General features: G+C 53.2%; 5 protein-coding genes across 5 annotated transcripts; 2 read left to right on the plus strand and 3 right to left on the minus strand.

Moving 5' to 3' along the window:
* Nucleotides 1-36,611: 36,611 nt before the first annotated feature.
* On the minus strand, nucleotides 36,612-36,936 carry KRP23_10732 (uncharacterized protein; the record flags this gene model as incomplete). The annotated part of the gene is made up of 2 exons (XM_067881218.1): nucleotides 36,612-36,677; nucleotides 36,754-36,936. The coding sequence occupies 2 exons, from the start codon at nucleotides 36,934-36,936 to the stop codon at nucleotides 36,612-36,614; spliced, it is 249 nt and encodes an 82-aa protein (XP_067741485.1).
* Nucleotides 36,937-38,121: 1,185 nt separating this feature from the next.
* On the plus strand, nucleotides 38,122-42,343 carry KRP23_10733 (Ubiquitin carboxyl-terminal hydrolase 48; the record flags this gene model as incomplete). The annotated part of the gene is made up of 4 exons (XM_067881219.1): nucleotides 38,122-38,643; nucleotides 38,704-39,096; nucleotides 39,169-41,957; nucleotides 42,028-42,343. The coding sequence occupies 4 exons, from the start codon at nucleotides 38,122-38,124 to the stop codon at nucleotides 42,341-42,343; spliced, it is 4,020 nt and encodes a 1,339-aa protein (XP_067741486.1).
* Nucleotides 42,344-42,486: 143 nt separating this feature from the next.
* On the plus strand, nucleotides 42,487-43,555 carry KRP23_10734 (Protein CMSS1; the record flags this gene model as incomplete). Its single annotated transcript, XM_067881220.1, has 4 exons — nucleotides 42,487-42,726; nucleotides 42,801-42,930; nucleotides 42,988-43,168; nucleotides 43,237-43,555. 4 exons carry the CDS (start codon nucleotides 42,487-42,489, stop codon nucleotides 43,553-43,555), a joined length of 870 nt encoding a protein of 289 aa, XP_067741487.1.
* Nucleotides 43,556-43,681: 126 nt separating this feature from the next.
* KRP23_10735 (Mitochondrial substrate carrier family protein G) lies at nucleotides 43,682-44,848 on the minus strand (the record flags this gene model as incomplete). Its single annotated transcript, XM_067881221.1, has 2 exons — nucleotides 43,682-44,348; nucleotides 44,463-44,848. The coding sequence occupies 2 exons, from the start codon at nucleotides 44,846-44,848 to the stop codon at nucleotides 43,682-43,684; spliced, it is 1,053 nt and encodes a 350-aa protein (XP_067741488.1).
* A 5,358-nt stretch (nucleotides 44,849-50,206) lies between these two features.
* KRP23_10736 (uncharacterized protein) lies at nucleotides 50,207-51,386 on the minus strand (the record flags this gene model as incomplete). Its single annotated transcript, XM_067881222.1, has 3 exons — nucleotides 50,207-51,077; nucleotides 51,138-51,248; nucleotides 51,316-51,386. 3 exons carry the CDS (start codon nucleotides 51,384-51,386, stop codon nucleotides 50,207-50,209), a joined length of 1,053 nt encoding a protein of 350 aa, XP_067741489.1.
* Nucleotides 51,387-62,070: the final 10,684 nt, after the last annotated feature.

Raw genomic sequence — 62,070 nt, forward strand, 5'->3', positions numbered from 1 at the left:
CAGCGTTGAGCCGATAGAAAAACTTGAGCGCGGATTCTCCTGAACGCATCTTCATAGTGTAGTAGCGCTCCGAGTAAGAACCAGTTGTGCGGCAATACAAGGTCTTGAAACGGTGTGTCAACTTCTTCCAGTCATGACGAACATGGTTAGGCAGCTGGGCATACCAATCTCTGAGAGCTGATGACATTCTTCCTCTTAGCTGTCTGATCTTCATCTTGTCTGGCCACAAACCTTGATCCGCCATATCAGTGAAACGCTCCCACCACCCAACTCGGTCTTCGAGAGATGCATCTTCATCAAACTTCTCAACCGCATTGTAGTTAATATACGGTCGATAGGTCCAAATCGTTTGACCATCTTTACCCGTCGTGGACATAGTGGTAAGGTTTGGACCCGCCTCATCACTGGAGCTACTGTCTGAATCACTTGAGCTTGAATCATCATCATCTGAGCTCGACAAGTCTGAATCAGATTCATCTGGATCTGAAGATGGAGGATCTGCACCTTCCTTTTCCTTCAGCGGAGATTTCTTGAAACTCGTTTTCTTGACTGCACTTTTCTTGACCGCTGATTTCTTGGATGAAGTCTTCTTAGGCACAGATGACTTGGATTCCTTGCTGGAACCTTCCGCTTTGACGACTGAAGTGGTTGTGGTCAGTTGAGCCTTCGTCCCTTTCTTCTTTGACGGTACCGACTCTGTATCAGGACGCACGGCATCCTTGATTACGTCACTGACCACTGAACTCTTGGTTGCCGAATGGGGTTCAGCTGAGGGTTTCTCCATTACCGGGGTTGTCACTTCAGGGGATGTGGTCAGCTTACCAGCTTGAATCTGGGAGAGGACAGTTCGGAGATCGCGATTCTGGTCGGCCAAAAATTTCTGGCGATTCAGTGCGGACTCACGTTCTTGCTCTCGCTCCAGGTTCAAACGTTCCATGGCTTGCTGTACGCGTTCCAAGCGCGCATTCAGATTTTCATTCAATTCCTTGCCACGCTCAGCTCGCTCATTCTCCATGTGAACACGTTCAGCATCCACTTCGGTAAGACGTTGTTGCCAAGTCTGCTCCAAGTTGTGTTGAACAAGCTCCCGTTCACGCCTCAGCTGTTCAGCATTTTCAGCCTGCAAACGTTGGCGCTCAAGACGAGTGGTTTCCTCCAGCCGGGCAGCTCCTTCTTCATGAGATTCAGGCGCAGCTTCTTCCGTCTTGGGAGCAGGTCGTGCTAACGATTCTTCAGCTGCTTGAGCGCGACGTTCAGCCTCCATCCGAGCTTCTTCGATCTTCAGCAAAGCTTGTTCAGCGGCATGTCTTGCTTCCTCGGCGCGAGTTGTGCGTTCGTTCAGCGAACGAATCTCAAACGCAGCACCCTGAAGCTGTCGATCCATGTTGCGCTGCATTTCCAGCTGGGCTTTATACTGCCGATCGTGAAACGCTTCTTGCTGCTCCTTGAGTTGGGCAACTGCTTCCTGGTGCTGACGCATGATGTTCAGGGCGACTTGTGCCGCTCCGGATGAAGCTGAAGAGTGTGAACCTGACCGACGTGATCTGCTTGTGCAACTGGACTTCGTCCGCGTTGAACGTGCAGGTGCTCTAGCACTCAAACTTGATTCGCTTGGTGCCGAGCCTGAGCCTCCGTACTTGACCGTCGATCGCGCTTGAGAGTGTCTCGGTTGAGAAGCGGTTTCAGCATCCTGAGCGCCAGCACTCTCTGAATCAGCCATGTCGACATCATCTTGATCCACCGAGGCAGGTCGAGCTGGGATCACCGTACGCGTCACCAACGCTCCACCATCATATCCTGTACCTGGATACCCCTGAGACTGGATTGCCATCATCACTGGGACTGATCCTGAGTGAGACATATGCGCTGAGGCTGGGTGCCCCAACGACAACATGGATGAGCTGGACGAGCTGTCTCTGGATGTCTGCGTTCCTGGTGACGTGTCGTATGCGGTTCCACTTGAGGTGCCTGAAGGACCAATCACACTTGGGACAGAATCGGATATCCTGCTCGACGCGTTCAGAGTTCCTGAACTGTGGCTGGTCATCACTTGATCCTCAGTGTCAAATCCAACATCTCCGGCTGGACGCAATGAATGATCTGAAGGTGTCGAGATGCTGAGCGGACGAGGAGGTCTACGCTGAGGGCGCTTCGCTTCAGGTTCACTTTCAGGGGGACCCCGAGGACTTCTGAGCACTGTGATACCCGCGAGTCGACATAATGAAGCAAACGAATTCCCCAGCAGCTCTACTTCGTAATCCGACATCAATCGATCTTCACTTTCACCTTCCGCGTTCAGCTTCAAAATGGGTTCGTACTTGGTCGCATTCAAAACTTCAGACGGGTTGAGAACATCCGCGTTCGGGACAATCTTGAACGTCAAGCCAACAGTGAGTTGTTTCCACTCCAAGAGCTCGATCGTGATCAGCTGCTGAACTTCCTCAATCACCGAGCGAACGTATCCAACCTCAATCTGAGAGGCCCTAGTGCGATACCAATCTGGGACCACGTTGATGAACTCAAATCCAGCTTCAAAGAAGAGAGTTTGCACGAGAGCAGCACATTCACGTGGAGTCATCCTACTTGGAGAAACCGTGACCGCAGTCAGGTCTTCAGCAATTCCAAACGTCCTCCGCTCAGGGTTCAGCTCGACGATCCAGGCAGCATCCAGGTTTGGGAGAGCCATACGGTGCCGCAGGTAGTCAGACGTCCTCATCGCTGTTTCCAACCATACCGAGAAGTCCAGTGCAGGTGTTGGCCACTCGTATACCACATTCGGAGGAGTGACCAACCCTGAGCGCACTTGTTCCCAGCGATGTACTTGTCGCGCGATGAACTCCTTCGACGTGTCTTCGCCCCGTGCTGAATCAGGCTCTCTGGCCACCAACTCTGAGTTACTTTCCACATTCAAGCTTGAACGCGGATCCGCGTTCAGGTTCTGGTGCGCAGATTCTTCACTCAGTGTGCGTGTCGGTGCCGTTTCAGGCATGGGTGCTAAGTCGTGCGACGAGGGATCTTGAGACGCTGGTACTGGACGCAATGCGTCCCTGACATCCTCAGCTATCAATCGCTCCACAGGTGACTCTTCCTTGGCATGACTTTCTTCAGCAAGCTCTTCTTCTTCTTCAACCGGCAGCAGAGTGTCCGAAACTCGATCTGCTGCCGGGGTCTCAACCTCGTTGGCGCCTCCCACAGACGCCTGTGCAGTCTCCATTGCCTGAGACTGCTCCACCGAGATGCGTTGAGGCTTGACCTCTGACCGCTGGTTACCAGTACCAGCTTCCGCAGTCGACATTACGTCTTCCGCAGCTTCCGGTTCGATAACTGCTTGGTCTTTAGTTTCAGCCTTCTTCGCCTCTCGCTCTGCCTTCATTCGCGCACGTCGTTCTCGGGCGATTGTGTCCAAGTCCTTATGCTCTTCTGCAGGCAGTCCTTGCGCTCGGCGCGACACACGTGTTGCTTGTCCGCCGTCTCCACGTCCTCCTTTCAGTTTGCCTCGTCCTCCCGCCATTAGAGAGTAGTTAGAAGTTAACGAGACCCAACTAATCAATTCCTACTTAATATAAACAACTCCGGTGAAATCCTAAGACCCCAAATCCGGGCACGCGCACCAGTTGTGACGAAGTCGATGAAACTTTCTCGCCCAAGTGTATAGCGGTAGCCTAGACTTAGTCCTGAAACTTAAGCCTGGGGGGTGTAAACCCTGAACGCGGTTCCTTGAAACCGTGATTCAGAGTGGCGTGGCACCTTGTGTAATCCCTATCGGCGTCGATTGCTTCGGGGGAAGCCCGGATATATCACCACAATGAGTTGTCAAATACAAATAGGCCTTGAAAATGCTGAGCGTAACGTCCACTTCCTGAACGCACTTCTCCAATGTCTGGAACCGGTATCGAGAACTCGGAACAAACACCACTTTCAGATACCCAATACAAATACAGAGTTATATACAACACGCAGCCGTTACTTATTCTTATAGACCCTTGAACGGTGGGTCTGAACACCAGTCAACTAAGGCTGAATCCAGGATACTGGTCAATCCTGAAGCCTTTTCTTCACACGCGCACCACCCTCAGATGAGGGAAATAATACACACCAATACAATCCTATCTCAAACGCAGTCTATCAAATATTCCTGGGGATGACTGCTACTATCACCCAAGAAGGCCTTGTTAATATGAAATGAAAACCCCGCCCTTACCGTACGCGCAGCGGGTCCAACTAATATAGGGAATGCAAGGATCACGTCAAATACTTACGTGAATGATCCCCTCGCAACTGGGCTTGAATCTTGTAGAGAGCCCCGCACCGAACTGCCCTTAACTGAACGGCGGACCCGTGTCCTGCTTGTCAGAAGCTCACTTACTTTGAGCGACTTGCGTAGTAGGGGGTTAAACGAACTCTGATTGTTATCTTTGCTAGCCATCGCTAGCTTCTTCGTAAAGGGTATCTGTCTGTCTTCGTTCTTCTGTGTTCTTCTGTGTTCTTCCGTGTTCTTCCGTGTTCTTCTGTGTTCTTCTGTGTTCTTCTGTGTTCTTCTGTGTTCTTCCTGGCGACCTTCTGACTTTGACTTGACTTGAGTATACTGGCTGTCACTTCGTGGGTTCACTTTCCATCTTCAAGGAGTCAAATCCTCGCATTGGGTTCTGGGTTGTCTGAACGTGGGTTCTTCAAACCTACTTTCAAGTTACTTGACCTTGAACATCATTTTCAGGTTCCAATTTCTTGAACGTAGATACTTCAGACTCACGCTCAGGGTTCTTCAACTTGGACATTTAGCTGAAACCAGTGTGTACGACCTCACAGTACAGGATAGTCTTGAGCACGTATAATACATGCGTTCAGACATCCGCGTTCAGACATCTGCGTTCAGACATCCGCGTTCAGACATCTGCGTTCAGACATCTAATGTGATCAAGGTCTCATGACCAAAATCATACTTCATTGTGAGTATCCACACGGCATTTCTTCAACGGGCTTTTTGTTTGTCTGGCGTCTGGTGACTTACGGTGCACTCCGGGTACACGGACATTCACACGCTCAGGCTTTAGGCAAGGCGGGACACCATATGTGATACATTCACATAGGCATTTTCAACTCCATTGGGTTAACCCGCTTAAGGACGGGGTTGATTCAGACATAGATCCAGTTTCAGGCTGTTTGGAGCCTAATCTGACCTTCCAAATCTGGGGGGCCCATCTTAAAGCCTGAGCGCATCCGCTCCGCGGAACACAGCCGAATTCCACATTCAACATGCGCAATGCGCATAACCAGTACTCAAAAATTTCAGTAGCCAATCAAATATCAGCATATATCCACGTCACTAGTCACCCATTGATTCCAACCGAGAAATTGCACTCAGTCTCGTGTCAAATGTACACATCGCCTTCCTCATCTGAGCTGCCTTCTAAATCATCATCGGAATCAACAGATTCCTCTAGAGCACCCAAATGTTTCAGTTTCTCAATCAATTCGTCGGTCGTAGCTTGCCACTGTTCTTGATCAAGCCCATGATGCGGAACCCGCATGTCACCCAGAATATTGACCTTTGAAAAGCCACCTATAATAGTGGTAACAGTCAGACTTTCCCAGCTTGACGTAATCCACGACACAATGTCATCACGGCTGGGGGGTGTGGCCCGGAATACTGTCGGATTGGCTTCCTTCCGAATGTGAGCAATGCGTTCCCGCGCTACATCTTGAGGTTCCGATCTTGAAGCGACTTCAATGCGTGCGGTAATCCCGAGTTGTTGCGCTGCTCTGGTCACGTCGCTTGCATGATGATCAGCAACTTGGAGACGAAGTCGGTCCACCCAGTAGCCCCGTAGCTTGCTCTTGAAAGGTTGATTCCAGGCTATGTCCGCTGGTTGGCACACGTACGTGTACCGAGGTGGGACCTTCTTGAGGATGACATTAACGGATGCTGCGTAGGAAATGACCTCTTGCGTTCAGTGACCAGAAAAATCGTCCCACAGAAGTAGTAGCTTCTCGCCAAAGTTTGCCCGTTCAGCAAAATGAAACTTCAAGAACTTCAGAGAAATCTTGCTGTTCCACCACGCCGTGGAGTTACCGTAGATTTGGCAACGATGGTGCACCTGCAGTTTGCTTAGTTTCTTCCACAGAACCCGCCCAAATCCATTTCGCTGTTGGTCGTTCTTCTGCTGGGTACTGATACTGTTTGAATCTCGAGCCTTGAAGATGATAAATGGTGGATACTTGTTCCCTTGCCAATCTGCCAGCAACATGGCAGTGGCCCGCTCCTTGTCCTTACCTCCGCACTTGACCCAGACTGTCTTCTCTCCTTTAGTCGTGATGGTCTTCTTAGGCAAGTACTCAAAGAAAACAGCTTACCATGACGTGTTAGCTTAGCGTTTCGAACATCAATAGATAGAAAGTAAGCTCACCTGTTTGATCAGCGTTGAGAACTGTAGAGATATTGTGCTTCACGATTAATTCACGCACTTCCGCTCGAAATTTGGCAGCCGCAGCTTGAGCGTCTTCTGGTGTTGTCTGGCCTTGTCTTGTACGTACCCGGATTGACAATCTGTGTCGACGCATGAAGCTCTTCCGCCACGAGTACGAGGCCGTAAATATGTCAGCGGAGAGACCACGCTCAGATGCAACCTCTAGCGCCTTGAACTGCAGCATTTGAGCGGATACAGGACAACCTTCTCGTCTCATTGAGTTAATCCAGAGCACGATGTACTCTTCTGCGTCATGGGGCAAGACGATAGCCTCGCCGATTCTGCGCAGATTTTTGTGATGTCCTTTTCCTTGATTGCACATCAGCTCGATGCGCTCACGTTGACGTCGCCATGATGAGATCTGCTTGATCTTCTTAGTTCGCTCAACTGAATTGTTAATTGAGGGGTAGAACTTTGCTATTACTTTTCCTGTATCGTTGCCTCTATCTAAAAATTGAAGAACTTGTAGCTTATGTGTGTAGTCAATTGAAATGCGCTTGTAGTGCTTCGACTTTCGTCCTGCTCCGGTGGTGCACTGCCGTCCCATTGTCGAAATTGGAAATGAAGTGAACTACGTTTTAGTTGTCTGGTATAGCATTTTAGTGCGGGCAGGAAGCAACGCCATATGCAAATTTTGTTGATTGTGATTGGCGAATATTCACGTTCGCTTATGACAAAAGTTCGGTTAGGACATGAGCGATACGGTAACCCCAGCTGTACTAATTGCGTCGGGAAGTGAACGTACGCACTCTGTATTCTTGTATTCATTTTGATTGTGTAGGAACAACTCATCAGGTGGAGTCCGGTCTTCCGAAGACAAACGACACCTATAGGGATTACACAAGGTCACACGCCAAGCTACTTCCGGAAGTCCCGTACTTTTGGAGGTAGTCTGACCCCATTGGGCTTTCCGAAAGGCGAAGTTTAAGCTTCCTGATCGGCCGAGTCTTCTGGCGCGCGTGCGCTATACACCCTGGACGATAAAGGCGTTCACCCGCCTCGCCTCATGACTTTGAGTTTGCATGGATCAAGCTTAGCTCACTTATAACACATATTCAGTCTTTAACCTACCGTCGAAGTCGTAGCCGATTATCTTAGGCAGGGAACCGTGAACTACACCATTTCCCGTCATATTGCAAAGCTTTTCAAGCAAGATGCATTAATATAGGAAAAGATAAGTCAAGGATTTAGTATTGAACAGAAATATACATTTTTTATCCTTTGCGAACACTCCTGTATTATTTTAAAAGAAGATGCAAAATGTTAAGTACCTATCTGTATGTCTTCTCCTCTCTCTGCATCGAAGCATTGCCGGAGACAGTGACGCTCGTATCACCACACAAGTCGCCCGGTGATCACAGACTTATTGGCTTCAAAGACGTCCGCTAGAATGGACATCCGCTGAGCTGTAAAAGTGTCATATTCCCCACGGACCAGTATCTCGTTCTTGCTCTCAGCAACGAAGGCCTTTATCCTTGCCTTCAATGAGTTCCAGCACCCCTCAATGGAGTTAAGCATCGAGCTGTATGGACCCAGTCGCAGCACCTCCAGCGTGTTAATGTTTACAATACCGTCTTGGACAAGCATCTGCTGAGCCAGGTTCTCCACATGGCTGTGCGCGGGAGCATTGTCTGCGACAATAACGATCTTCTTGTTGACCTCGAGTTCCTCGTACTCGTTGGAGCAAAGTGTAGCCATGAACAAATCCGCCTAAAATCGGGCATTTCGTTCCTTTTTGATTGATCGTTCGTATGGCTTCATAAACAACACCTCCGAATCAGAGGAGACCGCACCTTGAATGTGCAGGTTCTTGCCTTGTGATGGTGGAAGTTGGACGACTACGTGCTCACCAATGCGTGACTAACCTTTCGTTCGAGACAGATAGAGATTGTAGTTAGTTTCAACCTGGTATACAATTATATTACCTTTTTAATGTGTTTATTGAGCGATTCAACAAACGCCTTCCGCTTGGCCTTGCTTTTCGACGAGTTCATGGTCGCTTTCTCGACACGCAGGCGCTTGGTAGAGTATTTAGCATGCCTTGGATGGCTCGATGCACGGATGTGAGACGACAGAGACCACCAAATCAGACTGCAGGTAGTCGCTATACTGCTCAAGCATCCGCCTACAGTCTTCGTCAATGTATTCTTCAATCTTGTTCATGACTTCAACTGTCATCTTGATAGAGGCGACTCTCAAGCCGCCGTGTTGCTTAAGGTCCCTGTTGACGGCTGGAATAGTCCGCGGGGCAGTATGGTAATTTAGATCGTTGTTCGTGGCGATTTCTTTCTAGTTACGGCCGTCGCGTAAAGCTGTCACGACACGAACCTTTGCCTGTTCTCGCTCGAAGACCTTCGCTGTCTTTGTGGGGTCCGGGGAAGAAGGCATATCTGGGAGTGAGGGGATCTCTCGTTGTTATCATCTTGTGAGAGCCACGCGTTTTGGCGCGAGCCAACAAGCCAACGCGCCGAAACGAGTCGCTTGCAACTTGTCCAGAAACGTTAGGGGGAAATTTGCAAAACAAGAAAAATGAACTTATGATATTAAACTGAATACGTCATCAGTCGTTTTGATTAGAAATCTTTACAGCTTGACCGGGAAATTGTGTAGTTGTTCATCGAGAGCTTACGCTCTCTAGCCCTTCCTCTGTGCAAAGGTGCAAAGTCGCTACTACAATATAAGTACAATCAGACGATAACCGGCTGAAAGCAACATACCGGCGACTATGTTGTTAGGTATTGTAATGGCCCCCTCCCATTTACATATGTAGGTAGATCTATATAGGTAGATCTACAAAGTAGGTACAAAGGCACGCGGCTAGCGTGTGCCTCGTTGTCATCCTGCGATTGGTTGAAAGTGGGGAGCCAGACCCATTTCGACCAATCAGGTGTCAACCTGCATTTGAGTGGTTCACATGGATCCGAGGGCCACCCGCCCCGGTCCCAATAATAAACCAGAGTTGATTTTACCCTAGACTAAACACTTGGTCTCAGTATACCTGAGCTTATTGGACGCTTCCTCACCGCTACGTGTAAGCTAGTGACGGGCACTCACCTGGCCCGTTACACCTGGTAGCACTTTGTAGTCCTTCCCATGACCAAGTTCGAGATGAGTGAAGACCAGCCCGCCGGACCTCCAGTGATGACCCTGGAACACGCGGCCTTCCCCCATCTCACGTCTATCGAGTGGCAAGCGTTGCACCGGTGTCCGGAGAAACCGTCGTCACGTCGCTGCTGAGCTCAGCGACCCCCGACCAACAGCGCCAAGCCATCCAAGAGTTCATGGACCGCGAGCTCGCCGAAGCAAAACGGCGAGTATCAACTCCCTCGCATGCGTCCAGGAACAATGCCGTCAAGATGGAGACATCCTCCTATTCTGGCGAGGGTCCTGATCACCTACCTCTGAATCGCTGGTTCAGAGAGATCGACATCGCGATCGCCTCGAGGCTAATCGAGGCGCCGTCAGCCAAGGTGAACTTCTTGCTTTCCCGTTTGTCCGGAAAGGCCAAAGAATGGGCTCTCGGCAAACTTGTCGTCGACCAGTACGCGTTCCCGACTCTGGAGGCACTCCAGAGCGACCTGCGTCTCGCCTTCGAACCACCGCAGGATGAGTCGCGAGTTCGAGCTACATTCTTCGCCCTAAAGCAAGGCAAGATGGCCATGCGCGACTACGTCCAGAGAACGCGACACCTTGCATCGTGTATCGTCACGAAGCCGATCGACATGGCTTCCCAAGTCCATGTTTTTGTGTTTGGTATGTGCGAAGGTATGACGCGGTACTGTCTCACGCGCGCCGAGCCTGCCACGTTGGAAGAAGCCTTCGCTCTCGCGCTACGCGAGGACTACCTGGTGACGTCGTCATACACCAAAACGATGCCTGCGCAGACTCGGGTGTCGGTACCCGAGCCAATGGAGATCGATGCGACCGATGCTTCGCAGAATCGACGGTGGTCGTCCTCTGGGAGAGGCCGCGGTGGTCATAATGACCTCTCGCTGAATTGTTTCCGCTGCGGAAAGCCTGATCATCGCGCGGCGGTGTGCCGCAGCGCCAGCTCCGATCCTCGCCCACATGAAGCACGTCACGCCCGACGAGAGGATTCCGGCCGCACAGCCAAAAAACGGCCGGGGCCAGTAGGTGCGGGGCGACCTACTGGCTGGAACGGAGGTCCGGGTCCCCCGGCGGCAGCCCGACCTCCTAGCCCCCCTGTGCTCTATGCACACTTTAATGCCACCACTGCTAGTGGCGACTCGAGGCTGATTATTGTCAGCCTTTATGTCGCCGGTGCCCGACGACCACTCCGCGCGCTCCTGGACTCAGGAGCGACGAACAATTTCTTCCGCACTTCATGCCTGTCGATCCTACCCGCGGGTGTTCCCGTGCGTGATGTGCCTGGTGATGTCGTTGTCAAGCTTGCGGATGGAAAGCCGTTCCGTGTCGCGCGACGAGAAGTCTCGTTGCCGTATACGTTCGACGGCTTCTGCAGCAATGACAACTTCATTGTGTTGGAGATGAACTACGCGTTTGACTGTATCCTGGGTATACCATGGCTGTCCCGGTATCAGCCCCAGATCGACTGGTTAGCCCGGTCAGTCAAACGGCGACGCGACTTCGATGTGAGCGAAGTCTTCACGCACCTCTTGGTGGCACCAAGAGACTGACCCCATATCACAGTCGTGGACGGGACGTCCACGACGCACGTTGTGCGCAGAGCGAGCGATGGCCCTCTCTGCACGACTTGCGCAGTACTGCTGACTGATGACGACAGCGTCGAACACCCGTCCGGTTACGGGCGCGCGAGGCGAGCGGTTGAGCATCCGCGGCTCCCGTATGATGATGAAGCGGTCGAGCAGGGGCTCCCGTATGCTTTCGATACGGTCGAGCAGGGGCTCCCGTATGACTTTGAGGCGGTTGAGCAGGGGCTCCCGCGTGTTTACGAGACGGTCGAGCAGGGGCTCCCGTATGACTTCGAGGCGGTCGAGCAGGGGCTCTCGCGCCTAGAGGAGGGTGAAGTATCGTCCGGCGACAGCGAAACATCGGTCTTGAGCAGGGGCTCGAGACGCACGAAGACATCCCGACGGTCGCGGAGACGTTTGAAGCCGCGCCGCAGTCCAGTGGAACTCACGACGCCACCAATTGAGTCGGTCTGTGCAGTCGAATATGTGGGAGGTGTTCCCAACCACGCTCGAATGATCAAGGTCGCGAGTCCACCTCGCGACGCCAAGTCCATCACGGACCTGCCAGGTCTCTCCTGGAAGAGCTTCCTCCGGGATCTCAAGGCTGGTGACATCGAGCAAGTGTGCCTGATCACCGATGCCAACCCAGTGTCTGACGAGATGAACGCAATTGCCCATAATGACACGTCGTCGCGCCCGAAAAGCGCTGAACCAAAGTCAGCGCGCGAGGAGCGCTTCGCTGCGCAGTCGTGGAAATCACTGAAGGCGTCCGGCAATCCGGTCTACGAGACAGCTCGCGAGTTCGCTGGACAAGATCCCTGCGGAGCTGCCAGCGGATCCCGGAGTGCGCCACGAGATTGACCTCGTGCCTGGATCGAAGTACTGCGTGATCAAGTCAAGGCCATCGACGACTTCTTCGAAGGCCGCCGCCAAACCGGTCACGTCCGTGAGAGCATCTCGCCTCACTCGAGCCCGACCTTCTGTGTGAAGAAGTCTACTGGCGGGTGGCGCATCGTACACGCCTTTAACAAGCTGAACGATGCCACCATCCCGACGCAGACACCGATCCCGCGGAAGGACATCGTACTGGACTCCATGTCGGGCAGCGTCATTTACAGCGCCATCGACTTGACCGATGGCTTCTATCAGATCCTCATAAGAGAGAGCGATGTACCTATCACGGCAGTCAGTACGCCCAGCGGTATGCTCTGGGAGTGGTTCGTGATGCTCCAAGGTCTGAAGAACGCACCAGCCGCATTTAATCGCATGGTGTCCCATGCGCTACGCCCGCTTCGTGACTTCGCTCCGAGTTACTTCGATGACATTTTTGTGCACAGTCACGCTGAAGAGGGTCTCAGCGCGGTCGACGTGCATCTGCGGCACTTGAGGCAGGTCTTTCAAGTGATGAGAGAGAACAAGCTCTACGCGAACCTCAAGAAGTGTGTCTTCTGCGCACCGGAAATCCCGGTGCTTGGGTGCTACGTAAGCAAAAACGGAGTCCGTGCTGACCCGGAAAAAGTGTCGTCTATTTGCTCGTGGCCACCACCACCAAACCTCACTGAGTTACGTCAGTGGTTGGGCCTCACTAACTACTTACACACGTATACGAAGGGATATGCCGGCTTGATACAGCCATTGTCGTCGCTGTTGAAGAAAGACGCCACGTGGTCGTGGCGCCCCGAGCACCAAGTAGCCTTCGACTCGGTGAAGAGGAGCTTGGCCTCGGCGCCAATACTGATGCTCCCAGATGACGCGAAGCCGTTCCACGTCGTCTGCGACGCTAGCGACTTCGCTATCGGGTGTGCGCTCATGAAGTTTGACAACGAAGGCTGCGAACGAGTCGTGAGCTACCAATCACGACAGATGAAGCCGGCCGAACGCAACTATCCCGTCCACGATAAGGAACTTCTTGCGATGCGACACGCTCTGATCAAATTCAGAGTGTATCTGCTCGGAGAACAGACGTTCGCGGTGTACACGGATCACGCGTCGCTGCGCACAGCGATGAAGTCCCCACATCTGTCTCAACGCATGGCACGATGGCTGTCGTTCTTCGCTGAGTACAACTTCGTCGTGCACTACAAGCCCGGCAAGAACAATATCCTCGCCGATGCTCTGTCTCGGCGTCCAGACTATGACCCACGAGAGACGCGGGGTCGTCAAGTGATTGACGAAGACGAGGTTGACGAAGATCACTGCGCGATGTGCTTGACATCAGGTGTCAATCTGATGCACGTGACTCCAGAAATGCCGCTACGCGAAGAGAACGCCGTTGCGTACAACGACGACGCGGTATATGCCGCCATCCTCGCACATCTTCTTTCCCCCAGTGATAAAACTCTCCGCGCGCTGCCGAACAACACGCGCAGCCAGATTGACCGATATCAACTCGACGGCGATCTGCTGACGTACAGCATCGATCGATTCGATGCTCCCCGCATCGTCATCCCGAACGACGATGATCTGCGCGCTCGGATCATCCACGAGTTCCACGACAGTCCTGTCGGTGGTCACTTGGGCCGCGAAACGACGTTCGCGGCAGTGTCCCGCGACTTCTACTGGCCCCACATGTACAAATGGGTGCGCAAGTGGGTCGAGTCTCTTCCAGCTTCTGGGAACGAAGCTGCACATGTCAACGGCGGCGCATCCGGAGACGGATGGTCAAACGGAGCGGGTCAACCGAGTCCTCGAAGATGTCCTTCGAAGTTACGCGACTTCGTTCACCAGTTGGAGCTCCTTTTTGCCGCTTGCCGAGTTTGCGCTAAACAACGCGGAACACGCATCGACGGGTCTGACCCCCTTTTTCGTAAATAACGCGCGGCACCCGCGCGTTCCCGCTCTGCTCGCCGTGGGCCACCCCACGATGCCTCGTGGCTCCACTCTGGGTGGGGAAGGAAATGATGGTGCTGGTAGTACGAACACAGACACACCGATACCGATACCGGTATTACCAGTGGTGAGCACGGATGGCACACCACCACCACCAGCTCCCTTGTCGAGTGCAGCCCACCAGTCCGTGACGCTGAATGCAGTCACCCGCTCGAAGTCGAGACGGACCCTTGCGACGCCGAACAACGCGGCGTCTTCACTGGCAGATTGGACTGCGCGCACGTTAATCAACCCTGGCCCGGCTACCGATCCCGTCGCAGCTAACTACGCGCCGAAGCCTCCGGCGCGTCCAGTCGATGATGCGGCCGTCTCTGATTTCGTGCTGCAGCGACAATCGGTCACCCGATTTGTACGAGATGCACTGCAAGAAGCAGTTTATAAGCAGAAGGAGAACGCCGACAAGCGTGAGCGCAAGAATGTGGCTACATTTACGACAGGAGATCGCGTGCTCCTGTCGACAGACGGCATACGCTCTTCGGCTGTAACGAATCTTGGCGCGAGCAAACTCGCGCCGCGCTTTATTGGTCCCTTCAGGGTTACGAAGGTAATCGGTGATGCCTACACACTGGACATACCATCTTCCCTACGACTACATCCGACGTTCTACGTCGGGCGACTCAAGAAATACCACGCAGCTACAATCCCGTCGGCCCCGGAGCATCCGCCGGCGCAGCATGAACAGGACGTCCCTCCCGACGTGCGCGCCTTGCCATCGAGCCATCCGAGCCATCCGTCCGCTCGCGCGGACGTGCTGCCGTCTGCGGCGCCCCGAACACGCGCCCTTCCAGCTCCCGCGTCCGTTGCAGCAGTTCCGCACTCGTTTGGCGAGCAGCCGCTGCTGCACCCTCCGCCCGACGAGCCCGCTCCTCCGCCGCCTCAGCATCAAGCTGAGCGTCCCGCGCCCAATTCACTGCCTCGTCCACGTCATCCTGGGCGACCAGGACGCGAGCTCTATCGTCGCGAAGGTCCCCCGCCGATTGTCGACTCGGCTGGTGATATCCGCTGGATCGTGGACCGTATTGTGGAGCACGAGGATCCACCTCGTACGTATGCCCATACCCGTACGAGTACGCGCTCCAAGCACGCGGTTCCGACCGCGCGACGTTACCGAGTACGCTGGCTCGGGTTCCCTCCAGACGAAGATACGTGGGAGCCTCGCGCCGCACTCCTCCGGGATGTCCCGGATGTTGCCCGCGAATACGAGAATGCGATCGTGAACGAGAACGACGCCACAGCCGGTCCTGCGGTGAACGAGAACGACGCCGCAGACGGTCCTGCGGCGAACGAGAACGCGAACGCTGGCGTGCACGTCCCCGTGGCGGCGGAGGACTCCGCTGAGTATCCCCGCGGCGTCCGACGCCGCGATTAGTAGACTGGACCACCTCGGAGAGCGTGCGGCGATATTTGGCGATCCACGACTGTTCACTTTCGCTGAGCATCCGCTCAGCGACGCGACGCAGCTATTCTTCCTCGGACAAACGCTCGGAACTCTCGCACGACGTGCAGCCTTCGCGCACGTGGACGTAACAATCATGGTCGGACTCCCAGGCGTTCTTGCAGACGCATGCTCTCAGCTCGCTGAGAGAGTGTTCACCGACAACCTCCTCGCGACTGGTGAGCCAGGCGACGAAGTTGCTCCCCTCCTGATGCATCCGGTTCCACCGGACGATCATTGCACACCACGACCGCTGCAGCGCATCGTGCGAGACACCCGTCAGCGACTTCCCCCGCAGCGCACGAAATCGGCGGAAGTAGCCCGTCATCTCCTCCAGGGATTCTGGAGACTTCGCTCCCGACAAATCGTACAACGCCCAAGGCTTGAGCTCCCGGTCCATAGCGCGTGTCCGCTGGGTGAGTTCCAGCGGCGGGTCCTCCACAATCGCCGCCATAGGTGTTGCCCGCGCTATCTCCGCTGCCGAGTTGCTCGCGCGTGTTCCATCCGCAGGAGTCCCTGCGCTTGTGTCTGTCTGTCGCTCCATCTTGTCTCCGATCGCGCAATTCTGATTGTGCCTCTGCGGTTCGCAGAGGTTGCTGCTCGTCGCCGTTGAGACCATCCCGTTGACGCCGCGTTCTCGCCGTTTCCCAGTTTTCTTTTCTTTCAGTTTTCTTTGCTCGCACTCACGGAGCGTGAGTGCAACCTTAAGAGGGGGGAGTGATGTAATGTGCCCCTCCCATTTACATATGTAGGTAGATCTATATAGGTAGATCTACAAAGTAGGTACAAAGGCACGCGGCTAGCGTGTGCCTCGTTGTCATCCTGCGATTGGTTGAAAGTGGGGAGCCAGACCCATTTCGACCAATCAGGTGTCAACCTGCATTTGAGTGGTTCACATGGATCCGAGGGCCACCCGCCCCGGTCCCAATAATAAACCAGAGTTGATTTTACCCTAGACTAAACACTTGGTCTCAGTATACCTGAGCTTATTGGACGCTTCCTCACCGCTACGTGTAAGCTAGTGACGGGCACTCACCTGGCCCGTTACACCGAGCATGAGCGTCGAGCCGCATCGATCGAACAGGAACCGCAAGTCATCACCAACGTCTGTAGTGAGGACGACGTCCCGCTTGAGCTGCTGAAGCGCGACGACCGACAAAACCTCAGCGAGCGCGGTCGAGATGTGAAGTTCGCCGCCGAGCAGCGTCAAGACTTTACGTCTTCGCGTTCAGTGTCAGGATTGCCGGGTTAGCCTCGCCGCCACTCAATATTTGGTCCAACGCCTTCTGTAACTCCGTTGCTTGTTGCCTCAGCGACAAAATCTCGGAAGTCCTGGCAGTTCCAGCCAATAGAGCCTCGATGTGTTCTTTGCCGGGTTAACGCCGACCGGCTCCGTGGGAACGCTCATACGTGTCCACGAGGTCGGCGCAGTCCTCCGAGAGGCGGCTTCCAGACTCTCACCTGTTTTGTTCCTCTGAATAACCGCGCCACTTCACCAGATACTGTTAGTGACCGATACGCCCGCGGCGCTTTAGTATCCTCTCGACGTGATAGTAGAGAGTGACCTCATTACCAATCAGTGGGGGCGGGGGACGCCACGGACGTGTCGACGAACCAGGATGCCCCGCGTCACTCGTCGGCATCGTACACCTCGGCGAATGACGTCTCGTCGGCTCGGGGGAGCCTCCTGACTGCTGTAGAGGGCTGCCAGAGACTGCTGAAGATGCAACGAACGGACCTTGTGTCCCTACGCGGAAGCGTACATCTTGTCGAGTCGACTGTTGAGTCAAGACGGGACGTTCCTCACGATTTAAGTCACCTCGAGCGCGTAGCGCATGATCTGCGACAGCATTGATGGCCTAGAGCAGGAGCTTCATCAGGTTGTTCACCGCTACTCGGAGAGCGAACGAGCCCTTCAGGAGGACCGCGGTGCCCTTCGGGATCATCTTCACTGGATCCGACAGCTCTATGCCCGCGTTGGCGCATTGGAGAACCAGACCCCTCCGACGGCAGCTGCTCCGCCAGCTGCTGCAGCCCCACCCCAAGCTGACTTAATGCAGATGATGGCGAGTACCTTTCGGCAGTACTCGAACTCGTCGGACTCTCAGAGTCATCTGCCTCAGCCGGGCGATAAGGCTTGAGCAAGCCCACGTAGAACGTTGGATGCGTGGCCATGGCCGATGCCAGGTCCAGCGTGTACGCGTTGCCATGGACCCCAAGAACTGTGAATGGCCCCACGAATCGTGGCCGATGCTTGGTGCTGTCCACCGCAGTGACTGACTGGATAGGGAAATTCTTAGCGTTTACGAGGACCTGGTCCCCAAGTTTAAACACGTGCGTGTTCTTACGCCCTTGAAGATGTATACGTCCGTGGTGCGCAATTTCTGGTGGTCACATATGTATAAGTGGGTGCACACTTACGTGCAGACGTGTGAGACGTGCCAACGCGTGAAGCCCGCCCCATCGCCGTCGGCTCCATTGACGAGCTTGCCGGTGCCGGCTGACTGTTGGCGCTCGATGACCATGGATTTCATCTTTGAGCTCCCGGCGGACACGCGCGGCCACATTGGTGTCTTGGTCTTCGTCTGTCGACAGAGCAAGATGATGCGGCTTGTCGTGGTGAAGAAGAGCGTGACGGCGCCGCAAACGGCACAATCCTTCGTCGACAATGTCTTTCGACACCATGACCTCCCGGAGGCGTTCGTGAGTGATCGAGATCCGCGCTTCGTGTCACATTTTTGGACATACTTGTTCTGACTTCTCGGTACGAGATTAGACATGTCCACGGCGGACCATCCACAGACCGATGGTCGGACCGAACGCATGAACAGTGTGTTGGACGACGTACTGCACAGCGTCTGCGCTGAAGAATCCACCAAAGGGAGCACGCTGCTACCCCAAGTGGAGTTTGCGCTGAATAATGCTGTGCATTCGTCGACGGGTTCCACCCCATTTTATGTCAATGGCTTGCGGCATCCACGTACGCCGCTGTCGTTGCCTCCAGCTTCAAGTTTGGGTGGGAGAGGCTATCGCCGAAGATCGCCGTGGCCTCAAAGGCCTCCGTTAGTCCGTCAAACGAACCTCCCCACGTTCATCGAGACAGGTGAAGCGGTACGACAGCGCGTGCGCGACGCTATGGCGGCTGCTTGAGATACGCAAAAGAAACACAGTGACAGGGTCATCGACATCGACATGCAGCAGGGCACAACCTATGGCGTAGTCGGATGCGTCGCATACCACACTGAAGGGACGGTCATCGTCGGGCAAAGCCATAATTGGAGAGCTCTGCAGGCTGCTTTTGATTGCTTCGAAAGCCTGCTGAGCTTCGTCGTCCCACGACCATTCCGCCTCCTTCTTCAATAGATTCGTCAGCTGCCGTCCATCTCAGCATAGTTGGCGCTGTACTTGTGTAAGTAGTTGGCGAGGCCAAGCCACTTGCGCAAGTCCTTCTGAGATACTGGCATTGGCCATTGCACGACCGCGCATATCTTGTCAGGGTCCGCACGGACACCGTCTTTGCCAAAGAAACACCTCAAGAAGGGAATCTCTTCGGCTCCGAAGGTACACTTGTTGATGTTCGCATACAAGCGATTATCGCGTATGCACATCAATACCTCGCGGAGGTGGTTAACGTGCACTTCGACAGCCGTCTTACCTCCCGAGGAACGACTGTGCACGATGATATCATCAAAGTACGTCTGTACGAACTGCCGCATCGGCCGGAAGAGTTGAGTCACCATTCGATTGAACGTGGCTGGTGCATTCGACAGCCCCTGCGGCATCACGAGCCATTACCACAGCATCTCGCTGGGTGTGCTCATCGCTGTGAGCGGGACGTCCGGTTCCCGCATCAGCAGCTGATAGTAGCCATCGACCATGTCGAGTGCACTGAAGATGGTGCAGCCCGCCATGTTGTTCTGTAACACGTCCTTGCGAGGGATTGGCGTGGACGCTGGGATGGTTGCCGCGTTCAACTTGTTGAACGCATGCACCATACGCCACTTCCAGTTGGGTTTGTGCACGCAAGACGTCGGGGACGAGTGCGGCGACTTTGACTCGCGCACCATTCTTGCGGCATATTTCTCCGCGAAGAATGCATCGATTGTTGAAGTAACCAGCCTGAACTTATCGTATTCTCGATAGATGTCACCAGATGTACGGTGCTACGTTTATCATACTTAAGTCTCATAATGAATCACTTCAGAACTTGCTTTCTCCAGAGAACATCTCCGTGCAGGAGTACTTTGTCACCTTCACACAGGAGCGTTCCGCCATCGATCACATCGACTTGCTCCTTCAGTAGTGGCCATTGGCGCGTAGAGCAGTATTAGTGCCCGGCACCAAATCGATCTCGTGTCGCACACCTCGGTCTGGAGGTAACACCGACGGTTGGTTATCGCTAACGACATCTGAGAACTCCTTCAAGAGGGGGTAGTACGGATCCGACGGGTTTTTCAAATTGGCCGCGCCATATCGTTTCTGACTCAAAGAGGACCTCTCGTCCTCCAACACCTCGGGATCCATGACCGAGGAGGTGTTGAGCTCGATCGAGTCGAGTTCGCGGCGGATCAGGACCATCTCCTCGCGCTCGTCCGCCTTCAGGAGTCGAGAAACTCGACATACGAGAACTCTTCGAGTTCCAATAGCTCTGCTACCGCAGGCAGAATAGCTAACTCCCCGCCGTCCTTGTACTCACCTCCAATATTGTTGGTGCGACCACCCTATCCGAGGGGTCCGCATTGTGGCGTAATACGCCTGGATGTAGTTGTCGGGAGTTGGCGACGAACAACTTCACTAAGGCACAGAACGATGGCCAACACTGATTCGTGGTATGACATAAATGCGTCTGTGGTCACTAGCCACTGGTCAGGCACAGCTAGCGCCATCTTCTGAGATCTGCGCCATCATTGAAGATTATACGTACCGACGGAGCAGGAGCAAGCACTGGAGCACCAAGACTCACCTTGGTGCATGTGTGAGAGCAGCGTCTTGTAAGAGCTGCCGTTCGTTTTTTTCCCTTTCTTTCGTTAAGCTTGCCACAACATCAATCACTTTTTAACTTACCTCATCCAGCTCAAGTCCTTGCTTCATTCTCCGCCACCGGCCAATTCCTCTGCAAAGGCGTTTTCCAATAGTAGTCTCGCGGTAGCTGTACCAACCTTAGCGTCTTCCGACGTGGGAGCCGCTGCTCGACCACTTTCGGTTGCGCGAGCACCAACTGTAGCGACTACTTCTGCGTGAGTTGCCACAGCTCGAACGCCTTGTATGCCACCCGCCCCGTGGGCAAAGGTGACGTTCTCGTTCTTGAGAGTTTCATGAGCCACATCCTGAGGAGCATATGAGGTGAAGCGACTGACCAGTTGGAGAGATTGAGCGATCTGGAGGGGACTGATGGCATGAGATCGCGTTTGAAGGAATCGCTATGGAAGGATTGTAGCTGTGTCCAGTTATGGCCAGTTATGTCAAGGTGTGTCCGGTTGTGTCCAGAAGACATCCACCTCCGGCCCGAAGTCGACCTGATGAGTATGGCGTAATCATTTATACCGATCTGATCAAGATCCATATTGAGCAATCATTTCGATACGTGATCTGGTCCAGATCGACATGCGACAAACATTTCGATACGCGATCGGCAATCACAATTATAGTGGGTGCAATGGACCAATCTTTTCGACACGGTACCGCGATCTTGGTACATCAGACCAAGTTCAAGCTACGGTGTGCAATCAAGGGATGCGCAAGCGGGATAGGGAGAGACCTTTAGGGCCTTTACCTTTGGTTAAGAGATTCTGATTGCCTTGCAAAACACAAGTGACGTCCATACATCCCGGGGGAGGAACTACATTGGCCTACCCGACCAAGTCAAGCAAGGACACGACGCAGACCTGGACAGCTTGGACAGGGGGCGATCGCATTCTCTCATCTCAACTCAAGACCCCGCCAGAGGAGGCGGCAAGCAACGGAAAGGGCTATAGCAGCACAACCCCAAGGACACCCCCACATGATCTACTTGTCCCAAGACCCGATCACAAACAACCGACGACCGCGTGAAGAATACCCGCGTGGCCGTCACCCACCCATTCCCCGGAAGGAGCAGTCCAGCTCCAACTTCCGCCTTGGTCACCCACTGATGCCTTCAGTGAACACCGGAAGAGCGCAACCTGCCTCGTCGTCGGGTACACACGGTGACTACAAGGTTTTCCGATCACGCCTGATCAACGGAGTACCCCCTCCGATAGTCGTCAGTCTGGGCGTACCGCTCGCAAGCTTGGATCGCGTCAGCGATTTTCGTGATCCCGCTACGTCACAGTACTAACAATCTACGGTAACCCGTTGTTAACTGTTTGAAACAATGTTGCTATTACAGATATTACACTCACCCCTCAGCAAACAAGAAACATCCTTCAGCAAGTATTAGGCAACACGACTCTTGAACGGACGAAACTATCCTGGACGCGTTTATTTGCCGAAGCGGGCAGCGGAAATGATGTTCTTATCGTTCAGGATCAAATGTTTATCAGCTGTGTCGTTGCAATGCAGACGTCTCTACAGAAGTCCTGTTTTAAGCAGTGGGGAGATAGACTGATCATGGATTGGACTCATGGAATCAATAACTTGGGATACCACCTGGGTAAGTGCGGTGTTCATGCTGTACTAATTTGACTGACACGAATCTTATGCTATCACCGGGTTTTATGATATTTGCAAACAGGTAGCCTGGCTGTTACGTCAGCTACGGGTAGGGATATATCTGTTATTGAATTTTTGGCGCTTGACCAAACGGCTGTTACGATGGAGCACATTACGGAGGTTTTGATGCGCAGGAACCCATCTTGGAGATTGATCCAGTCCGTTGTCATTGACAAGGATTTTGTCAAGTAGAGTGTACTAGAGAAGGCATTTCCGGACGCAAAAGTGCTTTGTGTCAATTTCACACGCTGACATACTGGCGCAACGTTTGCCGGAGAATGAAGTACGACCTGAAAGCATCGCAGTATACACTGCATTGGCTAGGCTCATTTACAGGTGAGGAAGTACTTTGTTTCATTGCTCGATATGCTGTTGACATTGTTGTTTGTAAATATTGTTGACTATGTTGCTTACTTGGGTTTGTATTCAGTAACACACATTCGACATTTGATTTCGAGGTCACTATCTTCACCAACGTCTGTAAAGAAGAGTGTCCTGAGCTGCTAGTGCGGCGTTGTAATTCACAGAAAACGTCGTTAGTGCGGCTTCCACGCAACAACAAAACAATTCGCCGAATCAGGTCGGAGTTGTTGGTCTTGCGCAGGGCTCCTTAGTTCCCGTTGCAGTTCGGCCCAGCTGGGTCCAGTTGAGGCTCCGTTCTCGCTGAGTACCAAGCTCCAACTAGCCCCAGCAGCTATCCTGAGCGGGGCAGCTTCCGTTCCTCAAACCCTGTGATCTCCACCAAAGTATGGACGTCGGCGCACGAGCGCTTTTACAGGTCACCGAGCGCAGAATACACTCAGCTAGAAGATTATGGTGTCCTGGGTTTGTTTTCTCTCGGGGAACGATGGCTGACATAGTCCAGCCCACGCAGGATTTCGATCTTCCAGTGTGGTGCTACCTGTTCACCTAAGTGATTGGGACATCATCATTGCAAGTCTTTCGTATCACCCTGTATCCCACCATACTACTGGGAGCCGCTGTGCGGTACTGCTAATCGATCTATAATGGAAGATATTTACCAGCAGACTGTGTCAACCTTTTTACGCGACTGGTATGATACATTAATACCAATGACGGAGCGTCCGATTGAAAACGTTGGCGTGTGGATAAACGGCCCAATACAACCTGATGGAACTTTGTTCGGCGTGCTGTGTATCGCCCAGGTTTACGACATGCTTGAGGACAATTTCTGATTGCCCAGGGTTACTATCACCCACGATAACAGCAGCTAGGCACGTGGTGTCTTCTTTCCCGCGAGAGAGCATCATGGCAAGCTCGTCATGCGCGTTCAGTAGTTTTAACGAATCCATGTACTTCGACAGTCTATCCAGCTTCGCTTTCATACACTCCATATGCTGCAACCGAGACCGCAAAAACTCCTTGCAAAGACGTGCGTTGTAGGCCCAGACTGTTAACAATCCTCGCTGGTAGTGGTCGATGTTGTTAACAGCGGCAGGTGCTCAACTTCAGCGGTGGGGGGATGTCTTCCGAGGTCCTCTTCGTCTTGGTTCTGTCGTGTTGTCGAAATTATGTTGTATCAAACAATTCTGATGAGACTCTTAACCAGCAACGTGATTAAACACGTGACTGAAGTTCACTATATCCATACCGGAAGGTCGCATTCCAACAATCGCTTTGGTGCGCATTAAACGGATCCGTAATTTAAATAAATGACTGGATTAAAAGTGACCAAACCGTTTTATGGTTTTTTACGTCACCCACAACTCTCCGGCTAAAGCTGTCCTCCCAGCATAAAAATTCCACTAGCCTCTGGGTTTTATATCGAAAGTCTACCAAGGATTGCATCGAGGTCGGATTCCTTGTATATGCTATGCATCGGCGCATGCTCCAGACTTGGCGATTAATACATGGATACGAGTTCAATTGAAACCCAAGTTGGAAGTGTGATCTAATCCATATCGCAACCGTTTCGACTTCTCTACACTTTCCGACACTCAGGATCTAGACAAAGACGGGGTGGGAATCGGAAATAAAAGGGACACTAGTGTGAGGGGGGGGGGGGGGGTCAGTCAGCTTTCGAAAGAGAAGTCACAGCAGCAAGGAAATGGGCTGTAGAGGCCTCTGGGCCAAGAAATCCGGATTTTTCATATATACATGCGTTTCGACCCCATAGCAATATGCACGAGGCCCGGCAAATTATTTAGTGAGGGCTGCATCCCAGCAAGGGGCTACAATTAAGAGCGATTAGTTTCAAAAGAATTGCATAAGTGACAGCAGATCCCTAAGCCACTAATTTATAAAACCTCACCGAGGTTTTAATTAGCCAATAACAGAGCAACACGAAGACATCCACAGCTCAATTCGGCGCCGCACCCCAGTATGCTCTTAGTCTCGCTTTTTTCGACCAAGCTCCGCAGCCAGCCCCCCCCCCCCCCCCCCCCCCCCCCCCCCCTCAAACGGCCGTACACCTCTCTGAATTCAAGGGCGCGGCCAAGCTTAGCCAATACTGCTGGTGCAGCGCTCGGATGGTAATGAGCGGGGGTCCAATTCCCTACTATTGGCATTTCCTATCTGTTTTGCTCTACCTGCTTCTACGAGCTGCTCACAGTTTTACCTGCGTGTGCTGCCTGCTTCGGTTTCCACAGGTGCGAGCTTTTCTATAAAGTCAATCAAAGCAAACTGATTTTCCTACTCACTTTACAGCTACTTTTTCCTGAAGAGAGAAGGTTTGTGACTCCCTTCCTGAACATTACAGGGCTAAAGCGCGTCGATCTGGACACCGTGCAAATCTTGTCAATATCAAGAAGAAGGAGCACGTCACCTTGCAGGAAGGCTTCGATAACAGATTTCATGAAGTAGAGAAGAAACACTCCGCAGTCGTCCGTGTTTGTCTGCTTCGGGCTGGTGTGAGCGCCTCTCATGATGAATGTTGTTGAGTCCTTATCTGCGTACTTCGATGAAGAACTGAAATCGAAGTACGCACCCACAACTTTCTTGACTGTTTCAATCTTCGAAATACCGAGCGAATCCACGTGGACAATACATCATCGTAAATCAACGACTGCGTGCACTGGGTTCTGTACAACAGCAAATGTCCAGTGATATTCCATGTTAATCGGAACAATCACGTGATCGTGACTATCGTAGGGAAATGTACTCGTAACTTCACAGCACTCTTTGTACGCCGCCTTCGTGCTTCGCCCAGAACTTTTGAATGCAGCAAATATATATCCAAGAAATTCGCGTCCATTATAAAGATTCTCCCATACACTGGTATGTGTTCCCTGATGTAGTACGTGATAACAACATCATTTAGCCAGTTATCACATTCCAATGTCTCCAGATCGGTTCGCTGAACAACCAAGCGAATGTTGGTTTTTCCAGGAGCAAAGCTGGGAGTTCGAGTCTCGCAGACAATATTGGATGGTCCACATACGCGTTATCATATTCTCCTCCAGAATCATATTCCATCGCTCCTTCAGTGCTGTCGACCAATGATATAATCTTGGGCAGTTCCATCGATTTATCGGTCGCGGATGGCATATCCAATGGAGAATGGTGAGTTCCGATTAGCGATAAGGGCACCTCCAATTGAGAACTTGGGATCGCCTCACAGCTTTTAGTCGACCCTATCAGCGGCGCTGCAGGGACTTCAACGGGAGAATCCGATACCGCACCTTGAACTTCTTCTTCTCGCTGAACTGCATGTGGAAATCGTAGGTGGCGATAAATTCACTAAGTTTGTGGCGCTTGATACATTTATTTAACCACGACAGTTGTGGTCCTCCCGTACGGGTAACGAATCCAGGAATTTTTACAGTATAGTCGTCGATGATAACAGTTCGCGTCATCTGGGCGTCGATATCGCTAGAGAGCTTGATCATGTTCACGAGGTCCTCTTCATAACCGTGTGTAGATGATGATGGGGGGGGGGGGTCGAGTCGTGGTGACATTGTTGACTCCTGCTTGGAGTTTATCTTCAGCTGCGCGCCATCCCAGCAGCGTTGATCGAGAAACCCCCAGGTGTCTGGACGCTTCAGTGGTAGTCCACCCCTCCAGTTTCCATAGTGATACAGCCTCCAACTTCTGTTGGTCAGTGACTGTGGTGACCGTGTCCATCGCTCGTCGCTTTGCAAAGTGAGAATGTTCGTGCTATATGGGTTACTCGACACATGTACGAGCTACTCAGCAACCTATCGCATTTCTGTTTTTTTGGTATTCTTGAAAGTTACCTTACACTTATCACACGTGATCTATCACTGAGAGTATGTCTTGTGTGTCCGCAGGAGCTGAACCTTGGATTCTCTCAGTCGCGAGGAGAAATCTGTAGGCGACGATGCGCTCGTCAAGATCACCAGACCGAAGCAGCTTCCGTATCTCGCAGATCACGCTCCCGGTTCCCCTGGCGTTGATGTCGTTACCCCGCAAGTACTCAAACATGTTGCGCTCAGCGAGACGACTAATTTCCAGCATGTGATCCTTGAAATCCTCCGTCTTGGCGTCAAGGACGAAGCCCTGATCGAGGAAGAGCTTCATAAAGGCGACAACGTGGCGGTATTCCGACTTCTTCTGGCGATCGGTGAAGTCCCAGACGTGCGGCAAGTGCGTGTGTCACTCGAACCACATTGACGACAGGTTCGTAGCTTGTTTCTTTCTGCGTTTAGGCTTGGATTCTTGATTTGACGCCTCATGTTATTGTTCTTCTTCAGTCGTTTCTGGTAGCCCCTTAGACTTAAGTAGCGCAGCCTCGACAATTGTCTTGTGCTCAGACATGACCTTGTTCGAGGTAATAAGCTCATCAAATACATCTAAAAGGTGATTGATTCTTGGGCTTGCGTGCTTGCTTGTATCTTGCTCTGATTCTTGAACAGGTTGAGAGGCATCGTTATTCAGGGCGATAGACCACGCGAGCATGTCGGTGGTCAGGATGCCAACATCCAACATGCACTCATCCACGCGTATCACGATGGGGGCAGTTGGAGAAAGCTTCTTCAACCTCGGGTAGTACCGGATCAGGTATGCAGTGAGAACACTGAGAACCTTGTTACTTACGTTGAGTCGTTGATCATTTAGACCCGAGCAGGAACTGAATAGGAGAGTCTGGAAACGCCCAAGTCGTTCCTGAGTTGTGTGGTCCAGCTTCACGATGTCGATGACCGCTGGATTGTCGTCAGCGCTCCAGCAGCTCAAGACTCGAGCTACCTTCCTGTACTCCCGCGCTGTGTTCGTGATGTACGCGAAGACTTTGCGCCGCGGTCAAAATCCACTGGGTAGCAAGACGGTCGTCTCCGTTCGCGTGCTGGGCTCCACCGCGCCGGAATGAGTGCGAGGTCAAGTCGGCGGTTGCTCCAGCCGGCTCAGCAACATGCTTCAGCATCCTGTTCACGTACGCCTGCACACTGTCTTCTCCCCACTTGGGTGTCTTCTTCTGCGTTAAAACGGTTGTGGTCTGTGTCTCTGTGCTCGTAGGCAGCGTGAAGACGGCGGTAGCTGGGGAACAGCTTGCGTATAAAGATACCGGCAGCGATGCCGCCGCGGGCACCACAGACACTTGGAGGGAGGAAGTTCGACGGACAGTAAGTCGTGCAGTGGGGCACCCAAGTCGAGTGGCATCGCGTTTTCCGACACGAGTTCTGGGAGCTGGCGAACAGCGCTGTACACGGAGAGTCCTGCGTCCGCAGCGCTACAGCCAACGCATGCAGAGGACACGTCAGGAAGTCGTCCTTGCCCGAGACCAAGGTGAGTTCCGGCTCTTCTGATGTCTTGACACGTAGTAGCCGGAGGTAGAAGGTGCCATCCGCTGACACTGACACGTGCTGCTTTCTGATGTAGCCCAGATCTGAAGATCGTCCAAAGCAATGCCACATCAAGCATGCAAGTGCAGCGTCTTGGTAGTCAGCATTGACTCGTGCTGTGCTGTACACGTAGCAGATCAAAGACTGTAAATCCTCCTTTGTACAAGGAGGAGCTTGTTAATTAACCGCCCTCCTCTCGTTTTAAGCAATGCTTATCTAGAGTTTTTCCTTTCTTCAATAAGATCAACTTAGTAAGCACACACAGATGTGGATACTTGTCGAAGAGCCATAGTTTTACATTACTATGATATGATGTCGCAGTGTTGCGAGCAAGCTTACCTTTCTTACCTTCATTTGTAGCGAGATAGAAGCCGAACCGGTTGATTGGTACCGCCAAATGTTTACCGGAGGTGTCAAGGAGAATGCTAGCATGGAGAAACTCTACGCTAATATCCTCTTCCTCTAGCATCCGCTCGAAAGCTGCAATCGCGGTGGTACGCGCTTTCTGGGTGTTCGTAGGGACGAACGCCGTGAGACTCATGGCTCCTTTTCTTCTTTTTCGCTACTGTTCGTAATGATTGTTAAAAGTACTATATGTGCGTCGACTAATCCGTACAAGTGTCGAATAGCTCGTACAAGTGTTGAGTAATTCGTACAAGTGTCGAGTACCGCAAAACTCTTATCAAAAGGCACCCCTTGCAGGCGACGGTTGAAAAATATCAACCTATCAGATTACTCCATTTTGATCATCTATCATGACATATCAAAAGGCACCCCGGAGATAAATTACCACCAGTCGATAGGTTACGCAGCGAGCTAGCCATTCATCAGCTCTGCACTTCGCCATTACTCAGTCTGCAAGAATGCCCCGAGGAAGCCGCCCACGCGTGAAAGGCTTCGAGGCTTCGCCAAGCCAGTGCCTTCGCACTGCTATCAGCTACCAGCGCAAGTATATTATTAATAGCTTCGTCGAGCAGAACGGCATGGCAGCAGCAGTAACACGCTTCTATCCCTCTCTCCAAGCGGAAGCCCGAAAGCGGAAGAGGAGGCAACTGCACAAGTGGTTTGAAGCCCGTGATGACATCGCCAAACAAGTTGCCCAAGGCAACGGGCACCTCTGCAGAGAAACAACGATCTAGCGTCGGCTGCATTCTTCCTCGGGCGGAGGAGGACTACCTAACCTTTTGGATAAGGGACCTGAGGCGTGAGGGCGTACCGACAGCCGCTTTCACCAACTGAACCAGCGAGGTGGCCGTAATCTATTCAGGAAAATATCCTTGATAAATAAATTCCGAGTGATGCAGCTGTTATTTATTTGCAGATGCCTCTTCCCATGCATTCGGCATCCCTGGTGCTGCAAGGGGTGCCTTTTGATAAGAGTTTTGCGGTAACCCGTAACTTCGCTGTCCTGTCAACGTTTTCCTAATCTATGATACCGTATGACTATGCCTTATTGAATGAATGGAAATAATATTTGTAAAATATAAATATATATCCATGCCAGACGTATTTCGGGTCTGGACGTATTTCGGGCCACTCGCTCTACATACAAAATTCAAATCAATAAGGAAACATGGTCCTGTATTTTTTTTTTTGGCCTGCGTCTAGAGACACAAATACCGGTTTAGGGCTCAATTGAGCAGGGCAAAATGCAAGGCAGAGGACTGCTCTTTCGTTTGAGCCATCGCACGCCCCCCTCCGACCAAAACATCCAACACCACAGACTCGGAAAGCTGACTGATGAAGCAGGCCCCCCTGGCGACCTAGATAGATGCTGTTGCCGCGGTGCACGACGGCATGTCCGTAAGAAAAGCGGCCCGAACGTACCGAGTATCCCGTGAGCCACTTCGTCTGCGTACCCTGGGGCTCGTACCGCTCGATGCCAAGCGTGGTCCGCAGTTGATGTGTCTAACGGAGGGTGGTGGCCGAGGTGTTGAGGAGATAGCCCACTACCGCGCACTTCATGGAATGTGTGTTGGTTTTGAGGAGCTGCGCTGCATGATTCGTGAAGCGGCGGAGGCTACAGGAACCCGCCCTCTTACTGATGACTTCCCCAAGGTCGCGGCAGAGAACGCGTGATCTGTCCTAAAGGATTGAGGGCGAATGTTCAGCGCTCTGACGATCGTGAAAACGTCAGTATAATGGCTGTGCAAGCGCTTCTAGACAGCGAATGCCGCCGATGTACGTATTCAAGGGCACGTACAAGAAGGTCCATTGGATGGAGAAAGCGGAGAAGGCGGCACGGTGTGCCATGAGCGAGAGCTCAAACATTAACGGCAAACTATTCGTGCACTGGTTTAAGTGGTTCGTGCAGCAACTTCCGCTCGAGCGCCCCCAGTTGCTGTTGCTGGGCGGACATTATGCTCGTACTGCCCGCTCACACATCACAGTTTTTACAACCTTTGGACGTATCGGTTTTCGGTTCCTTCAAGCGCCACTACGAAAAGGCTCTCAAGCGTTTTCCAAGCGAGAGAGATCGACGGCTGCCGATTAAAGACGATGTAACTGGCATCGCGTGTGATCCATTGATTAACGCATGCTGCGAAAACAACGCCAACAAGGGGTTTGAGAAGACTGGCATTTTCCCGTTGTCACGCGATGTAATGCTGAAGGGGATTATTGGTTGCAAGTCCGTTGTGCAGCGTGATACACTCCCGCACGTCGCTGGCAGAAAATCCCGCCTCGTAGGTTGGTCGAGGTTTCAGAGCGTCAAAAGCGTGTACTGCGAGAGCTGGACCTGAACGTTGGCGCTCTCAATGTCGTTAATCAGCTGTCAAGTTTTACTGCGGCACCACTCCCGCAAAGGCGAAAGCGAGGCACGTGGATTGACAACATATATGTTGATGGCGACTTACTTGACTACTATATGCTGCATGCTGCTGAGGAGGCTAAAGCGGCTGCAATAGATGAAGCGGAAAGACAGAAGGCGGAGCGCACTGCAGCAATACAAGCTGCGAAGTTGGAGAAGCTAAAGGCAGACCAAGCTGAGGCAAGGGCGTGTCGTGCGAAAAAGAACGCAAAAGTTAAGGCGGAGAAAGCAAAGGAAAATACAGTAACACATGGGCGCCCGGTAAAGAAGCGGAGTATGCCTACAGCGCTACCTGTAGAACAGTTACCGCAGCTCACCTTGCCGGAAGATATCTGCATGTCCATGATTGTCTAAAAGTGTGGAGCCAAATCATTTTTGGTATACAATATTCAAGAGTTAAGAAATTGGCCCGAAATGCGACAAGCCCTGTATCGACATCATACAAATAATAAGATAAATTGAAAAGTGACCCGACACACGTCTGGCATGGATACATGTATTCATATTTTGAGAGTTCTTCCGACAAATATTTGTCAGGGAAGTGTTGGAATAAAAAACCTAACCTTATCCATCCGGATTGGACAAAAACATGGATCAACGTTATCTAATTGTTAAAACAACGAAGTATTAATAGCTGATCAGGCAACAATCCTGTCGTGCTATCCGTCGGAAAGACGCGTACTGTATATTCATCCATACCGGTACACAGTGTACGGTACACCTTGAAGGCGGCTGAAATTCGTTCGAGCAGATCCTTGCGTTGGTGCAGGTCCGATCTCACTCAGAGTGACAGGTGGCGAGAGGGCAGCAGCATCAGGAAGACAGATGGCGTCTGACAGCGTGAAAACAAAGCATCAGGAAGACAGATGGTGTCTGTATACATGGACATTCATGGACTTTTCCTCTCTTCATCGGGCACCTTGGTGTTTGTTTATTGCAAGTCGCTTTTATAATACGCACGGTTGCTCTTCGATTCCACAGGGGGGCCATTTCCAATTCGGTAGTGTTGATGCCTCACAGACAAGGGAGGGGGGATTTAACGTATCCAGATGTGCTGTGTGTCGTTTACATGTAGGAGTCTTCCTACTAGGAAGGGTCCTGCAACTTACTGAGGCCGGCTGGGCCAGCCGCTGGCAGTCGGGCACATTATTTTAATACTAAATGACTGAGAAACCCGTACCGATTTTCGGAATTTTCTTAAGGCCATATTCGCCAATATTAGTTAAAGTCAAATTTGAATGGCGAAAGATCGGTGAGACTTACCACAGAGATACAATGAGCTAGAGAATGCTCCTGTTTAAGTGCCTGTTTGTCCGCCATTGTTGTAAATCTAGGTCGATCTCCACCATAGACACGAACATTTGCATCATTTGGCCGCCACCTTAAACAGAAACGCAAGCATATCCAAACAACGTGGATTATATATCCTTGAACAACGGTGCTTTATCTCTCTAAACACAGGAGACTAGACGTGAAGGAGTATGCAGCTACGGAGAATGAGCTGTCCAAGACAGCTTCTTCGTGAAGGAAAGCATCCAGAGGCAACGTGCCCCTCCCGTTGTTGTCACGTTGTAGAAGTATATACCACTGTGTGGTACAGGTTATGATGCAAAAGCTCTGCAATCAAGCCGAATCCCGGCTTTATACACTCGAAGGCCTTCGAGTGTACAAAGTCGGGTTCACGCCAAAAACCGAAATGCCTCCTGGACGCGTCGGCACCGACATTCGCGCTCCAATAACTTACACGTCAGAGCGATTCTAAGGACACGGGCCCCACCATTTTAAATGTTTAGTGAGTCGATGCGATGACCAAATTGCAGAAGCATCGAGCGATTATTCGCAGAGTTAACTTTTGATCGCATTCCGAATAAGGGACATTTCCGGTATGTCATTTAGTGTTAAAATAACAGGTGCATGACATAGGCCGCAATCCAGCGCGCATCGCAATTACTTCGAAGTCCATGAGGTAATTTGCATGGCATGTACAGAATACCGTAATCATGAGCGAACCGCACATCATTGTTGTACGCCCCGCGGTTCGCTTCGCTCGCGATATGGAGATAGAACCTCCTGACGAATGCAATGCGCGGCTCGCTGTGGAGCTAGGAGCTGGGACCGCCTTCGCGGGCCCTCCCGCGCAGGTTTGCTGTCTCTTCAAGCGCCCGCACCAGCTCACATTACAGTACATGTGTAGTTGGTTGGGGGCTCTGTCGCGCCTTGGCTATATTACTGTACCTGTACCTCACCTCGATCTCCGTAGCGAGATCGGCGATCGACGATCTCCACAGTTTTCCCCATCATTACACACGTACTGGTCTCGTACTGGTCTCGTCACGACATTCTCCCCCGGGCAACAAAAAAATAGTAAAACCAAGTTGATTGTCTTGGCACGATTCTACAGCTTACATACATCTGTCGAATTAACGCTAGGATACACGAAATCTATGCGATAAATCCTGCGGAAATCTTCTTCATGCCCACTCCCCGAACACCGTACGATATTTATTTGTTAATATGAAAAACGGGTATTCATGGCCCAGGAAATCACAGTGTCCCAAGGTATCCTGATAGTAGTCCAAAAGCTGATTTGTTTAACGTTAGGACTAAAGCGTCCATTCCAATAGAATCAAAGGAATTTGTACTAAGTAAGGATTTTTTTTTAAGAACGTGATTGATTCCCGTATACGAGGACAGCAAATGGCCACTTTTATAGACATTTTTGCTATTTCTTATTTAAATAAAAGGTACCGATGTGCAGGAAAACTTCCTGCCAGGAGGCATCGATGATAAATTCAATGATGTGAGTTTGGAACTGCCTAGTCCTGCTTACGCTGTACACATGTACACTATATAATACATGATCAGTATCTGTAGCACTCAACGAGTTCCCCTCATTCCAAAACTTTCCTTCAGGACGACAAGCCGCGCACTACCAAGCTTCCGAACAAGAACACCATGGCTCGAGTGACTGGATTTATCTGCCAAGTGCTGGCGCTTGCAACGCTGGTGGCTCATGGCGCTGTCGCTACGGACGAAGGTGTTCTTTTGAGCGAGGCTTTTGGCGGCCCCCACGGCACGAAATACTCGGACATTGATCTCGTTGCCCCCGGACAAACCGTGCAATCCGTCACGATCCAAGCTGGCGAGCGTGTCAACGGCGTCGGCATCGAAATCACCGACCCCTCTGGAGTGTCGTCCGAATTGTACCATGGCGGCAAGGGTGGCGACCCGAACAAGCTTACTCTGGGTGACGGAGAGTATATCACGGGCGTGGAGGCTCACTGGGGCGAGAAGGGCGACCACACGCGCGTCAAGTTCCTCCGCTTTACCACCAGCGCGAACAATACCATCGAAGGAGGCAATCCCACGAAGAACATTGGCAAGGACTCCGCTCCCAAGAACTTCCAGCTTGGTGGTTTCTATGGCACTTGTGGCAAGGAACTCGATTCGGTGGGTATGCTCTGGACGAGCATTACGCCGGTGTAAGTTTGAGTGAAAATGCATCTGCCGGTTCAAACGAACCGTTCATGGTTAGTTAATCCTAGGTCAGCAGTTGTAGCGTACGAACTCAGCCTTTGACAAAAGAAAAAAAAGCTACATTTTGCACGGTATTATTTTCAACTACTGTAGGCTGCTGCTGTTGCTGCACTGTGGTGCGTCGCTGTACGGTTGGACGAAGACAAGCGATTTGCCAAGTTACAGTAAGGTTTGCTTCATTTGAAAAGCACATCCCGATGTCTATCTTGCGGGCGAGTGATGGACCGACTCAATGTACAGTCTTGGCAGTAGCGCCGACTCCTTCGGCGGCTTTATCGTTTTCGAATTTGTTTAGCGACAACAATGACGACCCCGGTTCTCAAGAAAGCAGCACAGTACCAGTAAGCCAGAGTGAGAGCGGAAGTGACGACGATGACCTCTCCGACGGATCAGACATCACAGCACAGCAGCCTATCCTGGGTGTCGAGAAATGGTTCCTCACCGAGCAGGAAATCACCAGCTCTAGTGGTGGCGTACCGCGGACAGATTTGTCGGTTTACACGACCGGCAACGCGGTGACATCCTACACGGCGACGAACGAGTTCTACAACGCAGTTTACGATGACCTCAGCACAACCAAGGAAGGCGACCGCGTCATGCTTGCTACTTGGCTGTCCGCCCTCGTCCCTCTCAAGCCTGACGTTGACCCCACAGGAGGCAAAACAGTCGTACTTAAGCAGGGGGGGAAATTCTGCATCAAGGTCTGTCCCGCATCAAGCTCAAGACTCCAGACTGCCCACCACGAACGTGGAGGTGGACTCAGAGGCCGGGCGACAGCAGCGGAGCGAGCAGGAGCTGGGAATTCTCAACTTGGAGGCATGTAGACGAATCTATTCAAGCCTTTGAGCTGTTATCACCAACCGCAAGCATCATCATGACAAGGCGCGCGGGGGGGGTCGCAGGTGTTGAGAATTACAGTCCCCAGAATGTGAACGTCCTCTTGGTGTTCATTAGTGATGTTCTGCCGACCGGTGCGAATGAATGGGCGTCAGTGCGGCACAGCTACGAAGACTATGCGGTCGAAACCAACCGCGCAGAGCGCGAACTGGTGTCGCTCAAGAAGAAATTTCAAGCGTTGCTAAACGTCCAGAAACCCAGAAAATGTCCGGGTGGCCCGTCAGATCCAGCGCCGGATCGAAGAAAAGGTGTCTATGGAGAACGACGTTGAAGACGAAAGAGCTTTGAGCAATGAAGAGGAGAGCCACTCGACAGCATCCCACACTCCTCCGGCGTTAGGTGAAAATGAAGGTGAAAGTGACCGTGAAATTGAACACCATAGTGGAGGTGAAACTGAACTTAGAGAAACGTTCTCCTTGAGTCCGCCAGCTCCGCCGGCACCCACCTCATCAAACACTCGTTGGAGTTCCCAAGGTGAATCGGCTTATTTCGAAGCAGTACCACGCTTCTTGCCTTCGCTACTTGGGGATATAGTCCCTGGTACTCAGCGATTTTCACTGCCACCTCGCGTCGGCCCGGCAAATATTCTGCAAACTTCGCTCGAGCTGCCACCAATCCGTACAGAGGACAGATCAATGAGCACAAGTTCAACGATGTAATTTCCAGCGCCGTAAATCGCCTCCCATGCCATTCCATATCGTGGCTCGGGGTGGAGTTCGGCTCTCGTGAGGTAGTGTTCGCCGCGCTGACGATCACACCTCTCTCTCTGGCCTTCGGCGGTGATTGTAAGCATCAGAATGAACACAATGCTCTCGTTGTTGCCCTCGTAGCTCATATTATAATAGATGCAGTGTTCCAGATGGAGATAGCAGTGCTATCATACCACTCATGTGTTCGAATTGCATCGATCGAGAAAGCTGCCAGTTCCCGATTTACTCTTCACTCAAGTCTGCGGTTGCTGCTCCACCTCAATGCGCCTACTCCGTACCACGTTCACGGCGGTTGCGATCGTCCTGGCTGTAAGTGATCCGTCGTCACCCGACCAGACAAAGACCTCGGCGATGACTTCGACTGATACAATGTTACTGACTCGCTTGCTCGTGGATGGCGAGGGTATCAGCGAGCGATTTCTGAGGGGCGACAAGGGAAACGAAAAGCAATTGCTACGGGCGATGACGACCTTGCTGACGAGGAGGAGAGAGTCGGGGTTCCCTCGCCACTTAAAAACTCTCGAACAAGATCTTACCACGGAGAGATAACTCTCGACGATGATCGTCTCCTGCCCTGACGCCAAACGACTGCCAACTTTGACGACGATACTCATCGTCTCGCTAAACTTCATGTTCGAAGGCCATGTCTCCCTCGTGGTAGGATCTGCAATTGTTTGGCTGATGAACACTGTGCGGTCTCCTTCGACGTATTTTCGTGCAACCCGCTGCTCCAGGACGTACGAGGCCGCTAATCTTTTTCAGCGCAGGTAAAGCCCACACAACTCTTGCTTGTTTCAGTAGTTTGCTGAAATTCCTGATCCCACAAAGCAAACAAACAACAGTGTGAGTGAAGGGCAAAAACGAGCAGCCTCTGAAGCTACATCTACTACCTTTTTACAGACACGACCTTCGTCATGAACCCGCGGGCCCTGCAGAAATTTCCACACTGCGCGCTCACTTCTTTGAAAATCGAAGGGGCCTTGGTTCTTGTCGATAAACTCAACGAAGACATCACCGTCGGCGGCATTGGGGTCCGTTCGGCGCTTCCGCCCAGGGCATGGAACTGCTGGCATCCCTTTTGCTTCGTACAGCTTGCCAAAATCCACGTAAATTGTATCAATTCCGTGTAGGAGCTCATGGAAAACCTGCCCGTTGTTGTCAAACTTCAAGCGCTTCGAGGTGTGTATCACTTCTTACAGCTACAGACGCAAAATAACGAGTTCCAGCAAATGAATCTGTTTGCCATCAAAACTAACGAAAACCAGCGCAACAACGTTTATCTCGTCATTGGCTCGCCGTCGGAGCAAGCGTCTGATGTTGCGGGCCGTGCGTCTCTGCGATGCCAACAATTCCTGCAACTTGGCGTTCTCTTCTTCTGCTTTGCAACGCAGTATGAGCTGGCGAGCAGCTACTTGTTCCCACAGTGATCGAGGCTGCTCAAGAATCGAGGTCGCATGCTGACTTGCGGCGCAAGATACAGGAGATGTCATGGGCGAACGCATCCGAGACTCTGCCCGCAGACCTTCCAGCTTCGTTGATAGCTCCAACGCAGTATTGCGGAGGTCGTGCATCTGCTCTTTTCATGAAATGCGGCGCTTGTGTCCTTGGGGACGTGGTAAAACAGTCGCGGGTCGGATTGGGGTTTCCTCGCAATTCGAAAGCGAATCCGAGAGGCTTGGACGCAGTGACGCCGTGACGATCTCACCTGATCGCGGGTGAGGGCGTGCCGCTACAGAAGAGACCCTCGCAGCGAGGTAACCTCGTGGTGGAGTTCACCGTGCAGTTCCCCACCAAACTCACAGAGGCGCAGAAGAACATGGTGCGGGCACTTCTGGCGTGGTGAAAGGCGCTTCGGTGTGCGAGCGTCATCCGTTTCAGAAGCCCCAAGATGAACAACAAGGACGTTGCTTTTGTCCAAATACGTACACGTTGGCACATTTCACCGATGCTTACGATGCACTCCACCCTCTTAAGCGCGCGGCGGCGAGCTCGCGGTGATCGCACCACTACCACCACAAGTGCACCAACAGCTTCCCAGAGCAGCTCGAACTCGCGCTTGATCAAATCAAGGTGCGCCTGAGCCGTGCGCGTCTCAAATGTCTCCGCGTGGCGGGTTCCATCGAACGCGGCCGTGCTGTAGTTGCCTTGTAAAATAAACTCGCCGTTGACTCAACCTGAAACAGCGAGAAACACGAATATTGTGATTCTCTGGTCCAATCAGCGTCCAGCAATTCCAGCCCCTCACTCCTGAGAAAGCCATGCCGCGGGCGAAGCGCCAGCGCGAACCCGAGGGCCGCGATGCGCGACTGGCCGACCCGTATCTGCTGGCGGCGGCCCCTTGCCGCTTCTCGGATCACCACCGCAAGCGCGGCAAGAGCGCCAACTGCGCGGACAACCCCAACTGTCTCTATGGACTGGGTGAGCACCACAAGGGCGTGTGGCAGGGCGGGAAGCTGCTGCGGCGCGCGTTCGGGGACGACCCGCGGGACCGCAAGCGCGCGAAATGTGGGGGAGGGTGGGCACCCTGCGGACTGCGTAATCTTGGTGCCACCTGTTACCTGAACAGCATGTTGCAGTGCCTGTTCGTCAACTTGCCGTTCCGTCGCGCGGTGTACGAGTGGGAGCCCAAGAAGCAACTCGTGGACAAGGAGCAGGCGCTCCAAATGCGCGCGCTGCAGAAACTTTTCGCGCAAATGCAGTTGGGCAATGAGAGCTACTACGACCCCACCGAGTTTGCATCCACTTTGTCGCTGAACAACGTGATGCAGCAAGATGCACAGGTTAGAAAACAATAGTTTTTGTAGATAGTGATATTGTGGCTGATTGTTTTTTTTATGCAGGAGTTTAGCAAGTTGTTGTTGGCGCATTTACGCACGATCTTTGGCCAGTCGAGGTTCTCGGGTCATTGGGACCTGGTGGACAGAATCTTCCAGGGACAGATGAGTTACGTGACCAAGTGTCTGAAGTGCAAGAACAAGTCTATGCGGCCGTCGTCGTATTACGAGATCTCGCTGAATATTAAGGGGCATAAGACGGTGGAGGACTGCATTGGGTCGTATCTGGCAGCAGAGGTGCTGGAGGGAGAAAACAAGTACTTTTGTGAGCATTGCGATGCCAAGCAGTGCGCGGAGCGGTTCCTGGAGTTGAAGCCACGTGCGTTACCGCCGACGTTGATGGTGCAGCTCCTCAGATTCGTCTACGATGCTAATGCCGGGCGGAAGAAGAAGTTAACAGTGCGTTCTACTGAATCATCTTGGAGACTCGTGCTCGACGAATGCTGTTCTTACTGATATTGATGTGTACAGGATGTAATCGAGATCAACGAGACACTAAATATGACGGAGTTGCTTCGTCGGAGTGGCCACGCCAAAGCGTTTAACGAATCTGGTGATGCTGTTTACCGGTTACAGGGTTATCTGAACCACCGGGGGAAAAGCGCGCATGTGGGGCACTACACCGCGTCCGTGGCATATCCAAAAACAGGAAAATGGGGTAATGATGAAGAAGAAAAACCGGCAGTGGACTGGTTTGAATTTGATGATGCAGCTGTGAGCGACATGGCGAAGTCAGATGCGGTAAAAGAGCGCAGTCACGGCAGAAAAATCCGCTCACGCGATATCTACATGCTCCTGTATGTTCGTGACGATGCAGCAAGCGGTGGATCGAATGTTAGTGCCAGTTCCAGCCATAATGACAATGCCAACGAGATACCGCAGCCTTCTCGTGCGTGCCGAGAAGAAGTGAACGCACTCAATACCGCGTTTGATGCTGAGGCAAAAGAGTACGCTACCAAGGTGAGTGGCGTGGAGGCTCGCATCAACAAGCGCCTTGACGCGTACAAGCGCTTCTTTGAAAAGAATCAGCCGTACCCGGATGCATCCTCTAGTCATTTCTACTGGGTGGATACGGAGTGGCTGCGTCGTTGGGTAACGGGTGAGGAGAATGACAGCTCAGCAAAAACATCTTCAATTTCGTCGCACGTGGAGGAGACTTCTGAGTCAAAATTAGCAGAAGAGTATTCACATGGGAAAGAGCATGATGAAGCAAAGTTGGATACAGCGGATCTATCTAGTGACCGAAACGAAGATGGCGATGACTGTATTATGGTTGACCCCCCAGAGACGAAACCGGAGGCAGCAAAGACAAGGAGTGGAGATGATAAAGATTCTACGACGGAAAGTGAGTGGTCACACGAAGGAGGTTCAAGTAGAAATCATTACGATGATGGCGAAGTGGAGATCGTTGGAGAGACACCTTCGTCGGCTTCACCTCTTTCTCCTACTCCAGAGGCAAATGCTGATACTGGAATGACTGGACCTACAGAGCTGCGGGATGAAGATATACCCTTTTCGAAGCCGGTTGATGTGACGCACCTATGCTGCATGCATTCTAGCGGTCTTGACATTAGAGCAAGTGGCGTCAAGAAAGAGAGGGTTCAGCCTATCCTTCGCTTTGCACCAGAAAATGCACCGAGGTTAAAGCGTATATCCTCGAAGTTTTATACATACCTTCGAGAAAACTGCGGATTAGAAAAAGGCGACTCGACTTCCACCGGCGTCCCTACACCGATGCGAATTTTTGAAGCTCCTACGTACCGCTGCGTTGGTTGTGAAAAAGAATTCCGAAACAAGCTCCTGAATGACGTGGATCGATTAAAGGAAGTGGATGAGGAAGTTGGATTATTGAAAGGGAACTCTGCGAGTATAGCTGCAGCTGTGGCAGCAGGAGGCGCTTATTTAATGAGCCGGGCATGGATCAAAAGTTACAAAACTCATCTCCAGATGCTGCACAAGGAGCTCTCCCATGCGGCTTCAAAGACCAAGAAAGGAAGAAAATCGATCACGTCACAAGAGCTTAATGAGTATTTTACAGGCCCAAAGGACTCAGCCAACATTGGCAGTGGCAGTACGAGTGCAGACAGCAGGAACACAAGAGAGCTGGAGGTGTGGCAGAACCCGATAAACAAGGACATTACGTGCGTCCACGGCAACCTTACGCTAGAAAAACGAGCATACCGACCCGTATCGGCAGAGACATGGTCGTATTTCAGCGGTAAATTTTGCTGTCATGCTGAATATCGCGAGACTGCAACGGAAGCGTGCCCTCAGTGCCAAGTGGATGACATGACCACCAAAGAATGTATCCAGGTGGAGCGTGACGTACGTGACGACGTTTTGTCAGTCCCTGCTTTAGAGACTTTGTATCGTCGAAAACCTAGAGGAGAGTCCATTCGGCTCAGCGACTTTTTCGAGCTTCCTGCCGCACAACGGGGCAGCGGACTAGAGAAGGCATCATCGTGGACAAAACGCGACGCAGCAAGAATCCCGCGACGAATGTTTTTGGTTACTCGTCGCTGGCTATCGCAGTGGAGGGAGTACATTCGCAACGTGGACGAGGACACCCCTCCATCCCTAACGCTGTCGTCTTTATTGTGTTCGCACCAGAAGTTGGTACTGCCTCCGGGCCTTCTGGCAGCCCAGCAAGGACGACTCATGGATGCAAGCTCATTAGAAGTGGAGTTTGTTTCTCTGGATGAAATGCAGGCTCTTGTCGAGCGCTATGGTGACCCGGAGATGTCGTTCTATTATGGCCTTCTCGTTACAATCATTACGGAGCTTGGCGAGGAGGAATCGCATGTGACGTGGCGGCAGTGCTCCCTAGCATCACTGCAGTATGGCCACGAGGAAGCTGTTAGTAGGGACGGCTGCCTCGATGGCGTCGTGCCCCTCGTCTGCCAGGATGCGAATGACGATGGAGTCATCTGTCCTGAATGTCAAGCGAGCTCCGACCGAAAACACCGCGAGGAGCTTGAGAACTTTTCGAACCGCGTGGTGAACGTCCAACAGCTGAATGACGACCAGGCCATCCCGACAAGCGAGAACTTGACTCCCGATGCAAATACTTCCGGTCGACGACGTTCCAGACGCATTCGCCCAGGGTCTGCATGTACTTGGCCCATCACAGCTAACGCCACCGACACGGTCTACATGCTCAAGGCAAAAATCTACGCCGAGATCGATGCGCTGCCTATCCGTCAGCGCTTGTATTACAAGGGTGAGACGCTGAGGGATAACCGAACGCTCAAACAATGCGGGTGCGTTTCAAGTTTGCTCAACGGTGTGGTAAATGCATTCGCACTAACTGTATGAGATTCTTGTGTAAAGGATCAAGGCTGGTGACGCCGTGTTCATGCGGCTATCTGAGGACAGTGCGGACGACCTCGTGATGGACGAAACTCAAGAGCGCGAGGTGGGGTTCGTAGACTCGGTCTTCCTGTCGCACCCGTCGAGCTCTAGCACAACAACTCAAACCACAACGACGCAAACTAGAGCTCCAGACACAAGCGGCGACCACGCCATGGCTCTAGCAATCGCCAGCAGTCACCAAGAGACTCGCGTGTGGGTTTGTCCCGCCTGCACGTTCGTGAATGACGACACGGATGCCGCGTGCGAGATGTGCTCGACCGCGAAGGACAGTTGACCCTCTACACTATGCTAACCCCGTCAACATCGATAACTTATTTTCAATATCGACTATCACATTCTGTACAAACAGTAATCATATGTACATACAAAAGTAGGCATCCTCATGGTTGGCTCCAAGCGACACAATTCATTTCGACAATGGCGATGATCAACGACGACGAGCTGGAGCAGAACTGGTCGGCACAGGCCGTGGACGCCTCGGACACCGAGAGCGTCATCTCCGCCGGCAGCGAGGACGAGTTCGAGGAGGAGGCGGAGCTGGAACTGGCTACGGGCGTCAAGCGCGACCGCGAGGATGACGCCGAGGACATGGACGAGGATGACACCGAGGACATGGACAAGAAAAATGCCGTTAAGAAGCAGAAGTCTGAGGCAAAAGTGCGTGTTGCAACGAGAAATGTTATGCTCCCAATTGGTGATAATTGGTCTAAGTTGGTCTATTGTGTTTTTAGCGTCCGGTGCAGAATGGCAAGGGCCTGCACAAGATGACGCCGGCCGACCACTTCAAGATCGTGAACGAGGCCTACACCAAGCACCGCGGCGGCCAGATGACGTCGCTGGAGCTGGCTGATGGACTTAATGGTGAGAGGAGGTAGTAAAGTTGGTGGGTGCATGGAGTGCTGATTTTGTTTTGTTAAGAGATGCACTTTGTGGTGCCGCAAGGCTTGGGCAAGCACAAGTTGGAGCTGTTGCCGGCGTACATTCACCACTTGCTGCCGACGTTCAAGCGGGACTTTGCCGGCAAGGGCAAGCGTCGGGATAAGAGTCCGTACTTCCTCATTCTGTGCTCGTCGGCGCTGCGGTGTGTGGAGGTGATCAAGTACGTGCTGAGCTGCTGAAAAAGTGCTGCTTGTGGTTGGTTACTGATACCTGTTTGTTGACTACTAGGCATTTGACGCCGTTCAAGTGTCGTGTGGGAAAGCTCTTTGCCAAGCACATGAAGGTGGCGGAGCAGGCGACCCAGCTGGCGAAGACTTACTTGCCGATGGCTGTGGGCACGCCGGCGCGTGTCAAGAAGCTGCTCGAGATGGACGCGCTGTCGCTCCAGCACACGACGCACGTGATTTTCGATATGGAGAAGGACAAGAAGCAGCTCACGGTGCTGGAGCTCAAAGACACAGTCACGGAGATGGTGGACCTGCTGCAGTTTTATTTCATCCCGCAGCTCAACAAGGAAGACAGCAACACGAAGATCGTGCTGTTCTAGCTGCGCTGCGCAGCAGACGAAGAGTTAGAGTTCTTGATTCATCACCGATAACATACATGACACCGTGCACCTTTGTGTAAACCAGCAGAGCCCACATCACTCTATTTTAATTCTGGTGGCTAGACTTTAGAAGAGCTGGTTGAGGAAACTCATAGTCTTCTCAAACGCGACGAAGGTGACAGCGTTTGCAGGGAACGCTCGCAGCAGCGATGGTGTAATTCCGCGGTAGAAGCGGGTGGGGCCTCCTTCAGCGTAGAGCTGTCGACTGCAGTCAATTGCGCCCGAGAAGCGCGGCTTGTCCAGGCGGTCAGCCTGGAGGACGGATTTCACTGTATCTACGGGGAACACCACGAGCCAGTACATGAAACCAGCGCATCCGCCAGAGAAGGCGATGGACTGGTATGTGCGTAGATTCACCGACTCGGGCGTTAATCCAGGCACGCTATGCACGAGCCGATCCAGTAGGAGATCCCTCACTGTCTCGTACGCCATGAAGTACGTGGCGTTGCCCAGCATCTCACGCCCCGCCGTCGGCCAGAATCCCCGATACAGCCCCCCCACTCCGTTTCGACTGTAGACGTCCTTGACACACTGCAAATTGCTGATTCGTGTCCGCGTGCCTCCATACAACGTCTGCATCCTGACCTTAATGACCTCGAACGGCGTATACAGCAGCCCCTCAGTGAACCCCGTCGACACTCCAGCAGCAACCAACGCGTAGTTCGCGTTGTCAAAAAGCGTCTTGGAGTAGAAGTATCGGTACTGGCCCATGAGTCCGAACATGACCGAAGCACTGCAAAACCGCAACCACCATCACAACCACCAAGAACACCATAAAATTCAATAAGCCTGTAAGTACAATATTTGAGCGATTCCCTGCTCGAACTCCGAAATGGTGTCCCAGTACCTCATGGCAGACCGGAATATCTGCGGGGACGCGCCCCGATAAAGCGACATGACTCCTCCTTCCTGTAGACTCTTCTTGAGGCAGTCGAGAGGCCCCGAGAAGGCTCCAGGGCCGCTCTGCTGCGTCTGCATGCGCGCCTTGACCGTCTCGAGGGGATATCCCACCACCGCCTCACAGCCACCGCCCATGGTGCCGCTCAAGAAGTTCTTAACGGTTACGACAGCCAGCGACTGCGTTGTCACAGCGCCTGAGCCATTGGACGGCGGGGCAATTGGGAGCGCGTCCGCCGACAACTCGCCCGACGCGAGTTCTGAGGACTCGCCCTGGGTTGGAGCCATTGTCACCTTGCTGTTGATATGCGACCAATGAGGAGAAAGTGTAGCCATGCTGAGATCCAATCGGAATGTTTAACCCATTATTCCGTCCTATGAGGAGCCTACAGAGGTCCGAAAAGGGCTAATGCCTGAGCCGGCTATCACTCCAGATAGGCACAAGGCGACACTATAATAGTCAACTTTTCTGCTACGTATTGTCGTGAAGCAAACTTGGACGGTGCTCAATCTCGTCACGAAGGTCGCGTGACGTGACAGCCGCTGAGCAGCTCTCGAGTTGACGCAGCCTTGCGACCGCGCTGGTCCACCAAGAATAACATTTTTGGATGTGGCGGGTAGCCCCTCAGCAACGAGCAACTGGCTGTCGAGACTCCTTCAGCAATCTTCTTCTTCTTCCTCCTCCTCTTCCTCCTCCTCCTCGCCTCCGCGGAGGACGGCGCTTGCGCGCTGGAGCTTGGAGACTGGACGAGAGCGCTTGACGGAGCGATATCGAAAGTGAGCGCTTGCAGGAGCAGCGAAGCCTCGGGGCATACCCAACAACACCTCCAAGACCACTGCGTAGGTGGAGTACAATATGACTGGTAGCGCACAGCTTTAGGTTAGACTTGAGAGCTGCATTGCTTTCCATTCACGAAAGTTCATCACATGAGATCAATAGCCGACGTATCGGATTTCTGCCTTTGGAAGTATATGTTTAAATGCCCAAACCCTCTTGAGCAGAAATCTTGTCCCCAACGTTCGTCATTCTCCACTGCATCTAAATCGTTTATGGAGCTGCAATGGCTGTCCAAATGGCGCCCACCGAATCGAGTTCGTTGCCAGAGCTACCATGAAAGCCACCTAACTGGTAACCTTCAGGCGCAGTGACCTTGCCAACATTGTCTGTCTGGGTTCCTCCTGAGAAAGTGTTGCCCGCGCTGGTGGTGAAGGAGATGTACTTGACGCGCGTGTGGCCGTTGTGCTTACCCCAGTGTACCTCCATTCCTGTGATGTGCTCATCATCGCTTAGATCGATTGGATACCCCTTGCCGCCATCCCCGCCGTGATAGATGCTGGTCTCTCCCCCCTCACGATTCGAGATTATGAGCCCGACACCGTCAACGCGCTCGGTGGCGCGGAGGAAGAGGAGGTGCACCTTTTGACCGGGGAAAACCTTGGGAAGGTCCGAGAAGTGCTCGCCGTGGGGCCCGCCGAAAGTTTGACTCATTATACCAGTTTCTTCTATAGCGAAAGCGCAACGTGCCACCAACGTTAGCAGGACCAGTAGCTTGCACATGGACATGATCGCTCGTGATTGCATGGTACTCTTGATCAAGACCTGGGGGGGGGGGGGGGGTAGTGCGCAGGTTGTCGTTCACAAGGAAAGTGTTGGAATGAGAGTCAGACGTCGAAGCGGAAGGCGGCTTAGGATGCAAAAGTACGCAGGACAGATTGGTAGGGTTGTTCCTGATGAACTTCCTCTGCTGCAAACTCAAATCATTGAGATTGATGGAGTTTGCTTCCCGCATTTGCAAAAGCATGTACATGCAGAAGAAACTACAGTCGTGCACCTCATTTTCGGAAGGGTGAACTATATCATAATCACGAAAACAGTGCTTCTCAAGACCTTTTTTGACTTAGTTTGCATTCAAATCAAAGTATATTATCCTCGGTTATAAGTTTATAGCAGTGCCGAAAACGAGGGGCACCACTGTACATACATGTAAGTTGATTAACACTTTCGCTAACCAGCCAAAACAAATATGCGTGCACTAATCCGATTTGTCACGCAAAACAGTCACCCTATGATAAGTGAACTGCCTCTTTCAAAGCGTTCACAGTAGGAAAAAATATCCGCAAGAACGTGCAGACCTTTTTGCCTTTGGGTACTCAAGGCCATTTTTCGAGTTCTGAAGACCACTCTTCCTTTGAGTGCTGGCGTCCATGCTTTTAGTGCGGAAAACTTCTTTTGAAGTGTTTCGGCTCGCCGCTCGGAGTGTCGCCGCATATCCGGTAATTCGCGTGACCAAGGGCAAACGCTATCACGATTAGTCACGCGAAATCAGCTATCGTATGATGTCTGAACTGTCTCTTCCAGTCAGGCCTGCTCAACGAGCTCCTCAGCCCAGTACTTACGTAGTCTATCTTACCATACCGTGACGGTGCCGACACGGTGCCGACAGCGTGCCTACACGTGTTGATTGGTCAAAAATATATTTTTTCTTTTATTGGCTAAAACGACATGAGTGGGCTCACACACAAAAAGAAGCAGCCAGGCAAGCAAGTGGGAGCGGCGCATGCGTGCAGGGCGTCCGCGCGCGGGGGGAGGCGGGTCCCCTTGCCTACAAGATGCAGCGGCAGGAGCAGCGGGGCGGCGCATGCGTGCAGGGCGTCCGCGCGCAGGGGGAGGCGGGTCCCCTTGCCTACAAGATGCAGCGGCAGGAGCAGCGGCAGCGGCAGGAGCAGCGGGGCGGCGCATGCGTGCAGGGTGTCCGCGCGGGGGGAGGTGGGTCCCCTCGCCTACAAGATGGATGTAGATAATACTCTAGGACCACTTCGCAATTCGCGCCGATTGGCTAAAGTGGTCTCCGGAAGCCTCTTCGGAGGATCCCCCTTTTCGGATGCGAAGTCCCCCCGCGTGGGGCCGAGAAGAAGGGATGGGGTGTTCCTGTACGCCGGGCGCGGAAGCAGCGCCGTGCTTGGCGAATACCACCAAGATTATCAACTACGCTGCAGCATGTGGGGCCTGGTGACCCCTGCGTGTACACAAGATCACACACCAAGCCGCGACGGACCTGGCGGACCCATCGCGTTCAAGATCTCGCTGCCAAAGCACGGAGGATCCGGTAACCCCTCCAGTGTTCCAGTTATCTACCAAGGCGCCAGGACATGGTACACCCTCGCGCTCGGACAGCTCAAGCATCTGCTGCTTAAGTACCAAGGCACGGAGGGCATGGTGACCCCTCCCGTGATCAAGATTTCCCACCACATCGCGACGGACCTGGTGCCCCGTAGCGATTCTGATCCAGCACCAAACCACTGAGGACGTGGTGACCCTCAAGTGTTCAAGTCTGCCCACCAAAACGCGGAGGACTTGGTGGAGCCTTCGTGTTGCACGATTATCGTGATCCACCGTGGCGGGAGATCTTGGTGACTCTCCTGCTTCCGTAAAGTTCATCTGCCGTTCACCTCGGCCTCGATACATCAACATTGGGTTAAAATCCCACAGAGATATTGGGCTTCGACGCCCCCAGCGACTTTCAGGGCTCTATAGTTTCTAGTTAAACACAAATAGAGGACCTCATTAACCCCCCCCCATAATACTCTAGGAGGAATACATGTTAATGTGCATTGATGGCTTTCTATGCTTAGTCTGGGTATGATTTAGTGATACTTCTTAGTGCAAAGTTTCGAGTTCTTAGCCAGCGGCTTCCCCATTCGTCCCTCAACGAAGGCCAAATGAACATTGAAGCGATCCATGAGCCTCACGAACACAGCCCCACTCACATCTCCGATGAGAGAGGCAGCGATGAAGCCCATGGAGACGCCTTCTGCCGCAAGAAAGCGCCCAAATGCGTTGATAGTGGTTTGTAGAGCGCGCTGGGAGTTGACTGGCGCAAGGTCTTGGAGGCTCATACTGAGTTGGAGTGTTCTGTCGGCAGGAGCGCGAATATTCGAGAGATATGAAATGAACTGGTGATTTGTATTGGCGGTCAGCATATTTCCCCCCCGGTGCCTACATTATATGTCGGCACGGCGTCGGCGTCGTGTTACCCTACACCTAATTACTCTCATTGGTCGACGTTGAGTGTCTCTAGATGTCATTGGTCAATAAGCTGTCATCACGTCCACACTGCCTATACTAAAACAAAGTAAAAATAATATGTCGGCACCGTGATGATATTCATCCATATAGTATGATACAGTTGACAGGATCGAGGGCCCAGCATTCCCCCAATAATAATAATAGTATGCCAATTTTATTCTAAATATGCGTCTTGGACGATTGTTATGTGGGTACTTATCACACACCCAGCTTGGTCAAAGAGAGCACACGATATCCTTCTCCCGCGCGACTCTAGATACCTCGACCTGAGGTCTCCATGATAGCTCTAATCGAGCATCACAACAAGCTCACTGTTCTAGTTAACCTTTTTACTACCAGACGTGACTTGCGGGCCCGCAGCAGACCTTTAAGCTGTATAGATGCATATGCTTTGGTGTTATAATTTGCCAACATTTTAGGGAAGCTCCTACTACGGACCCGCAGTTCCGTAGTAAAGCCGCAGTGCAGGTAGCCGCTTTTACCGTACCAGGAAATGATCTGCCCCGTGTGCTTATGAATGCCAGGACGCTTGAAGTATTCGGCGGTCCCCACGGCGACAAATACTCGGACATGGAGCTCATTTCCCCCGGACAAGGAGTGCATTCCGTCACCATCCGCTCCAACGAGCGCATCGACGGCGTTGGTCTCGACGTCACGGACCCCGCTGGAACGAAGTCCACCTTCTACCACGGCAGCGGTGGCGGTGACTCCAACACACTCACGCTAGGCGCTAACGAGCACACCACCGGCATTGAGGTCCACTGGGGTAAGTACTACGGTCAAGTACATATGCTTCACTACCAGCGCAAGCGCTCGGACGCACTGAACTCGTGAGCAAGCGCAGCTTGTGTGGATTGATCACCCACACCAGTTCAAGCTGTTACGCTTGCGGGGGAGGTGTTAGTGCTAATAAGCAGACCGCTCCAGTAGGATGCGGCATCTACTTCAGCCCACCTGCAAATTTTGTCTACGTAAAACGACTCAGTACTGCAGGACGGTCTAATAAAAAGCTCACTCTTGAAGTTGCTCTCAAGACAGATGACCGTTTCCTCCATCGCAGCACGCCCAAGTACATCTACATTCTTCGCACGCGGCACAGCCAGCGGGCTCTCGTAGATCAGACCAGACACATTTGCACGAGCGAGGCACCAGCGCGGATCTTGTCGTAAGCATCCTGTCCTGTGGACACAGCACTCCCTCCAATAAAAATAATATTAATTTAATAATAATATAATGCCAATTTTATTCTAAATATGAGAGACATTTTTTCAAAAGTATCCTTATGGCCATTTTGAGGTTATTAAACCACCGGTATGGTGCGAAACGGATGCATCTTGGCTTCATCTACGGCTATTTACTGCCTTCTAACTCGACGTGGAAGCAAAGTTATGCCGCGGTGGAGGCAGATGCCATGACCAGGTGACCAAAAATGCCGATTTGATTTTTTGATATTTTCTAAAACCTCAATTCCGGCGCTTTCGAATCAACCAATCCGCGCCTTCCGAATCGTACGAAAACAATTTCAAAATGAAATTTGAAGTCGGAACTGACATGCGCAAAAAATGTTTTTGTTTATTCAAAAGTATCACTATCAATATGCCAACAGCCTAGACAACAGCTTCCTTCACTTCGTCGTCGTCCACTGAAACGCCAACCTCTTCTCTCTCCTTTCGCTTTTTGTCGGCCTTGCTCCGCCTCGATCGTTTGATTTCTTGGGCCGTCTCAATCATTCTCGCTGAAGGCTTCATGTAAATGGGGTCGTCGGTAAACTGTGACGGCACAAAAGGTAGCACTTTACTGTAAATGCCAGAAAGCTTTTCAGGATTGAGTGGCTTGTCGTTCGCTTTCGGGACCACACTCCATGCGCTCAGGAAGTCTGCCAGCGACTGTGTCTTCGGTTCCTTGTCTTTGTGAAGTCTTATCCATACGCCTTTTGAAGCAGGGGTTTCTTTGCACTCCACAAAACCCGACTTCTCTCGGGTGATCCTGAAAATGTGATACTTTTGTATACCGGCCACTTTACGGTACCTAGCTGCAAAGAAACTTTTAGACGCCCAGAACGGCTTTTCCTCCTCTTCGAGGTTCACAACGCTCACGTTCTCAGTAGCACGTTCCACAGCTTCCACTAGAGTATCCATGGTCCAGCATGATTCACGACGCATGTGGCGTTTGATAATTCCGAATCCACGATCACATGCATTTTTGGTATGTCCTTTAGTAAAGAATTTTAGATGCGCCTCGTTCAAAACTCTATACTCCACCAAAAACAGTAAATACCAGACAACCTGCGCGTTTTTGTTCTGGCCTCCGCAATTATCAGCCCACACAGTGACGCTAGTGTCCATTGCATCCTTGTCTACAGGATACTTGGTTGCAGCATCAAAAACACTATACAGATCCAAAGAATGATGAAGCATACTCGTCACTTCGTTAGCTCCCTTGCCACCCTTTCTTTCCGTGTACATGAAGTGATTGTAACTAGAATCGTTAGCACAGTACACTCCAAACATCGAAACAGAAACGAGGGATAGGAAATACCAGCTCGAAGGCACATCGGGCACGTGCGGCAGCGTTAGATTTTGAGCAAAATCCATGATCAACACTATGTTGTCCTTGTCGCTTTTACTAACGTCGACTTGATAAGCAACTCTATACAAACCAAAGCATTAGTCAGCTCACAAAATTGTAGCACCTAATCAAAAGTAGCCTTTCTTACCGCATCGCTTTAGCCGTTGTCAAATGCACCCCAAAGACCTCTGTCTCCACAGCGTCAACCTCTGGGGTCATCTTATTGCGGTAGATAGTGCACACGTCACACACCTGGCTTCTGCCGGACCGAATGCCAATTTTTGGGCATCGTTTCCGTAGAATTCGCATGAACGCGCTCAGTGACGGACGCGGTGTATCTTCATACACCTCGTCAAGGTGCTTTTTGTATTCACTGCACAGTAAATCCCACGTAAATACAGGCGGTAGCAAAGTATGCATGGCGTACGAAACATAGCGCCGCTGCCTGGATGCGCCTAATGGTTTGCGCTGAACCCGAACTGGTACCACCTCTCCGTAAAGCTCACTAATTGACTCAAACCACCCAACCAATAATTCTTCATCAATGGCCGCTGCATTCTTATTCTCCGTGTTTCCATGCTCCTTAGCAGATATCCAGCCATCTTTCAACCGCTTGCGATGTATTGAAAGCGTCCTATGACTGACACCATATGTACCGGGCCAGGTGAGTGCCCGTCACTAGCTTACACGTAGCGGTGAGGAAGCGTCCAATAAGCTCAGGTATGCTGAGACCAAGTGTTTAGTCTAGGGTAAAATCAACTCTGGTTTATTATTGGGACCGGGGCGGGTGGCCCTCGGATCCATGTGAACCACTCAAATGCAGGTTGACACCTGATTGGTCGAAATGGGTCTGGCTCCCCACTTTCAACCAATCGCAGGATGACAACGAGGCACACGCTAGCCGCGTGCCTTTGTCCCTACTTTATAGATCTACCTATATAGATCTACCTACATATGTAAATGGGAGGGGCCCATTACATCACCCCCCTCTTAAGGTTGCACTCACGCTCCGTGAGTGCGAGCAAAGAAAACTGAAAGAAAAGAAAACTGGGAAACGGCGAGAACGCGGCGTCAACGGGATGGTCTCAACGGCGACGAGCAGCAACCTCTGCGAACCGCAGAGGCACAATCAGAATTGCGCGATCGGAGACAAGATGGAGCGACAGACGGACACGAGCGCAGGGACTCCTGCGGATGGAACACGCGCGAGCAACTCGGCAGCGGAGATAGCGCGGGCAACACCTATGGCGGCAATCGTGGAGGACCCGCCGCTGGAACTCACCCAGCGGACACGCGCTATGGACCGGGAGCTCAAGCCTTGGGCGTTGTACGATTTGTCGGGAGCGAAGTCTCCAGGATCCCTGGAGGAGATGATGGGCTACTTCCGCCGATTTCGTGCGCTGCGGGGGAAGTCGCTGACGGGTGTCTCGCACGATGCGCTGCAGCGGTCGTGGTGTGCAATGATCGTCCGGTGGAACCGGATGCATCAGGAGGGGAGCAACTTCGTCGCCTGGCTCACCAGTCGCGAGGAGGTCGTCGGTGAACACTCTCTCAGCGAGCTGAGAGCACGCGTCTGCAAGAACGCCTGGGAGTCCGACCATGATTGTTACGTCCACGTGCGCGAAGGCTGCACGTCGTGCGAGAGTTCCGAGCGTTTGTCCGAGGAAGAATGGCTGCGTCGCATCACTGAACACCCACTCAGCGAAAGTGAACAGTCGTGGATCGCCAAATATCGCCGCACGCTCTCCGAGGTGGCCCAGTCTACTAATCGCGGCGTCGGACGCCGCGGGGATACTCAGCGGAGTCCTCCGCCGCCACGGGGACGTGCACGCCAGCGTTCGCGTTCTCGTTCGCCGCAGGACCGTCTGCGGCGTCGTTCTCGATCACCGCAGGACCGGCTGTGGCGTCGTTCTCGTTCACGATCGCATTCTCGTATTCGCGGACAACATCCGGGACATCCCGGAGGAGTGCGGCGCGAGGCTCCCACGTATCTTCGTCTGGAGGGAACCCGAGCCAGCGTACTCGGTAACGTCGCGCGGTCGGAACCGCGTGCTTGGAGCGCGTACTCGTACGGGTATGGGCATACGTACGAGGTGGATCTTCGTGCTCCACAATACGGTCCACGATCCAGCGGATATCACCAGCCGAGTCTACAATCGGCGGGGGACCTTCGCGACGATAGAGCTCGCGTCCTGGTCGCCCAGGATGACGTGGACGAGACAGTGAATTGGGCGCGGGACGCTCAGCTTGATGCTGAGGCGGCGGAGGAGCGGGCTCGTCGGGCGGAGGGTGCAGCAGCGGCTGCTCGCCAAACGAGTGCGGAACTGCTGCAACGGACGCGGGAGCTGGAAAGGCGCGTGTTCGGGGCGCCGCAGACGGCAGCACGTCCGCGCGAGCGGACGGATGGCTCGGCTGGCTCGATGGCAAGGCGCGCACGTCGGGAGGGACGTCCTGTTCATGCTGCGCCGGCGGATGCTCCGGGGCCGACGGGATTGTAGCTGCGTGGTATTTCTTGAGTCGCCCGACGTAGAACGTCGGGTGTAGTCGTAGGGAAGATGGTATGTCCAGTGTGTAGGCATCACCGATTACCTTCGTAACCCTGAAGGGACCAATAAAGCGCGGCGCGAGTTTGCTCGCGCCAAGATTCGTTACGGCCGAAGAGCGTATGCCGTCTGTCGACAGGAGCACGCGATCTCCTGTCGTAAATGTAGCCACGTTCTTGCGCCCACGCTTGTCGGCGTTCTCCTTCTGTTTATCCACTGCTTCTTGCAGTGCATCTCGTACAAATCGGGTGACCGATTGTCGCTGCAGCACGAACTCAGAGACGGCCGCATCATCGACTGGACGCGCCGGAGGCTTCGGCGCGTAGTTAGCTGCGACGGGATCGGTAGCCGGGCCAGGGTTGATTAACGTGCGCGCAGTCCAATCTGTCAGTGAAGACACCGCGTTGGTCGGCGTCGCAAGGGTCCGTCTCGACTTCGCGCGGGTGACTGCATTCAGCGTCACGGACTGGTGGGCTGCACTCGACAAGGGAGCTGGTGGTGGTGGTGTGCCATCCGTGCTCACCACTGGTAATACCGGTATCGGTATCGGTGTGTCTGTGTTCGTACTACCAGCACCATCATTTCCTTCCCCACCCAGAGTGGAGCCACGAGGCATGGTGGGGAGGCCTACGGCGAGCAGAGCGGGAACGCGCGGGTGCCGCGCGTTATTTACAAAAAAGGGGTCAGACCCGTCGATGCGTGTTCCGCGTTGTTTAGCGCAAACTCGGCAAGCGGCAAAAAGGAGCTCCAACTAGTGAACGAAGTCGCGTAACTTCGAAGGACATCTTCGAGGACTCGGTTGACCCGCTCCGTTTGACCATCCGTCTCCGGATGCGCCGCCGTTGACATGAGCAGCTTCGTTCCCAGAAGTTGGAAGAGACTCGACCAGAATGCCGACGTGAACCGCGGATCGCGGTCAGAGACGATCGATTCAGGTAAGCCGTGGTGTCGAAAGACCGCGTCAACGAAATGCACCGCGGACTCAGCCGCGGTGATCGTGTCGGACACCGGAATGAGATGCACCATCTTGCTGAACCTATCCACAAACACCAAGACGCCAGTCCGACCGTCGGCATCGGGTGGAAGCCCGAAGATGAAGTCCATCGACACTGAGCGCCACGCCTCAGTTGCAATCGGCAGGGGTCGCAGGGGAGCCTGCGACGACTTTGACGGCTTCACGTGCTGGCAAATCTCACAAGTACGGACCCACTTGCGCACCCATTTGTACATGTGGGGCCAGTAGAAGTCGCGGGATACTGCCGCGAACGTCTTTTCGCGGCCCAAGTGACCACCGACAGGGCTGTCGTGGAGCTCGTGGATGATCCGAGCGCGCAGATCATCGTCGTTCGGGATGACGATGCGGGGAGCATCGAGTCGATCGATGCTGTACGTCAGCAGATCGCCGTCGAGTTGATATCGGTTAATCTGATTGCGCGTGTTGTTCGGCAGCGCGCGGAGAGTTTTATCACTGGGGGAAAGAAGATGTGCGAGGATGGCGGCATATACCGCGTCGTCGTTGTACGCAACGGCGATTTCTTCGCGTAGCGGCATTTCTGGAGTCACGTGCATCAGGTTGACACCTGATGTCAAGCACATCGCGCAGTGATCTTCGTCATCCTCGTCTTCGTCAATCACTTGACGACCCCGCGTCTCTCGTGGGTCATAGTCTGGACGCCGAGACAGAGCATCGGCGAGGATATTGTTCTTGCCGGGCTTGTAGTGCACGACGAAGTTGTACTCAGCGAAGAACGACAGCCATCGTGCCATGCGTTGAGACAGATGTGGGGACTTCATCGCTGTGCGCAGCGACGCGTGATCCGTGTACACCGCGAACGTCTGTTCTCCGAGCAGATACACTCTGAATTTGATCAGAGCGTGTCGCATCGCAAGAAGTTCCTTATCGTGGACGGGATAGTTGCGTTCGGCCGGCTTCATCTGTCGTGATTGGTAGCTCACGACTCGTTCGCAGCCTTCGTTGTCAAACTTCATGAGCGCACACCCGATAGCGAAGTCGCTAGCGTCGCAGACGACGTGGAACGGCTTCGCGTCATCTGTGAGTATCAGTATTGGCGCCGAGGCCAAGCTCTTCTTCACCGAGTCGAAGGCTACTTGGTGCTCGGGGCGCCACGACCACGTGGCGTCTTTCTTCAACAGTGACGACAGTGGCTGTATTAAGCCGGCATATCCCTTCGTATACTTGTGTAAGTAGTTAGCGAGGCCCAACCACTGACGTAACTCAGTGGGGATTGGTGGTGGTGGCCACGAGCAAATAGACGACACTTTTTCCGGGTCAGCACGGACTCCGTTTTTGCTTACGTAGCACCCAAGCACCGGGATTTCTGGCGCGCAGAAGACACACTTCTTGAGGTTCGCGTAGAGCTTGTTCTCTCTCATCACTTGAAAGACCTGCCTCAAGTGCCGCAGATGCACGTCGATCGCGCTGAGACCCTCTTCAGCGTGACTGTGCACAAAAATGTCATCGAAGTAACTCGGAGCGAAGTCACGAAGCGGGCGTAGCACATGGGACACCATGCGATTAAATGTGGCTGGCGCGTTCTTCAGACCTTGGGGCATCACGAGCCACTCCCAGAGCATACCGCTGGGCGTACTGACTGCCGTGAGAGGTACATCGCTCTCTCTCATGAGGATCTGATAGAAGCCATCGGTCAAGTCGATGGCACTGTAAATGACGCTGCCCGACATGGAGTCCAGTACCATGTCCTTCCGCGGGATCGGTGTCTGCGCCGGGATGGTGGCATCGTTCAACTTGTTAAAGGCGTGTACGATGCGCCACCCGCCAGTAGCCTTCTTCACACAGAAGGTCGGGCTCGAGTGAGGCGAGATGCTCTCACGGACGTGACCGGCTTGGCGGCGGCCTTCGAAGAAGTCGTCGATGGCCTTGACTTGATCACGCAGTACTTCGATCCAGGCACGAGGTCAATCTCGTGGCGCACTCCGCGATCCGCTGGCAGCTCCGCAGGGATCTTGTCTGGGAAGACGTCGGCGAACTCGCGAGCTGTCTCGTAGACCGGATTGCCGGACGCCTTCAGCGATTCCCACGACTGCGCAGCGAAGCGCTCCTCGCGCGCTGACTTTGGTTCAGCGCTTTTCGGGCGCGACGACGTGTCATCATGGGCAATTGCGTTCGTCTCGTCAGACACTGGGTTGGCATCGGTGATCAGGCACACTTGCTCGATGTCACCAGCCTTGAGATCCCGGAGGAAGCTCTTCCAGGAGAGACCTGGCAGGTCCGTGATGGACTTGGCGTCGCGAGGTGGACTCGCGACCTTGATCATTCGAGCGTGGTTGGGAACACCTCCCACATATTCGACTGCACAGACCGACTCGATTGGTGGCGTCGTGAGTTCCACTGGACTGCGGCGCGGCTTCAAACGTCTCCGCGACCGTCGGGATGTCTTCGTGCGTCTCGAGCCCCTGCTCAAGACCGATGTTTCGCTGTCGCCGGACGATACTTCACCCTCCTCTAGGCGCGAGAGGCCATGCTCGACCGCGGTATCGTCATACGGGAGCCCCTGCTCGACCGCCTCGAAGTCATACGGGAGCCCCTGCTCGACCGTCTCGAAATCATACGGGAGCCCCTGCTCGACCGTCTTGATGGCATGCGGGAGCCCCTGCTCGACCGCCTCGTTGGCATGCGGGAGCCCCTGCTCGACCGCTTCATCATCATACGGGAGCCCCTGCTCGACCGTCGGGCTTGTCGCTGGGAGCGCCGTGCGCTCCGCCGCCTTGTTCCTCGTCCGCGGGAGCCGCGGATGCTCAACCGCTCGCCTCGCGCGCCCGTAACCGGACGGGTGTTCGACGCTGTCGTCATCAGTCAGCAGTACTGCGCAAGTCGTGCAGAGAGGGCCATCGCTCGCTCTGCGCACAACGTGCGTCGTGGACGTCCCGTCCACGACTGTGACATGGGGCCAGTCTCTTGGTGCCACCAAGAGGTGCGTGAAGAATTCGCTCACATCGAAGTCGCGTCGCCGTTTGACTGACCGGGCTAACCAGTCGATCTGGGGCTGATACCGGGACAGCCATGGTATACCCAGGATACAGTCAAACGCGTAGTTCATCTCAAGCACAATGAAGTTGTCATTGCTGCGGAAGCCGTCGAACGTTTACGGCAACGAGACTTCTCGTCGCGCGACACGGAACGGCTTTCCATCCGCAAGCTTGCCAACGACATCACCAGGCACATCACGCACGGGAACACCCGCGGGTAGGATCGACAGGCATGAAGCGCGGAAAAAATTGTTCGTCGCTCCTGAATCCAGGAGCGCGCGGAGTGGTCGTCGGGCACCGGCGACATAAAGGCTGACAATAATCAGCCTCGAGTCGCCACTAGCAGTGGTGGCATTAAAGTGTGCATAGAGCACAGGGGGGCTAGGAGGTCGGGCTGCCGTCGGGGGACCCGGACCTCCGTTCCAGCCAGTAGGTCGCCCCGCACCTACTGGCCCCGGCCGTTTTTTGGCTGTGCGGCCGGAATCCTCTCGTCGGGCGTGACGTGCTTCATGTGGGCGAGGATCGGAGCTGGCGCGCGGCACACCGCCGCGCGATGACCAGGCTTTCCGCAGCGGAAACAATTCAGCGAGAGGTCATTATGACCACCGCGGCCTCTCCCAGAGGACGACCACCGTCGATTCTGCGAAGCATCGGTCGCATCGATCTCCATTGGCTCGGGTACCGACACCCGAGTCTGCGCAGGCATCGTCTTGGTGTATGACGACGTCACCAGGTAGTCCTCGCGTAGCGCGAGAGCGAAGGCTTCTTCCAACGTGGCAGGCTCGGCGCGCGTGAGACAGTACCGCGTCATACCTTCGCACATACCAAACACAAAGACATGGACTTGGGAAGCCATGTCGATCGGCTTCGTGACGATACACGATGCAAGGTGTCGCGTTCTCTGGACGTAGTCGCGCATGGCCATCTTGCCTTGCTTTAGGGCAAAGAATGTAGCTCGAACTCGCGACTCATCCTGCGGTGGTTCGAAGGCGAGACGCAGGTCGCTCTGGAGTGCCTCCAGAGTCGGGAACGCGTACTGGTCGACGACAAGTTTGCCGAGAGCCCATTCTTTGGCCTTTCCGGACAAACGGGATAGCAGGAAGTTCACCTTGGCTGATGGCGCCTCGATTAGCCTCGAGGCGATCGCGATGTCGATCTCTCTGAACCAGCGATTCAGAGGTAGGCGATCAGGACCCTCGCCAGAATAGGAGGATGTCTCCATCTTGACGGCATTGTTCCTGGACGCATGCGAGGGAGTTGATACTCGCCGTTTTGCTTCGGCGAGCTCGCGGTCCATGAACTCTTGGATGGCTTGACGCTGTTGGTCGGGGGTCGCTGAGCTCAGCAGCGACGTGACGACGGTTTCTCCGGACACTGTAATGGGTCTGCTTAGACCCACTACTTAAGCTTACACGTGTGCGCACGTGTATGAGGAAGCGTAGGAGTAATTAGCTTAAGTTCAGTATACTTGTATCCACAAGTATACTTAAACCTAGATAAAGGAACCGAACGAAAGCTTTGGTGCTAAATGAGAACTGTATTGATTGTAAATGGGGTTTCCTCCTAAAACTGATATTTCTAATGAGAGGTTCTGCCATTGGATGGCTGGCAGAACCCCTATCTATTGAATGACTCTCATTGGTAGAAAGGTGTTACTTTCTACCAGTCATATGCCTCTTGCTATGAATGTGGACCACCCTGTGGTGGTCACCTGAATGTATGCCTTAGTGCATGTTGCACTAAGGTAGGAGGTGAACCGAATGTGTAGCCCCGCTACACCATCCCCCCGTTAGGATTTGACGTGCCGGTCTCGACACGTCAATCCGTATTTTCTTCGGGAGAACACGTGCTCATTCCCAATGAGCACGCCAACGACGTCTTCGTCCAAGACGCCGGCCGCTTCGGCAACAGCAAGTGCTGTCGTCGCCTCCAAGGCGACGACGGCCGCTGCCTCAGCCACGACCGCTACTGGCATCGCCTCGACGGCGATGCCGACAAGCGCGGCAACAGAGAGTCGCCTCTCTGTTGCTGGATACCACTCGAGATGGCATGAGAAACATGCCATCCGAAACAAGACAGGCAAGATCATTGCTGTCGAAACCGGAGTGGGCATCTACTCTCCGGGTGGAGAGGGAGTTCCCCTCGACTACGGAAGCGAAGTCGAGGAGGGGGAACTCGAAGGAGACAAGGACACCTTGTCTCCGGGCCACACTGACCCCAATGTGGGTCTACGTCGTCCACGCGAGGACGACTCGAACGCTTCGGGCTCGAAGCGTTCGCGCAGCGGCACTGGAACACCGCTCGCTGCCGCCGGAGCCTTGACGACTCCGAGGGATGGAGATGACTCCGCTCCATCCGCTGTTGTTGCGGCCTCGCGCACTCAGCCAGTGCGCGAGCCGTGGATGCCGTCTCAGTCTGAGATCGGCAGCCGATTCGGTGCGACCGCGCCACCGAATCTGTACGCGCTGTACTCGTGCAATGCCATCGTTGACGATGACGTCGCGAAGCGATTACACTTTGATCCGTTAACGAATCAAAGGCGCGACTACTACATCGGGCTCTTCCATGAGCTCCGATGGTTTGCGAGCAAGAAGACTTCTCGCAGAATCAAAGTGCCCGAGTGGCAGGCACTTTGTCAAAGTTGGAGTGCCTTTGTTGAAAACTTCAACAAGAACCCCGCTGGCTATCGCGACCGGATTAGCCAGGCGCGGGAGCGCTACGAGAAGTTCTCGAAGCGTGGTAAACTTGAACGACTGCACCATGGTGCAGTCGGTATCGGACTTCCTTGCGCAGTGCCTTATGACACTGCTTGTGAGTACTGCTACCCCGGAGCAGTACGCATCACCGAGCGGGACGTCAACGGGTACACGTCCATGTGTGTACCTGACGACCTCAAGACCCTGCGCGCTAGTTTTCAGGCGCAGGCGTCTTCTAGTGCTGCGGATAATCCCAGCACTTATTCGAGTGCTGTAGGCGACTACAGTGCTCGCCCAAGTTTTACGCCCTTCGGTGGAGGTGGCGGTGGCGGCCTTCGTACGCCGTCACCATTTCCGGAATGTCCTCCATCAGGACATTCCGTGATTCCCACGTATCGTGTTGGGGAGGAAATCCTCTCCAACGAATTCGAAAATGAACCGGACCTCGGGTCTGGTTCCGATGACCAACAATTCGCTGGACGATCCAGCGAGTTGCCCCGCGTGCGTCTCGCAACGGGGGTGGGGGCGACGGGAAGACGCCCCGGGTTTGGTCAACGAAACCTTGAGTCTCGCTTGGAGGCTGTTGAGCGTCTCCAAGCGTCGCAGTTCGCTGCTCTGCGTCAGGAGCTGAGCTTGTTGAAGGCTCAGCTCGCGGAGGTTGCGCAGACGACCTCGACCTTTACGTTCGAGGTCGGGACGAGGCTCTCTGGTGCCTTGAAGCGCGTCGCCGCGCTCGAGAGCGCTTTGGCGAGTCACCAGACGTAGGTGACTCGTGCTGCACGTACGGCTTCAGTCGCCCAACGTAAAACGTTGGGTGCAAGCGCATGCTGGACGGTATGTCCAGTGTGTACGCGTTGCCATGCTTCGCCAACACGGTGAATGGCCCAATGAAGCGCGGAGCAAGCTTGCTTGCTCCGAAATCGGAAACTGCATGTTTAGCTAGGTTCTGCATGGCTAACAGAACTAATGAACCAACTTTGAATTCATTTGTGTTTCCCCTGCCGATGTTATCGGCATTCAGCTTCTGTCGATCGACAGAAGCTGCTATCGCGTCCTGGACAAACCGAATTACGGCTTGTCGGCGCTGGACAAAGTCCATTGCATCCGAGCTGAACCCCTGGTTCAGTTCGTGCTCCTTGTTCGCAGCAGGCCCGGCATGCGCGTGATGTTCGTTGTCGTTTAAAGTGTCTACGCCCGTCGTAGACACTGTGTTGTCGTCGCCATGTCTGCGCGGAGTACGTGCGCGAGGCGTCACAGCTGATACATTGCTCGTATCAGCGTGCTTATCCGGTTGTTTTGAATTAACCGGATATCCTCCCCCACTTAAGGAAGGAGCTACCGCACCGAGTACGCTCGGTACGCGTGGGTGCCTCATGGCATTCACGTAGAACGGTGTGTGTCTTGTCGAGACATGCACCGAGTTGTTGATGGCGAACTCCGCCATCGGCAAGCAGTCGCTCCATTGATGGAACGAGTGCGCGTAGCTCTTCATGGTGTCAACCAACACGCGGTTGACACGCTCTGTTTGTCCGTCGGTCTGCGGGTGATCCGCAGTCGACATGGACAACTGCGTCCCAAGAAGTGTAAACACTTCTTGCCAGAATCGCGCTGTAAAGCGCGGATCCCGATCCGACACGATGTCGAGTGGCATACCAT

This window comes from Phytophthora ramorum, assembly GCF_020800215.1.
Source record: "Phytophthora ramorum isolate Pr-102 chromosome Unknown Phyram_PR-102_s0010, whole genome shotgun sequence".
Taxonomy (NCBI): domain Eukaryota; phylum Oomycota; class Peronosporomycetes; order Peronosporales; family Peronosporaceae; genus Phytophthora; species Phytophthora ramorum.